The 61,153-nt window shown below is 43.7% G+C and overlaps 1 protein-coding gene across 1 annotated transcript; it reads right to left on the bottom strand.

Annotated features, from left to right (window-relative positions):
* Positions 1 to 28,088: 28,088 nt before the first annotated feature.
* Positions 28,089 to 60,433, bottom strand: DMBX1 (diencephalon/mesencephalon homeobox 1). The gene is made up of 5 exons (XM_050961738.1): positions 60,307 to 60,433; positions 40,508 to 40,673; positions 33,385 to 33,563; positions 30,197 to 30,551; positions 28,089 to 28,506 (listed from the first exon to the last, which is right to left on the bottom strand). Exons 2-5 carry the CDS (start codon positions 40,659 to 40,661, stop codon positions 28,106 to 28,108), a joined length of 1,089 nt encoding a protein of 362 aa, XP_050817695.1. The 5' UTR covers positions 40,662 to 40,673; positions 60,307 to 60,433; the 3' UTR covers positions 28,089 to 28,105.
* Positions 60,434 to 61,153: the final 720 nt, after the last annotated feature.

Genomic DNA, 61,153 nt, shown 5'->3' with positions numbered 1-61,153 from the left:
ATGCAGACTGATGTTCTCACTCTTGTTTGTACGCCTAAGGAGGGGCAGGTTAAAGCTTAGTAATTTGGGGGGAGGGATAGCTCAGTGATTTGAGCATTTGGCCTGCTAAACCCAGGGTTGTGAGGGTTTTATTATTATTAATGGAGATATCCCTATCTCCTAGAACTGGAAGGGACCCTAAAGGGCCACTGAGTCCAGCCCCCTGCCTTCACTAGCAGAACTAAGTACTGATTTTTCCCTAGATCCCTAAATGTCCCCCTTAAGGATTGAACTCACAACCCTGGGTTTATCAGGCCAATGCTCAAACCATTGCGCTATCCCTTGAGGGGGCTATTTGAGGATTGGTCCTGCTTTGAGCAGCAGGTTAGACTGGATGACCTCCTGAGCTCCCTTCTAACCTTGATATCCTATGAATCAGTGAATAATCCATCTCTGTGTGGGTAACAGCTTATTACCCAGAGTTGTCCTCACTGTCTCTGGGTAGGTCACACTGGCCAGAGTCACCATCTCTCTGGGTACTCCAGGAATGCTCACATGCCCACCAGCCTGCCACAGTTTGATGGCATTCCGAGCTGTATCGTTTCAGGGACTGTTGTCAAACACTTGGCAACATACTCCTGGCTAGATACTAGGATAAACACATCCACACTCTTCATGGGTTGGGCATGTCCTTCATTTCAGAGCTCAAGTGAATTCTCCTGAAATACGAGTGTGGTGCAATGCATGATGGAATAGCTATAATGGTGTCAATAAAGCAGCATTTTGCTGGGGAACAAGAAATGAAACAAGCAGAAAGTATAAGAATAAGAGGCTAGAAGGTCACGTTTGCATGCTTGATGCCTCAACTTTTGGAAGCATATGCTCTGCCTACAGAAGACATTTAAGAGTTCAGTTGAATCTGTGCTCCATTAGCTTTTAAGTGAGTGGAGGACTTAATGGTAAATTAAACATTAGTGGGAACAATACGTCGAGCAGCGTGAATGTTTATTGGCGTCCTGGCATTGCTGAGCTTTCTGATCCTTCTGTCCTCTTTGTGGTGCAGAGACGAGACGTGCCCTTCTGCATTCAAGGTTCTGCGGAGAGAAAAACAAACAAACCAAAAACAAATCAGTGCGAAGGTGATTTAGAGCTCAACCATTTTGTGATAAAGCTGCCCAGACTAAAAAAAAAAAAAAAAAGAGTGACAAATTTTAAATGCTTTTGGCTTTTGTCTTCAATTAAATTAGAGGCCACCCCTGAGTATAGAGTTTCAAGTTGGGGTGGCAGTTTCTAAAGAAAGGAATTTCCATTATTGTGTTGGAAACACTTACTTAATCCTGCTTTTGCTGCTGATCTGCCCGAGATTTTCACAATCTCTAGGACTCTGGATTCCATTATTAATCATGGAAAACATTTTGGTCAACCTGAGTAAGAAGGAGCCGGGCTGTGGATCCCATAGGGAAAGTACCATTAACCAGTAGCTGGGAGGAGCTCCTCGTGAGTGTATCATTAACATGTCTGTCAGAGATAGATAGGAGTGCATCAGAAGGCTGCTTTGGTGGCTGCTTATGCTATTTCTTCTATCAAGAAGCACAAGACTGGGAGGGACCTCTGGGGTCATCAGGTCCAGTCCCCTGCTGTTTCAGGCAACCTTATCCTATAATCCCGTTCATGATTCATCAAACTCCATTGTATAATGAGTTAGGGTGTCCTCACGCTCCTATTGGGAGGCTGTTCCCAAGCCTCACTCCTCTGATGGTAGTAAATCTTCTAATTTCCAGTCATGGCCAGTTTAGGGCTTGCCCACACTTGAAATGCTACAGCGGCACGGCTTCACCGTTGTAGGGCTTCGGTGTAGATGCTACCTACACTGACAGGAGGGGGTTCCATCTTCCTGAGAGGTGGTAACTAGGTTTACAGAAGAATTCTTCCATTGACTGGGTGCTGTTTACACTGGCGGTTAAGTCGGCTTAACTATGCAGCTCAGCAATGTGGATTTGTCCCACCCCTGGGACATGTAGTTAAGCCAACTTAATTTTCTAGTGTAGACCAGGCCTCTTGTACAATCAGCCCTCCATTCCCCTGATCATCCTAGGAGCTCCTCTCTGCACCTGTTCTTACAGCCTCTCCTGGGTTGTCAATCTGACCTCACTCCTGCATCTAATTCTGTAGTAATAGTCCAAAACACCGCAGTTTAGCATAATGCTACTGCAGTGTCTGAAGTGCTTATTAAGAGCTGATCAAGATTTTTTGTTTGCGAAATTCTCCATCCCACCCCTTTTAATAAAAAACAAAATATTGAAAAAATGGTTCAGCTCTATAGTGGGTTGAAAAATGAGGGGAAATTAATGGAACTACCATTAAAATATGCTTTTTTAATTTCATCATTTCAACTTTAATCAGTTGTACTCACTACAGCTCTTGAATTTCACTTTAGTATCCTTAATAAGGTTGGTATGGAATTCACTTTGAATATTTAAGAAGGAAACACTGAACCAAATCACACCCTGTGGCCCTTCTGCCATATTAAGTTTGTTGCAGAATAATTTGGTATTGTCTAGTTGCTGAAGAATTCCAAGTGCAAACTTGCATCATCTGATGCAAATCAGGGTGCTTGGCTGCCAAACCCTGGTAAAGGTTGCTTAGGACCAAATGGCAAATGGTAGAATGTCTGTGCTGTATTGTGAAGAAAACTTTTTTCTCATTGCATGAGAATAGTTCTTGGAATTTGAAGCAGCATCAGTCCCAGCTTTCTCTGGAAGTAGCATTATAAATATGAAGCGTGTTAAATAGAAGGAATCGACTGCAGCAGGAATGTGAAAATGTAAATGGAATATTCCTGTTAAGGAAAAACGTTTGTAGGCAAATGCGAACCATCTGGACTGTACAAGCAATTTGTGGTGATGCCATGTCCTCCATCCAGAGTTCTGCAAAAGCAAATGAAAGTTGTGGTGTAAACTCAAAGAAAGGAACAGATTTCTGTTCTCTGATGGGCTCATCCGGCAGATCAAAGGGCCTGATTCAGCTGCCATTGAAGTCAATGGAGAGACTCCAGAAAACAGAGTCCAGAGGGCAGATACAAAAATGATAAAACCTCACCTCTGAGGAGAGTTAAAAAAAATCAGGCATGGTTAGTCCTGAGAAGAGAAAACTAAGGAGGGACCTGATAAGTCTTCAAATATGTTAAGGGCTGTTATAAAGAGGACAATGATCAAATGTTCTAAATGTCCACTGAAGGCAGGATAAGAAGCAATGGGCTTCATTTGCAGCAAGGGAGACTTAGGTTAGATATTAAGAAAATCTTTCTAACTATCAGGGTCATTAAGCTCTGAACTAGGTTTCTGAGGGAGAACATAACATAAGAACATCCGTACTGGGTCATACCAAAGGTCTATCCAGCCCAGTATCCTGTCTACCAACAGTGGCCAATGCAAGGTGCCCCAGAGAGTGTGAACCTAACAGGTAATGATCAAATGATCTCTCTCCTGCCATCCATCTCCATCCTCTGACAAACAGAGGCTAGGGACAGCATTCCTCACCCATCCTGGCTAATAGGCATTAATGGACTTAACCTCCATGAATTTATCCAGTTCTCTTTTAAATGCTGTTAAAACGCTGTTTTAAACGGGATTGTGGAATCCCCATCATTGGAGGTTTTTAAGAACAGGTTGGACCTGGCAGGAGCAGTCTAGGTTTCCTTGGTACTGCCTCAGTGCTGAGGAATGCACTAGATGACCTCTTGAGGTCCCTTCCACGCTTGGATTTTGTATGAGTCTGTTACACAGGCCATAACTTCTAGTTGAACGAGAGCCTCTCTTTTAGAAAGACATCCAGTCTGCCGCACTGAATTCCCCTGGCATTTACAACTGGATACAGGATTCGTCTCTGCTGCCCTGCACTTGGATCATGCTCTGCACCGTTGAACAGCTGCCGCATTCCGTCCCAGTGATGAGTGGAATGAGCCTGGTACAAAACCAAATCCTTCTCTTAGCTTCCAGAGGGATTTCTCAGCCCATCAATGAGAGTTAGTTTTCCTATTACTCAGTGAACACCCTGACTGCAGGAGGACTTTGGGGGCCTGTGGCAATAGCTGGGGCGGGGGGTGGCTTGCAGGCATGAAGCACTCTACACAGATCTCACAAGATCTATAGTTGTAGGGTCAGAACTCCTTGCTGGTTCCCTCTTTCCCAAAAATTCTCATTAAGCAGCAGCTCTGTGTGTCCAGACTCACAGTTTCCTGTCCCCTGTGAATAAACAGCAAAGAATCATGGGATTTTTCAGGATAAGAGGCCCTATATAATTGCAAGAACATTATAATTAGCCTGTGTCGGCACTAGGATGCAAGCTCCCCTATGCAGATTTGAACTTAGTCTTGGGCGGTTAAAGGAGAAAGCTGCTACGTTAATCCACTGGGCAACAGCATCTCTCTTCCACGTGGCCGGAACGAACTGGTGTTTTTGGTTAAACCCTAGAACCTCCGTGGTTTTCCCCCAATTTTCACTGGAGCAAAAACATGTAAAGTGAGCAAACATGGCCCCTAAACAACAGGAAGAGGCTCAATATGGGTGAAAGTGTGTGGATAACCTCAGGTTTTCCAAGGGCAACATCTTAACAACTCACTGACAAATTCCACTCAAAGCAAGTTAAGCATGTTTCAAAGGCCATGCTGCAAATGAATGACCAGGAAGGACCTTTCCCCAACTCTCCACACTGGCTTCCCATGGAATATTGAATCAGGTCTTGGTCCTTGTCTTTAAGGCATTCAGAGAGCTGGGTCCAGCATGTCTAAAAGATAGAATTAGAGAATCCTAGGCCTGGAAGGGACTGCCAGAGGTTTCTAGTCCAGTCCCCTGCACTCATGGCAGGACTAAGTATTATCTAGACCATCCTTTGCCATCCCTGACAGACCCAGATCACCTGAAGCTCTGAGGTGATATTGTCAACAGCTCTGCTCCTCCGGCACAATGGAACTTTCTACCATAAAGTAAAAGCTTGACTGGGCAGGAGACAGACTTTTCTTGGGGCTTTCTGTTGTGTCTTGGAGGTCAAATTGGATGATCACAATAACCCCTTCTGGCCTTATAATGAAGTATGGTACCGAGTAGCTGTTGCCCTATTTCCTCTTGTGTTGGAGTACCATGTCTGATCATCCTCCATTTTGTTTTTAATTATCACCTTTATACTCCCAGCCGTGGCTATTGTCACATAGGGTTCTTCTGGAATCTCCATCTCTCCTGATCTAGGGCAATTTCACCTTTGCACTGAGCTCAAACTCTCTCTTTTCTATTTTCTTCCCACCTCTGTATCTTGGACTGCTGATTCTTTTCAGTCTCAGCTTTTAAAAACCTATTAAAATTGTGGTTTTAACCTGAAAAAGTAGGCTGTGAAAAGGACATCATGGGGCTCCATGTCTGTTATTTCTCAGTGCCTAGCAGATAAAAATCAGTCAGCTAGAAACTGATCTGGGGTTTTTGAACCTGGAATTTACAGACCTAAAAGCGGGCTGGATGGCAAATTTAAATGCTGTTCGTGGCCTCAGGCAGTGGTTCATTCCCCAAAAATGTTGCTGAGTGGGTGACAACTGAGTGGCATAAGCCAGTTCTTATGTTACAAGGCTTTTTGGGGCAGGATACCTGATTTTGTATGTTTTATATACAGTGCTGTGCACTATGGGTCCTTATCCCGGCTGGAGCCTCTGGAGCTGCGGCTTTTGTGGTTAAGGCACTGGATTGGAGCTCATGACATCCAGGTTCAGTTCTGAGCTGCGCAACAGACATCTGTGTGACCTTGGGCAGATGATTTAATATTCCTGGGCCTCAGATCCATGTCTGTAAACTATTCTTCCTTATCGTCTCTGTTTCGATTGTGGAAGTTCTTTGGGGCACATATTGCCTTTTACTACGTGGATATACAGCGCCTCACACCACAGGGCACTTATCTCAACTGGGTGCCCTTTAGGCGCTATTGTAATAGACATAACAACATAACGCTGAGCAGGTCTGGATGCCTGATCTTCAGAGTGCAGGAGAGAGTCCTAAAAGCTTTGGAATGCAATCAGAAAAAAATGCAAGGAGGTAGGCGATGTCTTTCCACCAGCCCCTCTTTCTCCTGCTGTGTGAACCTACTGTAGATTTCTGAATCCCCTTTGATGTTTATCTCCCTAGTAATTCTATTTGGGGGATTTGCTAAAGTGACAGTTAGAAGAATACGGCATGGAATTGGGAGGCCAAGTGGCAAAAAGAATGTTGGAAACAGGATTAGGATCATATTCTACCAGTGTTTGTCAGGTTGTGAATAAGGCTAAAGTTCCTTATTGGCCCAGTGTGGCTGGACTCCTTTGTCCCAGTTGGGATTTCTCCCGCCCCTCCTCGCCCTCCCCTTCACATAAAGCTTTCAGTGTAATGATGAAAGAATAATCATTGCCCTGAATGGGGAGATGTGATATTGGAAATTCCATCCGATGGAGCAGGAGAGATGATGCTCAGATATACAGCAGAGTTAGGCAGGGAGTTCTGGGTAGCGGACATGGGGGCCCCCCGTTGCACAAAAATAGGTCAGAAAAGGCTATGGCTGAGGTATTCAAAGGAGTACCAGTTTTACAACACCAACTTCGATTGGTCAGACTGGTCACGTGGTGGCATTTGTTTAATTTGAAAATGTTTAATTTTCCCAAAGTTTCTTATTTGGAAAACGACAACGTTCCAGAACAGCAGAACATTTTGGAAACCAAAACATTGGTTGGGTTTGCAAACTACCAATGGAATGCAAATACTTTTGAAAGTTTAGAAATTCTGGTAATTTTTTGAGGGGCAGGGGTGGGAGGAGGAGTGGGACTCATCTCTACATAACAATAATGAACATATTGGATATGCTGGTCTGTAATGTTCAAACTGGATGAAATCTACACAGGAAATATTCAGGTGCTAACCTCAGAAAGCTAAGATCATAGGGAATCTCAACTGTTCCACCTGTACATTTCAAAGCTTTGGTTTCGTTATGAACCTAATAACAGCAAAGATCTGCTGGATCCTTTCTTCTTAAGGTCAGGACCAGTAGTAGCACCTTTCTAAACCATCTGGATAAACAGAAAGGCCCTTTATTTGCTCTATGTTAAACATACACAACCTATCTGAAAATGCGAGAGCAGATGAGGTGTAATCAACAATCTTTCAAAGAGGAGGAGGTTGGAAAGTGCTTTCTTCAGGGCATAGTATGTACCAGTAGAAATTAGGTAGAGAAAGAGAGAAATGGATAAAAATACTCAAACCCTTTGAAGGGAAACTGCACATTTTTTTTCATCTTATAATTTAGAATTTTCTTTTAAGTTTGATGAAATCTACATGAAACGAATAGAAATATTTTCATGAATTTTGTTTTAAAATTTCAGTGACAACAGTTTATGGGGTACGTTAATAATAATTTAAAAACAAAATTCGCGCAAGCACCAGAAACCCCAGGACCAGCAGCACTGCATTAGTGCATCAGAAACAGAAACTCAGTGTTGCCAGCTCTTACAATATTTTGATGTCAAGTATCAGAAGGGTAGCCATGTTAGTCTGTATCTATAAAAATAACAAGGAGTCTGGTGGCACCTTAAAGTCTAATAGATTTGTTTGGGCATAAGCTTTTGTGGGTAAAAAACCCCCCTACTTCAGATGCAATATTTTGGTGATTTTCTTAAAGCCCCAGCTCCTGGAATCTTTTGAACATGTGAGAATCTCAGCTTTTGTTTAAAAAAAAAAAATTTCTAGCCCTCATGGTTGTAGCAAAAAGATAGAAAGCATGACCTGAGTGTAATCTAAAGGCTCAAACCCAGAAGGCAGAGAAAAAGAACACCACATTTATTATTTATTAAAAATATCATGATTTTTAAGCAAATCTCGTGATTTTTAGGGCCTGACTTGTGATTAGGACTGGGAACTGACACTACCTAGAACCGGGAAATGAAACTCACTGATCTGGTTTCCCTGCCCAAGCAGAGTGAAATGCAGGAAAATTAAACAGGCAGCAAAAATAATGAAATATACATTCGATTTTTAAAGTTCTTTCTTTTTTCTTCGCCCATGGGTTTATTTTTAGTAACACAAGCAACAATTTTTCTTTCAAAACCCGAGGCCATGTTCTGCAGCCTTTTATGCCATTCTTATCTATTTCACTCGGAGTTTGGCCTTAAATAAGGCTTAGGTCATGATTTTTATTTTGACAGTGTCTCTTTATGTCCAATATTCATACTTCGTAGTATTTTAATTTGTAGTACAGTGACCTCTGTGATGATCAGACCCCATTGTGTAACTCAGTGCACACGCGCAAGTAATAAGAGGCAACACGATTACAAACTACATAGACAAAATGGACAAAAGGAAGTACTGTTACATCCACTGTGCAGACAGGAATGTTGACACGGCACTAAAAAACCCCACAGCACTGAGTCTCAGAGCCCAGGTCAATTGATGTGGGAAAGCAATAATTATTCCTGTAAATATTTTGAAGTTGATGGAGTTAACAGCAAGAATGAATTTGTCCTTTTAGCACTTTGTATCAACAAAATATGCACAGCTGTCTTTTTGTTCTGTAGAATCACAGAATATCAGGATTGGAAGAGACCTCAGGAGGTCATCTAGTCCAACCCCCTGCTCAAAGCAGGGCCAATTCCCAACTAAATCATCCCAGCCAGGGCTTTGTCAAGCCTGACCTTAAAAACCTCTAAGGAAGGAGATTCTACCACCTCCGTAGGTAACCCATTCCAGTGCTTCACCACCCTCCTAGTGAAATTGTGTTTCCTAATATCCAACCTAGACCTCCCCCACTTCAACTTGAGACTACTGCTTCTTGTTCTGTCATCTGCCACCAGTGAGAACAGCCGAGCTCCATCCTCTTTGGAACCCCCTTTCCGGTAGTTGAAGGCTGCTATCAAATCCCCCTGCCCCCTTCTCTTCTGCAGACTAAATAACCCCAGTTCCCTCAGCCTCTCCTCATAAGTCATGTGTCCCAACCCCCTGATCATTTTCGTTACCCCTCGCTAGACTCTCTCCAAATTGTCCGCATCTCTTCTGTACTGGGGGGGGGGTGTCCAAAACTGGAGGCATGTACAGCACCTAGCACAATAGGGCTCTGACTGGGGCTTCCGTGTGATGATATGGCTCTGTCCACTGTCATGGTGATGTGTAGAGCACAGGCAAGAGTAGCTACATGCCACAGTGAAAGGTTCTGGCAAAAGGGAGTAGCTAGACACTACACTGCTAAAAATAGCGGTGTAGACTAGGAGGCGCCGCTTGGGAATGCAGAGAGCTCGTGTAGGGTATATACCATGGGGGTTCGGGTGTGTAAGGCAGTCTCGTCTGCCCTCGTTGCCTGAGCTGTGCCTCACTTCTACACTGCTGTTTATATCCACACCAACTGGGCGGGCGGCGTCTGCACTATACCTACCGCTGTAAGTTTCGACCTTATAAAACCAATAATAATTGCGAAACTTGTATAGATCTTGTCTTTATTTCCTTCTTCTTGTACTCCTCTTTTACCCAATACTGATGCAATATAAAAGTTGGAATGAAGGCGTTTTCCAATAAGGGGGAAGCTACCTGAGTCAACTAGTTTTTTTAAAATACAGGGCGGGGAGAGGAACCTCTGCTCTTCTATGCCCACAATGGCTAACGAGGATAACAGCTTGTGGGGAAGTTTCCATAAACAACCATCACAAGAATTAAATTATTAGATATTAAATTATTATTATCAAAATCTTTCCCGTTTGGTACAAATTAACATACTGTGAAACACTCTCCTTTCTCCAGGCCACAGAGTGTTCAAAGCAGCCGTCTCAAGGTACCAAACCAAAACCAAAACAGCAAAGATCAATATTTCATTTCTCAACACCTGCCAATCCTCTTGAAGGATGCAGGATTCCAATGTGCTTGCAAATGGCTTTATACCATTTTAACTCCACCAAGGTCAGTGAGGTTTACTCACATAAGTAAAGTTGCTCCTGTGTTCAAAGCTAGGATCACACCCCTGGTTTGCAGAGTTGGCAAATAGCACGGCTGATTCTAAACACATGCTTAAACACGGTGCTATTTGCCCAATAATCAGTAAAACAGAGTGCGAGATGTTAAGCAAAATAATAAATTGTGTGTTTGGATTTTTAAAAAAATGTTTATTGTGCGAGGATTTATTCCGTTTGACAAACCATGCCGTTTAGAATACAATAGTGGCATAATCACAGCCTGCGGCTGTCATTTTTCATGATAATGGGATACTTATTCATCTAAGGCAGGTACAAGTCTGTTGTTGGCCTTCATTTTACAAGATTACGTGTATTTCTGTCTCATTTGGAATAGGTGATATCTGACAGGAAGCAATTTTCCCCAGTTTGGGGGGGTCTTTGTATTAACTATTTGCTGGTGATACTTCTCCTCCAACTCTTGAGGTGGGTTTGGTCAGGAACCCAAAGACAAACATGAAAAATAAATATTTTGAACTGTTTCTATAGCATGACAATTTATTAGCTAAGCGTGGCAGTGCAGGAATATTTCTGTGCATCCGACGTTTGGGTTGGCGTGTGTATTCTACTCCATCCTTAAAAAGAAACTAGTGCCCATTTTTGTTCAGCCTGAACCTTCACCAGATCAGAAGCACTGCAGTCACATTGCAAAAGGTATTGTTTGAAATTCTATTTGACGTTTCTGAGCGGAAGTCTGATTCAGCAAAGCACTTCTGAGACAAAGAAGTGCACGTCCTTAAGTGCTTAGCAAAACTGAGGTCCTAGTGCCACAGCCAGACAACTAGCTGAAAAGTAATGTAAAGCTGATTGAGAGCGCCAATATTTTTCATGGGTTTTTTTTTAATTTTGTTCCCCCTCCCCCACAGGTTTCCCATGGGAAAAAATTCAGTTCTTTGAAAATGCTCAAATGTCAGTTTTCCAATTTTTTGACAAAAAAAATTAACCCAAATGGAATTTTTCTGCAAAAATTGTTGCCTGAAAACCTATTTTTGGTCTAAAAAAGATTTAGATGAAAATAATGCCTATTAATGCTCATTATTTGTGACTGGTGGCCATTCTGCGGTTCCCTGTGAAACACATCACTCTCCACTCTTCCTATCCCTTCTTTCTTCCTCTCATTCCTCTTTCCCTTTCCTCTATCTAATTCTGCCTATCTGGACTTTGAGATTATTATTTCTTTGTATTATAGGCTGTGCCTAGAGATCCAGCCAAGATCATGGGCCCATCGTCTTAGGTACTGTGCAGAGACATAAGAACAGACAGTCTCTGCCCAGATTTTACGGTGTAAATACATAAGACACATGAAGGCTGGGAGAAAAGAAGAGTTACTAACCTAATTTTACAGGTGGGGAACTGGGACATAGAAAGATTAAGTGACTTGCTCAAGGTCACACAAGGAATCTGTGTGGCAGAGATGGGAATCGAAACCATGTCTGACGCAGCTTAGGCTGGTACTCCTATATCCTCGCACAGGACAAAAGATCTGTTCCCGCTGCATCTCTCTCCCATCCATGTGTTCCCTGCTTATGCTCAGAACAGTCTCCTTCCGCCTGTGTTATGTTAGGCTCTTTTTGTTCAATGTAAACATGTTCTGCTAGGAAAAAGTAAATGAAATGCATATACGTGCTCCTGGGCTTATATCTTCTGAATCCTTCCCCCCCGACCCCCGCCCCGACACACACACTTTGTAGCTACTGGAGCATTTGTGGCCCTACCCCTTCTGAGCTGTGGTTACAATGCTGAGCGTGTCAAGCGCTCTACCTAGCACTCCCTGGCTTGCTGCTACTGATAGAGGTTAACTGGTGTGTCACAATGGGGGTAGGGAAATGCGGGGAAAGACTCTAGCATAGGCACATCCAGTGGGCAAAGGAAACCCAGGAAGCTCTATTCACAAAAGCCATGTTGTAGCGGGCTGATCAGCCCCTCCTGGCCGGAAAGGGTTAAAAGCCAGCCCTTGGAGAGGGCTGGCGCAGGGGGAAAATCTGGGCTGATTAGGGAAGCAGCCTCAGCTGTGGCCATGCCCCAATCAGGGCCCAGCTGGCCCTTATAAGAGGGCAGTGGGCTAGGAGCAGACAGACACGCTCTTTCTCGCCTTTGGAGAGGGAGGGACTGGCTGCAGGATGCTGAGGAAGGGGCAGAGGGTGGAGCAGGGCTGGGGAAGGGCCAGGGAGCTGGGAGCTCCAGGCTGCAGGCTGAACTAAGGGCCCACTCAAGAGTAATAGGGTTTCAGAGAGGCAGCCCCCCTATAGGTAGAGGTAGCAGGTCCAAACTCAACCTTGCCTGTGATGAGTGGCTTATACTTCGGTCTGCCCCAGGGAGTGGGGGCTAGTTGGTGACTGGCAGTAGCCTACGACTGAGGCAAGGCGGGGATACGGGAGTGGGGAGACCCAAAGAAACTGTGGGAGTACTGCCTGGGGGCAGCACTCACAGAAAGGGGCACCGGGGTCCGGGAGGGACCCAGGGGCCAGAACAAGGCAAGACACCGGCTGACAGAGGGCACTCCAGAGGCTGGAGAGCTAATTTCCTGAGAGACCAGCAGGAGGTGCCACCGAGTGAGTCTGTGTGCAATTACACATGTGCACCAGCCATCCCCTACCATTGACCCCAGCCATCACTGTCTTGAAGGCTGGGATTGTCATGGTTTTAACACTGCAGCCGCTACTCTATCATTTTTAAAACAAGCTGGTTGAATAATGATCACAAAGAATTTATCACCTACAGGGTGGGTTTTATACTGCCACCCATCACCGCAGAACCCAAGCACGGAAAATCCATCACAACAGCAAAGCCCCTAGAATGACGATTTCCCCCAGGCAATCGTTACTTTTTGGAATGTGCTTTTCCACTATTCCCCCCATGCCAATGCTGATCGACTTCGGTTTAGGGTGGAAGATCCCGCAAACACTGTGAATGCGAAGATCCTCCAAACACCGTTACTCTGTAGCAACTTGGGCCATTGCTATTGTTTGTATTTCAGTAGCATCTAAGAGCCTCAGTCCGTTGCGATGGGAGCTGTACAGACACAGAATAAAGAGACCGTACCATTGGAATGCTTTTTTACATAGAGGATACTGAGCAGTATTGGCTACAGTGATGCTCCAGTTCCTGCCTAAGGTTATGTCAGGCATTGCTATGATTGGTATAGAAGGGCCTGATCCAGAGCCCATTGAACTCAATGGAAGATCCCTGTTGATTTTGATGGGCTTTGGATTGGGACTAGTGATCTTCACCTGTTGGAAGGGAGGGAGGCTGTCCAATGCTTAGGCTACTCGCTTGGGACTCGGGAGACGTGGGTTCAATTCCTGACCCATTGTTGTACAGACAAAACTACACAGGATCTTTTCAGGAGGCAAGACAAAGATACCACATTTATTATGATAACAATTTGATTTATGGCTAATAACTGATATCTTAATTCTTATACATACACATTATACCTAATACGTACACACACACACACATTCTCACACACACACACACACACACACATTCACACACACATCCATCAGATGTTCTGCAGCTGCTGCATAGTTACCAGTCCTGAAGATAGCTTAAGTTCATAGCTTAATTTTGTAGCTTGGGTTCGTAGCTTGTGGCGGCTAACTGGCCAGGAAAGCCGGGCACAAGGACAAGCTGGATCTCTGTTGGGCAGGCATTGATGTCCTTCCATGTTGGCAGCAGAATGTTACCCAGAGTCTCTCATCTCACCCTTCTTTTTTATAGGTTTTTAGTTTGGATTCAAAGTCTATAGGTCTTGCTGTGTCACGCTGCCTCTGGGTTTGGATTGATCACCCATCAATTGCAGGCGTGACTTTCAGCCTTGAACCTGGCTTTGATCTTCCTTCTGTTGTTCTGTTGTCCTTTTCTTTTTAGGGTGGATGCTTCTTACTTTGTTTAGGGCTGTTGTTTAGGTCTTCAGCTGTTGGTATTTGAACTTTATCTCATCAGGACAGGCTGGGGCTGGAGGTTGATTCCGTCATCCATACATACCTCATTCACACATCTAAACTAAACTAATAAGATTACATCAAGATTTGCAAAAATGAAGGTTGGAGGAAGCTTTTACAAAATGGAGTGAGTGTTTTAAAATGGGGTTTGAATTACAATATGGAACAGGAGTTACAGTGTAGGCAAGTGTAGTGTGGATGGTGAACAGAAGTTACATTAATAAATTAAAAACAATTTCATTTATCAGTTCTACACCATCACCGACCTTCTTCTGTGCCTTGAGCAAGTCCCTTAGTGTCTCTGCGCCTCAGTTCCCCATCTGTGCAATGGGGACAATCAGCCCTGTCTCCTGGGGGGGCTGTGGAGGCAAATACATTAAAGATGCGCAAATACAGTGGTAATGCGGGGAGGATGTGAGTACTTTAGAAAGACAGAATTAGCAAAGAGTTCTATGTGCCACGCAGGGGTGAGCCAAACTTGGTTTACCCAGCAGCCAAGTACAGGCAGAATGGAGCATTAAAAGGGGATAATCTCTGGTCTCTGGTAGGAGCCATTCATTCAGTTCACAACACTTGTGTGTTTGTCATGGCGGTCCTGTGTTACCCTCTGTAACCCCACCCTTCCACGAGTTAGCCATTTAACATGCAGCAGATTCGTACAGGATGCAGGCTCAGAGCTGAGACTTTATTAGTGTAATTATACATGTCATGTGATGATCAAGTCCCTATAGGCTGCTCATGAAAGAAAATCCCTCGCTCCACGCCTTATCTGAGGGGTTTCAGTTTGAGAGGGGTTTAGTCACAACAACAGAAGAGGGCGGAGACATGGAGTCCAATTCTCCTTGCCCTCCAGTTTGTTTACACCCCTGTAGCTGAGAGGAGAACCAAGCCTGCTTTGTCTAACGGCTAAGGGTTCTGTGTCCTGCCTGCGGTCTATGGAGCCCTGACTCCGGCACTGCTCTGACAGAGGTTAGCGGGAGTTGGGCTTGCGCATCCGAACACCTCCCTTGAAGACCATGGTAGTCTTCCCATTGACTGGGGCCTTGAGTGAGGGCTGCAAGATTCGTCCCCATGGTAGCGAGGCATCTCCTGGTCTGTACTATAAAGGCAGATGGTGGGACGATCACCGTCTGCTAGGACCCTACGTTCCAGCAGGAGCAGGCAGACAGTTACATGTCAGGCCCCGATTCTGCCAGGCACAGAATATCACCACCTCGCCCTCACCTCTGGGGGAGCAGAGGGTGCTCAGCAGGCTCAGGCCCCTTGGTGACCCCAGGAGAAGGTTCCAGAAATAATCTGGCACCTAGAGGGAACTGAATTAATGAGAGAGACAGGGAAGTTAAACCAATGAGGCCTTCAAACCAGGTTACAAGGGCCAAAAATCCTACATGTGCACCATGACTATTAGCCCAAATGCAGGACTGCAGCCAGGGATATAAACAACAAACGAGGTGAGCAGCGACCCAAGCCCTAATGGTCTGGCACCCATATGAAAGACCACTTTTCCTCCTCAACTCCCACCACAGCTGCTGAGATCCACTGAGATGCTCTGGCTGCTGGTCCAGGCCACATACCCATTTAGGGCCAGCTTTGGGATGTTGTCAGCTGAGGGCTTGAGCAGAACCCGGGCCACCAGAAACCTGTGCACGGCCATCTTCAGAAGAGAACACAACACCTAAAGGGTATTTAGGGTAAATGAGCCTCTAACGTATTTATTTCAGTTACTGGTTATCATCAAGGCGTAGGAGCTTCCAGTCACATCAAAGGGGAATGGATTTTATGAAGTGAACTCTGGCTTAGGTGAATTTAGCTTAGGTGAATTTGTTGTTAAATTGAAATTCTTAGGCAGAATGAAATACCTAGGGCAGTTTTTTCCTATTGCTCTCAACGGAAGCTGCTGGGGAGCACTGAGCAATTTTGAAAATCAGGCCCCACTTTTGTGCGCTCGAGAACTTGTGAAAATCTTGACCTTTCCCTAATTCATTTGGCCAGAGTTATAACAACACAGTTGTGTGAGGCAAAAAAGGCAAGCTCCCTGGGAGATAAAAGCAAGCAAGCAGACAACATTGGGGAATTGTGTCTGAAATCAAAAGCACATCTCTGATCTCTGTTTAAACAGGTTAGAGAAGCTTGGCTGAGATAGGGCTGCCTAAAAATAATACCTCTGACACCTTTGGGGGGATATGTGTCTTAAAGCAAAACTAATTCTCTCTCCCTTCTGCTTCACTGGTTCTTCAACCCTTTGTTATTCACTAATTTAATTTTTTTTTTTTTTTTTTTTTTGGTCCTACTTCAGAAACATTCCTGCTTGGGTAGTAGGTTCCAACATGGGGCTAGTGGGGTGGGAATTAAGGAGTTACTGTGGATTCAGGAATGTGTCATGTTTCACCACAGAGCAGAATGCCTTTCTTTAAGGTGGCTGTTGTGGGGATCTTAGGCAAACACGCTAGGAGAGTTTGGGAGGTGTGAGGAGAGATCTTCATAGAGCTGTAATGTTTCCTGACTCTCCAGTGCTAAGCTGGTCTCAGGCATCGCAATGATCCTGCCCTGCCGTACACAGGTCTGTCCCCAGTAGATGGCCAGGATAAGCTTGGCATCCCTGGCGGGCTCTGAAAGGCGAACTCACGTTAGTTTGTACAATGGCGAGTTGGCACGTTCCAATTTTATTTCTGCAAAAAAATTGTTGAATGACACGAATTCCAGTGGAGATTTTCTCTCCCCCTCCCAGAATATTTCAGTGAAAATGAAAAGCAGATTTTGATTTTGAATTTTTTTCAACAAAAATTGAGAATTTGGACTAAAGACGTTTGTTTTATTTGTTATTAACCTGAAACCACATTTAAAAACAAACAAACAAAAAAAAATTAGGTGAAAAATTTCAACCTGCTACTTAATACTTAAAAAAAATGTACAAACATGCAACTCCTGCCACAGGCACAAGGAGTCCCCGCTACTGTAGTAATCCTCTCAGCCTCTCTGTGAGGTGGGGAAGTGCTATTGTCCCCATTTTATAGTTAGGGAAACTGAGGCAGAAAAGTCAAGTAACTTGACTAAGATCACTTAGTAGGTGGGTGAGGTTCTGTGGTCTACAGTGTTCATGAGGTCAAACTAGAAGATCATGATGGTCCCTTCTGGCCTTGGTCTATGGGTCTATTATGGTTACGTTGCTGAGATCACATGGGCAAAGGCTAGTGTGCAGCTTGGAGGAGCACTTTTAAAAAATAAATTCAGTATTTTTGTTTGTTTGATGACAATGTAGCTACAGAAATGAGCCGCCTTATTTATATTTCAGAAGCAACTTCAGGCCCCAACTGAGACCAGGGCCCCATTGTGGCAGGTACATAATAAGAGTTACTTTCTGCCCACAGAATTTACAGTCTAATTAGGCAAGATGGACAAAAGATAGAGCTGGAGACCAAGGACATGGCTTGTCACATGTCAGATGAGGAGGTAAAATGGAACTAGAACTCAGAGTCTTTTGAGTTTCAGTCCTGTGTCTTATCCGTCACCTCACACTGCTTTTCCAGTGATAGAGTGGGAATGCCCTGGCATATGAACTCTGGAAGAACAGTCTATGTTGTGAGAGGCAGTGTGGTCCACTGGCTACAGAACTCTACTGGGAGTCAGGAGACCACTGGCTCTGCCACTGGCTTACTGGGTGGCCCTTGGCAAGTCACTTCATCACTCTGTGCCTCAGTTTTCCTACCAGTAAAATGGGGATAAAAATACTTCTGCTTTGAGATCAATGAAGAAAAAGTGCTATATAAGAGCTTATTATTCTTACTATGGAGTGGAGTGATAAAAAACCCATAGAGGAGGTTGTGGATGGGATTTACCATAATCAATGAACCTGTATTTCTGTTTTACATTGATTAATGTTAAACTACCTGGGTTTCCCTTTCACATAATAGAGTGGGAAAACTTTTTCCGGATTTTCCCATTCTGATTCCTGTAAGGAAAAGCTTCAAAATATGGAGGAAGCTTTAGTCCCCGAGGAAACTGAAACCCTGAGCAGAATCACACTTCCTATTGGTTGTTTAGCACTGTTATTTTTTCCTCCAACCCCCCATCCTCCCTGTTTATTGAGCCTAATAAAGACAGGATGTGTTGGTAACGAGTTACAGCTGAAGGGAATCTCTTTGCCCTGCTACTGAACTGGGCAGCAAGGGTATCTCCCAGGCAGCTGGCAAGCTCTCTGTCCCTCCCTTGGTGAACTGGCTTTGTTTCAAACCCAGACATACCCGTTAACGGATGGGTGAAGAGGAAGGTACCACCAATCAAGGGCAAGCCTCAGAGCTGCACTGGTAACACTAGAGAGACTAAGGCCTGCATACACAGACTCATGCAAGTTTCAGAGGGGTAGCTGTGTTAGTCTGGATCTGTAAAAGCAGCAAAGAGTCCTGTGGCACCTGATAGACTAACAGAGAGATAGGTCTGTTAGTCTATAAGGTGCCACAGGACTCTTTGCTGCTTTCATGCAAGTTTATGCAGCTTCATTGGACTCAATGAGATTAATTGTGTGATTCAAGTTAAGCTCATGTGTCAGTTCTTTGCAGGACCAAGACCTTAGCCTCCAAGCTGATAAGCCCAGTCTAGGTAGGATGCGTTCTTACCCTTCCATAGTCAGCTCCTCCCTCCCCTTCTCTACAGTCTTGCCACTACTAATGCGAGAGTCTTCTCCCATGCAACTCCTGCCACAGGCACAAGGAGTACTCACTATAGGGAAGATTGCAGATTAGGCCTTGAAACTGTAAAGTAGGAGTGTTTGTCTAGAGTCATTAAGGTGACATTACCCTAAGGGCATTTCTCTAGAAGTAGAACTGATATCAGGATTCACATCAGGTGACTTCATAAAGCTGAGCAACAAGAGTGTTTTTATAACACCATCACAGACCCCCACCCCCTTAACAAAAAAAAACCAGGCAGTGGGGGGCACAGCTGAACCCTGACCATAATGGGGTATATTTTGAAAAGTGCCAAACAGGTGCCTAAGTCCCTTCATGAATCTGGCTAACTCCCATAGATATCAATTGAAATTAGGTGCTAAGTTCCTGTATGGATCTGGACCTAAGTGATCTAGGTGCTTATGTTCCAGACACCTAAATCACTTAGTCACTTTTGAAAAATGTACACACTGAATTTATTAATGTAGGGTGAAATTCTCTGACTTGTGTAATGCAGGACGTCAGAGTAGATGATTGTATAATGGTCCCTTCTAGCATTAATCTATGAAAATATAGACAACTCCAGCATCTAATAGGATCTCATTTTCTTTCCTTATTTTGAATAATATTAAGGGTAGTTGGCATAGATTTTTTTTTTTTACAGTTAATGCAAATGGGAAATTTTTTTAATCAGGTGCAGATAATGAAGTTGAAACATGATGGATGGAGGGCAACCTGGGAACAAACAATAATCAGTAGCATGGAGCTCCCCTAGACATTCTTAAAAGTAAAGCAACACACAACAAAAAATTGAATTACATTGAGGAGCAACAATGCGGTAGACACTTGATGTGAATCTTAGTCAGGAGTGCATTTTTATGAGCATTTGAAATATATATATGTGTATTTATTTGCATTGATGTGTTTATATGGCTTTACATATCAACTTAGACAGGAAAAATTGAATAAAATGTCAGGTCTGGGAAATGAGGAGATTATGAAAAGCAGATTTAATTCGGCACCGTTTTTTGATGTTTGTGGCACATTTCATTGTGTTGCCGGAGACACCCAATTACACAGTTTGAAGAGTGAACAGCAAATGGGGTATCCATGGGAGAATATTAACTGTGGTCGAGTATTTTTTAATTCTCCTTTCCTTCAGCAAATATTATGTATGCGTTATGGAAATGGATCAAAGTACCACATAGGCTCTTATTACTGAGCTCTGAATCTCTCTCAAATAGTCTGATTTTAACTCTGGCATTATATTTTTCTGGAACAGACCCGTCAGTAATTTTAGGGGACGGCTTTCCTGGCCTAAGCACCAGGTATGATTTCCTGGAACTATGGATTCCAGTCTCAGTAGGAGCTGATTGAGACTTTGGCCTTACATAAACAGAGGCCCTATCAGAGGGACCCCGTCACAGTGCAGTTGTTCAGCCACCAGGTTCCATCACGATCAAAATAGGAGTCGGAACCTGTATGTCTCTCAACAGCCATGCTGAAACCATGCATTGACCAAGACGTTAGCCCCCTACCAGGGAAATGGTTACGGTCTATCTGTACTGCAGCTTTTTAGTGTGTTCTACTTGAGTAGGTTGACCACATGTCCTGGTAGTAGGGGCTTTGTCTTATATATGCAACTTCACCACCACCCCCAAAAAAAGTGTCCCAATTTTTCACGCTTGCTCTTTGGTCACCTTATACCTGGGGCAGGGGACAACTGTGTTATAGTTAGAGTTGCTTGGGAATTGTTCAACCTTCTTTTTGTTGGAAAATGCCAATTGGTCAAGACTGAAACTTTTCTTGCAAAAAGGTCTGTTTAGAAAAAAAAAAGTTTTCTTGATGACCTTGGGCGAGTTGCATCACCTTTCTCTGCCTCAGTTTCCCCATGTATAAAATAGAGATAATGATCCTGACCTATATAAAACCCTTTGAGATCTATGGCTGAAAATGCTATAGGAGCTAGCTAGTAATTATTTATTATAACATAATTTTTTTGCATTTCTTTGCCAAAATTTCAATATCTTTTCTGAAAATTTCAAAATGTTTTGAAAATGAGGACAAAGATATTTGTGAAAGTTTGGTCTTTTTTTTTTTTTTAATTCAACAATAAAGTTTGGTTGAAAACTTGAATGTTGGTAAATTTAGTCAGAAAAAGTTTGGAAAAATGAGTCTTTCCATTGAATTAATTGGGCATTGGATTAGGTTTTTTAACTCACAAATAGGGTAGGTGTGTCACTGCTCGCTGCACACCACCTGTACATTTTTCACTGGCTAGATAGATTGGTCTCCCTGTCCAAATGAAGCCAGTGTTAGATAGCAGAGAAAGAGTTTTATAAAGATTTCTTCATCATTTCCCTGAGACTTGCCACCAACCATCATTTGTCATTCTTTGGGCTAAACTGTGACTTTGCCTGGAACAAGAAAGAGCGCTTTGTTTTGCTGCCCTAGGAACAGGTTCCTCCTTTACTCTGAGAGGCAAGTCCACTGAACCAGCCGTGTACCTGGTGTAGCCTAAATGCGTTGGCACAATAAAGCTTTGTTGTCATTCAGCTGAAGAGGCCTTGGTACATATGACCCCAGCGTATTAAAAACAGTGATTCTGAGGCATGGCAGCTGGAAATTACCAGTTAGGTTGGTGTGATGGCGTGTACCCGCCCTTAAAGACTAAAGGCTGGGACAGAAGACCCTGTCTCAGGGATGTTGGTGTTAGCAAGAGCTCAGGAGCTGCCCGAAACTGGAAGAGAAGAGGTGTTCCTGGGCAAAGGGGTAGTGGGATCGGAATACCATTTTGGCACTTAGAGAGAAACCAAAATGGTACCCACCGCACAGCGTGACATCACATGCCACCTCTTAGAACTGGGTGCGTGGAAGGAAGGAAGGCAGAGCTGGAATGCTAGGCTTCTGCTTGATAGAATCAAGGCTCTGCAGTCAACCAGCGTGGTGGAGATGGGCCCAAGCTATGGGGCTGCTAGAATGTTTGGGACACTGAGGACTATTTTGAATTACTTTGGGCTACTGACTCAGTTTCCAGGGATGGCTGATGACTATCCTGAGAGAGACCCACCAGCAGCTCCCCGCCCCCATGCCCAGCTCACCTCCACCTCCTCCCCTGAACGTGCCGCATGCCCGCTTTTTCCCACAAGCTCCCAGCACTTGCACCATGGAACAGCTGTTTCCCGTGGCCGGGAGGGAGGGGGCAGAAGGGGGAACATGGTGTGCTCGGGAAAGAGGCAGGTCCAGGGCGGGGATTTGAGGAAGGGGTCCAATAGGGGAAGGGAGGGGGCGGAGTTGGGGTGGGAACTTTGGGGAAGGGGTTGGAATCTGGGCAGGGCAGGGGCAGGGAAAGGGTGGAGTCAGAGCGGGGCTGGGAGTGGGGGGGAAGGCTGGTGCCTATGATGATGGGGATTCCACAACCTCCCTAGGCAATTTGTGCCAGGGCTTAACCACCCTGACAGGAAGTTTTTTCCTAATGTCCAACCTAAACCACCCTTGCTGCAATTTAAGCCTATTGCTTCTTGTCCTATCCTCAGAGGGTAAAGAGAACAATTTTTCTCCCTCCTCCTTGTAACAACCTTGGCATAATAGTGATGACATTCAGCCAAAATCGCCACAAAGCTGGTGCAAAACAATTCAGGCTGCTCGCCATCTCTATTTCTGTCGATCTTCGCAAATCACTTTTACTGAATGACTTGAGAGGGGCAAAAAAAAGCTTTCCTTGCATTTTGTTTTTTTATTAGCGGAGTATGAAAACAGGCACTAACTATACAGAAAGCAAGACTGGCACAAGTGGTACACAGTATCATGCGGCAGCTTTTTCAAAATGAATATAAACTCTTGGTTTTTCTTTTAACTATCAGAATAAATAAATATCATACACATGTTTGGGTTTGCAGCGAGTGATTTCTAAAGCACAAATTGTTACACTACAGCTTAATTTTACAGCAGTTTGCACAGTACATAACTTTGATTTTTTTTCCCCTTTAAAAGTCTTTGTTCCTTTGCAAGATATGTTTGACACACACATGGTTACACTTTGGAGCTAACTGGACAACTCTGATCAGTAGCCAAACGGGCCATCAATACTGTTGGAGAAGAAATACTAAAAAATTACTTTAAACTGCAAAGACACATCTAAATTTCAGCAGCATACGGCAGCCCTTCGCAATAGCTAGAAAGGTTATGAAGGGTGTGGCCATGAATTGTACGCCAAACATGAGATTAACTTCCTGTGGGGTTAATTGATGTCTTCATAAAACAATTTACAAGTGGCTGTCTCACTGGGTGTGTAGTAGATCAGCTAGGTTGGAAAGATGGTCTATTTTGAGTATACTTCAAATGTGTCATATTCTTAGGCCAGGTTTTGTTCTCAGTTACATAGATGTGAATCTGGCATTACTCCAGTGAAGGTCGTGGAATTACTCCAATTTTACACCAATACAAATGAGAGCAGAGTCTGGTTTCTCCTCCAGCTTTTATAAGTAATAACTGATTTCGCTTCACGCAGCTCTTAGCAACTGATAAGATTTCACGCAAGTGGCCAATCCTGATTTTTGTCAACGCTTTTGGGCATAAGTCAGCGCAGTTCCATTGGAGTCAATGGAGTTGCAACTCCTTTACAGGAATGGAGAATTTGGCCTCCTGTTTTTAAATCAAGGTTGAAGCTGTCCCTTGGCGTACTGTGGGAAATCTAATGAATTGAGTGGCTCTGGTCATACAGTCAAGGACAAACCGGTGGATCTACAGAACATCTGTTGAATATACAGAATGTTAATTGTTACTGGGTTTGGTTTTGGATCTGATGGAGAATCCCTCCCAGTTGCTATAGTAGGATTCCTTCTCTCTTTCCCTATCAGTCTATCGGTTGCTTTTGATTCAGGTGTGAACCTCAGTCACTTAAGAAATAAATAGCTGTTTAGATGCATCAAACAACACAGGCTTTTTGTCTCATTCCCCAGTAAATTGTAAGGAATGGCAAAGAGGCACACAAGGGGTAAAAAAACCGAATGCAGCTTGTATAACCAAAAGGAAAATTCTCTGAATTCACTAGTTTTGGCTGAATCTAATCTCACTGCACAGTTCTTATAATAGACCTATATAGCATAGTGGTTTTGGTTTCCTTCTTGTTTAGACCTTTTGCACATTAAACCCCAAGGACCATCTTTTTGTTTCCACTCTTTGCTAAAAGCTCTGTCGTGTCAATGAGAGTCTGATACACAATGCTCCAGGGTAGAAAACAACCTCAAATTCCCCACTTATGTCCATGCCACTTGGGCGTTTCCTGATGCACAAGTTTGTTTGGCTGCTGTGGTTACAAGAACCTATAACAGGCAGAAATTCTTCAGAAGTTGATGTAACATTTGCGGTTTTTTTTCAACCATCTGTAGACCTGGCTGAAATGTTTCAAATTGGAAATTTTGAAGTTTTTTGGGGAAAAAAAATGCAGACAAAATTTGCAACCCCTGCCCCTTTTAGTTCAAATTCAGGAATTTCAAAGTTTGCCTTTTCCCCTCCCAACCAGCACTAAAAGAACCTTCTATGGTAGCAGGCCTCACTCAGAATCAGCATTTCTTCTCTGTGCAGTGAATTCTTTCTTAGAACACTCTTACTTAGAACAAAACTCCCACTGAATTCATTGGCGCCAGGACATTTTCCTTGCATAACAAGTCCGTCAGTCTTACTGCAAACTCTTACTCCTACATTGTTTTAACCCTTTTACTCAGTATTTTTCTCAAGTGGGATCTGATCCTAATTTACAGGATGGGCCTGTACTTGGAAAATCAATTATGAACGCAAAATTGTAGGTTTTGGCCACATGTGGTGCAAAGGGAAGGTAATATGAGCAAAGCTGAGGGGTGCGGGGGTGAATCTCATGCACATTGACACAGTCTCCTGGTACATATTCTTTTCATGGCCCATGTAAAATAGAAGTTGTGGAGATTCTGGAGGTCCTTGCCTGGTCGTCTGTAAGGAAGCCAACATGTTCATTCCAACATTTATGCAATGTGTTTTGTTTGGGGAATGTTCTTCTCCCATTCAGACTAATACATAACAATTAATTTTTGACAGTTTGCTGTGGACTACAGAACCCTGCTAAGTGAAACAACATTTCATTCAGTCCCAGAGTAGTGACGCTGTCAGGGTGATGGTGGGAGAGGCGTAGAGTTTCTTTTCAGTGCACTAGTTCTGCTTGGAATACTAGAACAACCGCCTGAAAGCAAGATAAAGATAAAGTACTGTCTAACTTGGGAGATGCTATCTGCACTGATCATTACACTGTCTTCTCCTTAAGTGACCTTTGGGCCTTATGTATCTGCACTATGTGTGATGTACACCATGTATATCACATCTAATGAGAACAAGTGACAAAAGAGGAAAAAATTGTGAACATTTAGAAATTTTGACCGGCTCTATGGCTGATTTAAAATGGTGGAGGTGAGTTAAAGAGGGAGAAATAGTTAAAAAAAAAATTCATTGAAAGTTTTCCTCAGTTTTTGTTTTTGGAAATTCATCAAAACTTTGAAATTCAAACTAGCTTGGTTGGATGTAAGAGAAGATGGAACAAAGATACCAGATTTTGCCAAACCAAAAAGAGGGGTGATTTGGAACAGGGTTCTAATGGATTTGAACACCTAAAATTCCTGGGAACGGGATACACGATTTGTCTTCCCTGTGTATTTATGGTTGCAGGCTACATTGACAAATTCAGCATAAACAGTCCTGGAAATAAACAAACATGTACCACATGGAAAGATTCCTCCTCAAAGAGTGATGAAGACTTGAAATTCTCTGCCCCTGGATCAGCTGCCTTTAGGAGTAAAAGACCTGGAGTTTTAATGGAGTGACACAAGCATAGAAGGGAAGGAACTCAGCGGTCAGAACAGGACCTGTATCTTGCATACCAATTTTATCTCTGGAGATCAATGGGATTAGATATGTAACACAATGCGCATAAGGTTCAACGGATTGCTACTGTGTGATTCTGGAAGGAATTTCCTCCTGAGGTAAGCTGAGAAGAACTGTAGGGAAGTTTCTGCTTCCTCTGGTGGATTGAGGGAAGTTAATTGTAGCGTCAGGTGCGTGTATCTGCCACGCTCCATTTCCTGAGCTTGCTGACGGCTACAGGCAGAGGTCGGGCACTGATAGATTTTGATCCTTGTAATCTTCTATGGTGTGTTTCTATATCCCCTAGTGTAACAAGATTAGTGTCTTGACCTGCAAAGGGATGTCACTGACTCCAGTCATGCCATAGCAGAATTGAATGTCATGTCACTTAGGCCACCCTTCTCAATGTCTCACTCTATCACCTTTACTGGGCAAAACTTAGCCTTGGGTGCTTAAAATGCTTTTCAGTTGCTCTGCTGTATTAAAACCATCTTTTCGCCTGCCCACCATCATCCTTAGGGCAGTAGGAGATAGGGAGGAGAGGAAACAAACAGGTAATAAAATGAAATAAAATGAAAGCTCATATTTGGTGTCAGTGGTTTTGGGTGGCAGGCACCCAAGTGCTATAAAATGTAAAGACCGGGATTTTCAAGAAGGCCTCAGGTAGAAGGTGTCAATATGGTTTGGGTTCTTTGCAGATCCTAGACAAAATACCCGTTATAGGGCTGCATCTTGCAGTATCGGTGACATGCGTAATCCTGTCAACCACTCGAGCTGAATGAACATTTTCCATCAAAACGTTTGACTGAACTGAAATGTACACAAACTTATTACCACGTTTGTTGAAAATGTGTCTTCAGTTTTTGTTGACATTTTTCAAAGACGAGAAGAGAAATCATTTCCCAACCAGGTCTGGTCACCGCTGGAAACTCACCAAGAGAGATTTTTAGCAGAACAGCTTGAGAGAGACAGTTGTAGTCGAGCGGGTTGTATTCTTTTTTCCACATTTAGAGAAGTAAGTTGGCCATTATCCTCTGTGCTAGTGTAATCACATTGGTAATGGGACAGAGCTAGGCAAAACAGAAGTCAGTAAAAGCTTTTAATTCATCAGATACCCATGTTATATATGTGTGTGTGTGTGTGTGTGTGTGTGTGTGTGTGTGTGTATATATCATATATATATACACACACACACACACACACACTAATCGCATAAGGGCCCTATTTTAGCTGGTGTAAATGGGCATAGTTCCATTAACAGTATCAGCAAGGATCAGGCTCATATATAATTTTGATTCAGATCTTCAACATCCCACTGGATTGCGGGATGTCTGGATCAGGGATTTTGGTTTGGCCTTCTCCCGAGAGGAATGGCTATTTGCAAAATTGAGATCCGCATCTGGGCTTGGATTTAAGTAATCTCCTAAGCTCAAGAGTGTTCAGATCTGGGTATTGGTTCAGGCCCACCTCTAGCCTATCCGTATTCATTCTCTGCTCAGTCAGTTTCTGAGACAAGCAGGGGAGCCCCCAGGGTTTGTGGTCTGAGGACAGAATTTGGCATGGAGACAGTTTTCCTAAACACAGCTTGAATTAATTACGGTTTTGATGAACCGCCACATAATGCAAATGGTGTATGAACACAGCAGGAGTTCATACCAACTTTTTATTGTTCTTTGTTGTCCAAGTTAGACCAAAATGCTTTTTTTACACATCATTTATAAATAGCAGAGTGTGCACTTCAGTGAAGAACAAAGATGCAGCAACCTCAGTAAAAGTCTTGTGAATTTGACAAAATCTAGTGCTTTCATTTTTCCTAGCTCTCTAACCAGCAGAGCCCAGTGGCAAATTCTTTGTCCTCTGTCTTCGAAGTGCTTTTAAAAAAAAAAAAAAATCCTACCGAGAGGAAGTGCTTTAACAGGAACGAACCCTGTACATCATCCCTGGTGTTTGCCGGATTGGTTTTAACGGAGAACTGGAGAAGATACAAAAAAAGTCATTCAGAATCTTTTCTCTGAATTCCTCTTGCTAGACTCATTCAGAACTCTGGCCAAAGAAGCACCTCCCGCTCAGAGCTTGCGGGGGGTTTTTTGGATTGTAATTTTGATTCTAGCTACTACAAGTATAAATCTGAAAGAAAGGGGGAGGGAGGAAAGACAGCAAAATACTCCATAATTCTGCATAAGGCAACACAGACAGCAACACACAAGTGAAGGATGTTTTCAGCAATAGAATCTATATACAGTATGAAACTGGGAGGGGATTAGGTTTTCCAGAGAACCAAACAAAACAAAAATCACAGTCGGCACATTATCACAGTCTCAGCGAAAGAGGGATCTTTCTGGACATTACAGTTTTAACTCCTCGGTCCTCAGGAGAGTTTTTTAACATCGAAGTACATGCCCTCTTTCTCCTTATTAAATACTTCAGTGGAAATGGGGCCAGTAGCAGTACCTGACGTGAAAATGGAGCTAGTGAAGAAGTAAAGGATTTAAAGTATCCCCCGAAAGGGAGCACCTTGATCCAGGTGGAGAGGAGAGCTGTGCATTTTCAAAAGAGCCACACGTTTAGTGCCAGCGGAAGGTGCCTTCTCTTGCGGCTGACGGTAGGGTGGGGGTGCCCCTGCTGCCTTGCGGTCAGTTTGGTAAGGTGTCGAGTCCGAGGGAGGCAGCGTGCTGCTTTGCCCGGAGCCTTAGATTCTCAATACTTGTTGTTTTACTGTTCAGGGTAGGGAGGGAGCTAGACGCCTGCAAGATGGGTGAAGACCAGACCTGCTGGGCATGGGAGAGCGACTGGTAATACGACTGACAGTGGAGAGAGCTGAGGGGCGCCATGTTGACATTCATGCCCAAGTAGGGCATAGCAGTTGGGGTCCCCATTTCAAAGGAGGAGTAATGGACCAAGTTGTTAGTGGCGGCCATGTGCTGGCGAAATTGCTCCTGGAGACGGAAGAGGCTCAGAGGCGAGGAGGAGTAGGAGTGAGTCTGAGACATGCCGCTGCTGGAGGAAGGTGTCACCGTGGCACTGATGGGAGAGTCTGTGTTAGAAGACAAGAGGTAGGGAGCAGGGTTAGACATACGTGGCCGCTGAATAGAACCATCTCCCTAAGGAGGGTGGTAGCTGAGGAAGGCAGCTGATTTACAGGGAAGGAGAGAGGTGCTGTGGACCTTTTATACAGAGTAAGTTCTCCGGAGCATGGACGGAATATGCAAATCACCTTGCACATCTGGGTGCTAATTAACCAGAAGCCAAATTGCAGCAAGGGTGTTGATGAATGAATTATCTGGACCAGCATTCCTGTAACTGCCTCCCCTGATCCTTTCCAAGCAAGGCTCAGACAAGGCCGTGGAAAGCGACGGAGTGGGACTATTATTGTGAAGACCCAAAAAGAACCAGAATGGAGAACTGATTTTTCCATAATGGCTGTTCAGAGGAGATCTTGTTTGCTGAGTCCATGGTGGAGAAACCCAAGCAAGCAAGATTGGGGCCCTATAATACTCATCCAAATGGCAGATTCAAGCCACCTTTTCTCAAAATACAAAAATGGGAGGAGTGCGGGGTTGGGGATGTCACTCAAGGAAATTAAAAAGTGATCAAATTTAAATCTGACCAAAAAAGAAATATTTTTCCCACAGAAAGCACAAATTGGCCTGGGGAACTCATTGCCACAAGATATATCTGAAGCCGAGAGATAAACAGGAGTCCCAAAAGAACCGAACATTTAAAAACAACAATAATAATAATTATTAATAATAAATAATTTGGAAGAGTCATACACTCTCATGCTTCGTGTTATAAGTCAATCTCTAACTGATGGACACTTGGAAGAAACTTGCCATGGGCAGATTCTTCTAGAGCTGCCCACTGCAAGAGCTGGCCACTATCAGAGTCAAGATTAGATGGCTCACTAGTTGTATACAGTCTGTCAATTTCTACATTCCCCAGTAAAGGCCATCTCTGTATCCTTGTGGCCTTCCACTTCATTCTTGAGAGGGTTTGCACGCGAGTAGGATGGAAGTATTTGTTCTGTGTTTAGTGGAGAAACGCATTGGCCAAGCATGAGCAAACCTGTCACTGTCTTCTCTGGCGAGAATAGGCCTGGTTATCTGTCTTTCAGGTTTTGTGGTATATTCCCAACAAGCTCTTGGAGGGCTAGGATTTGACCCCTTTGTGACCCTTTGCAAGCCTTTACAGTCCATCAGGAGCGGAGATTCTGATTCCACACTATGAGCTATTTCTGTGCTAAACTTGTTAGTCATGTTTGCCCTACTGGGTCACATGCAACTGGCATCTACCTCATTAAAGTGCCTGGTGGACCTGGCTTGTGAGAGGGAGCCAGGTTTTTTAGCAAGTGTGTGATCCCCAGAGGGCATTTAGACTCTTATCCAGTGGGGAAGTGTGTGCCCAGTATGCCTGTGAATGGCATGCTGTCACTGAGCAGGGTTCTTCTGTTCTCATCTAATCTAACGGGGATCTCAGCCCTCTCTGCACTGGGACCCCATGTTACACAGAGGGCCTCCCTGCATCCTGTCTAGCCATAAAGAAAGGAAGAATTGTCATCACACACCTGGACCAGTTTGTTTCCCTCCCAGGGCATTGTGATTTCCCCCTTCCAGGCTGGGAGAAGCCCATGATCGAGGGCATATCATACTGTACTAGCCAATGCTCAGCCTCTGGCTCCCATTCTGGCCCCGAGACCAGGCATCCACACGCGCACTGACCCTCACCTGCTTTCGGACTGGCTCTCTTGCAGTTCAGAGCCTTGCTCTCAGTGCCAGGACCTTTGTCCGCTTTGGACTCCTCCAAGGGGTTCTTAAAGTCCTCCTCTCTGTCCGTCTGGTCCTCTGCTGCGGACTCGCTGGCTGACTGCTCCGACAAGGTGAGGCTGAGCTCCGTGCTCACTTCGCTCGGCTGGCTCTGTGGCTTGTCTGCGTCCGGGGCGGAAGTCTGGCTTTCCAGCACAACCGCGTCCGTCTTCCCCTCGCTGTGGCTCCCTTCTGAGTCTTTTTGCTTCTGCAGCTGCTCCTTCTGGAGGCTGCGCTGTTTCTTCCGGAATTTGGCTCTTCGGTTCTTAAACCAAACCTTGATCCCGCAAACAGCCACAGAGAGACAGGATAAAAACCCCAGTTAATGCAAAAATCAAGAAGTCAAATAGACTGGGATTTTGAAGAGAACTCAAGGTATGCAGGCACCCAAATTCCACTTGTATTTCAATGGCATTTGGGTGCCTAACCCCCTTAGGTGCTTTTAAAATCCCCAGACTTAATGCTGGTTCTTTAAGAAAACACAGCTGTCAAGAAAAAAAAATCTGTAACCCACAGACCTGAGATATTAAATAGGTAGAGAGCACAATGTTCTGCTAGCTTTCTAAAAACAGCCTATATCATGTTAATTTGTACCAAAACCACATAGAAACAGTCAGAATAAGTCATATTATAGAGGACATACATATGCATTAATTAGGGCCAATGCTTTAGATTATTTGACTTGAATGATTAGCTGAATGGACTTAAATAACAACAACCACCTCTTATGTAGCACTTTTCAGCTCAGTACATCTCAGAGCTCTTTACAATGGAGGTCTAAAACCGCATCCCCATTTTACAGATGGGGAAACTGAGGCACAGAGGGGGGAAGTGACTTGCACAAGGTCACCTGACAGGCCAGTGGCAGAGCTGGGAATGGAACTCGCATGTCCTGAGTCTTAGTGCTCTGTACATTAGAATACTCTAAAGTCTCTAGACTGTAAGTTGTTTGGGGCATGAAGTATGTATGTGCACGTCCGTGCATAGTAACTAGCAGTAATACCTTGATCCCTGAGTGTAGACTCTAAGGGTACGTCTACACTACCCTCTGGATTGGCAGGTAGAGATTGAGCTATCGGGGATCGATTTATCGAGTCTAGTGTAGACGCAATAAAATCCATCCCTGAGCGCTCGCCCGTCGACTCCAGTACTCCATTGCTGTGAGAGGCACAAAAGGAGTCGACAGGGGAGCAGCAGCAGTCGATTCAGCGCCGTGCATGTGCCGTGGTAAGTCGACCTAAATATGTTGACTTCAGCTACGCTAGTCTCGTAGCTGAAGTTGCGTATCTTAGGTCAATCCCCAACCCCCATTGTAGACCAGGGCTCATTGCTATCACAAAACAAGATGATAAATTTTGCAATTTAACTGACTTCATTATGTATGTTGTAAACAAGCCCTCTCTGTGATGAATGCAGCTCTGTTGTGGTATTGTGTTGTTTTGTGACGGTACTGGGAACCAGGTCTCGAGTGGTACGTACCCTTGCTGGGCCAAATATGTATCATCTATGTGATGCAATGTCTCACATTAAGATATTTGGGCTAATCCTTTAAAGTTGTACAGCAAGGTAGTATCTGGTATCACAGGACATTTGACTCCAGTATGTCAGGTCAGGTGGTGAAGGAAGTTTCCTTGGTGGGAATTGAACCAATAACCGTTAGGAGCAAAGTCAAAGGTTCTTACTCTTAAGTTACAGGAAACTATCCAATTGCTAATACTAGTATTGTGTGTGTGTGTGTGTGTCTGTCTGTCTGTGTCTGTGTCTGTCCTTTTCAACATACTATCACAATGTAACTCAATTTGGGAATAAATTCAGGAGACAATCGGCTCAAGATTGTAATTCGTAGATTGCAAAGCCTGAAGGGACCATTGTGATCATCTAGTCTGATTTCATGTATAGCACAGCCTGCAGAACTTCATGCAAATAACTCCTAGAGCAGATCTTTGAGGAAAGCATCCAATCTTAGTTTAAAAATCAATTATACCGAATCCACCATAACTTTTGGTAAATTGTTCCAATGGTTAATTACTCTTATCAAGAATTTAGGCCTTATTTAGTCAGACTGTGTCTACCTTCAACTTCCAGCCTTGGATCATGTTATATCTTTTCTGCTAGACTGAAACCTCATGTCCCCTTCCCGTTTTTCCCAGTTAAGTCTGGCCTGCTATGTAGCTCCTTAAACCCATACTGAGCAGGCACCCATAATATCAGTAAGTCATGCAGCACATCAGTATTTGTAGGTGAAAAATTATTTTCCCATCCCACAAGAACTTGAGAGTTCGAAGAATATTTTTACCTCAAATTGTGACAAAAAGTCAAGCTCAAATTTTCATGAACAAAAAATAAATTCAGCTCAGGTCAGTCAAAATGAGGTTTTCTTTTGACAATTCTGTTTTTATTTTGATTTTATCCTTTCTATTTCCTTTAAAATGTAAGTTTCTCAAGAAGAGTAATGTTGATCCAAAATCCAGAACTTTAATTTTTTGTTGTTTTGAAAATGTCCCATTTTGACAATTTCTAAGCTCCTTTTTTAAAAAATTCAAACTGAGAAACTCCTCAAAAACCAGCCACCTCCTTCAAATAATTTCAGTTCTGATTAATTGGCATTTTACACTGCAAAAAGTTTTGTGAAAAAAATCCTGACCAGCTCTACTTATTTGTTTCATTGGAGGAGAACAGAAACTGTTGGACCAGATGGTCTGAGATGTTATATATATTGACATTGTTGGGAGGGAACAGCTGGAATTACTTGTGCTCCCAGACCTCTGAGGATGCCAGAGAAACAGTCATATAAGTAAATAAATAAATAAGTAGACTTTTGTGGCCATTTCTAAGGTTTCCCCCAAAGAGAGTTGGAATCACAAATGAAAGCCAGGGCTACCCTCAGACAACACAAGCCCTCAAAAATGCGTGTGTGGATTCAGTTTCTGTTGCAGCTCCCTCAGTCTGATGCAAAGATTTAAGTCCATTTTTTGCTGCAGAGAAAACCCTCCTTCTTTGGTTACTATGAAACCATTTTGAAAGAACTACAGATCAAGCCAATCCAGTGGGCCCTCTTCCTATCTCTCTTAAATAGCCCTATTAAAGCAAGCAAGGTAGAACGCTCATACCTGTACTCTGGCTTCCGGTAGATTGGTGCACATGGCCAGTCGCTCCCGCATCACCACATCTGGATAGTGAGTCTTCTGGAAAGTCTTCTCCAGGGCTTCTAGTTGTTGGGCGGTGAAGGCTGTGCGGCTTCTCCTCTGTTTGCGATGCTGGGATCCATAACGGGCCTCCAAAATGATGTCTTGAAATGTACAGCCGTTGGAAGACAAGAAAAGTGGCCAATTTAATTATTGGAATTTGCATGTTGAGATCTGAAATCAGGCCCCAAACAAACAAGGAGGTGGGGATGGTGGCCTAAAGGTGGAGCAGTTCTCTCAGTGGCCCTGTTCTTGTTCTCATTGAAGTCCAACTAGCTTCAATTCTGCAGTCAGGCTCTGTGTCAATTAATGGGGTGAGGACGTGTAACTCATAAAACAGCTGCCTCTGGTTTTGTTTTGGGTTTTTTTGAGGGTCCAACTGTTAGAAGGCACATTGCTGTCAGGATTAGAGTTTGGCTCCTGTTGTGTGTCTTATATAGCTTACCACAGTCCTCAAAACACTGAGTTGGAGAGGCAGACTTAAAGATCATGGGCTCTGATTCAGGAAAACACGTACACACGTGCTTAGGTCCCATCGATTTCAATGCACAGGCTTAAGTGCTTTTCTAAATAGGGATGCTTTAGTGAAAGTAGGCCTATACATTCCCGACCTCTGAACTCTTCCCACATCAACTCATGTTCTTTGGCAGGGTAACAAGTCTGGTGGATAGAGGGGACGCGGTAGATGTGGTATATCTTGACTTTAGTAAGTCTTTTGATGTCTCACGTGACCTTCTCATAAACTAGGGAAATGCAACCTAGATGGAGTTACTATAAAGTGGGTGCAGAACTGGTTGGAAAACTGTTCCCAGTGTAGTTATCAGTGGTTCACACTCAAGCAGGAAGGGCATATCGAGTGGGGTCCTGCAGGGATCAGTTCTGGGTTCCGTTCTGTTCAATATCTTCATCAATGATTTAGCTAATGGCATAGAGAGGACACTTATCAAGTTTGTGAACGATACCAAGCTGGGAGGGGTTGCAAGTGCTTTGGAGGATAGGATTAAAATTCAAAATGATCTGGACAAACTGGAGAAATGGTCTAAAGTGGGGTCGGCAATCTCTGGCACGCGGCTCACCAGGGTAAGCACCCTGGTGACCCGGGCCAGTTTGTTTACCTGCCGCATCCACAGGTTCTGCCGATCGTGGCTCCCACTGGCCACAGTTTGCCGCTCCCAGCCAATAGGGGCTGCGGAAAGTGGCATGGGCCGAGGGATGTGCTGGCCGTGGCTTCCCGCTGCCCCCATTGGCCTGGAGCGGCGAACCGTAGCCAATGGGAGCTGTGATCGGCCGAACCTGTGGATGCAGCAGGTAAACAAACTTGCCCAACCCGCCAGGGTGCTTACCCTAGCGAGCTGTGTGCCACAGGTTGCCAACCCCTGGTCTAAGGTAAATAGGGTGAAATTCAATAAGGACAAATGTAAAGTACTCCACTTAGGGAGGAACAATCAGTTGCACGCATACAGAATGGGAAATGATTGCCTAGGAAGGAGTGTACTGCGGAAAGAGATCTGGGGGTCATAGTGGATGACAAACGAAATATGAGTCAACAGTGTAACGCTGTTGCGAAAAAAAAAAAAAAGCAAACATCATTCTGGGATGCATTAGCAGGAGTATTGTAAGCAAGACACAAGAAGTAATTTTCTGCTTTACTCTGCGCTGATTAGGCCTCAAGTGGAGTATTGTGTCCAGTTCTGGGTGCCACATTTCAGGAAAGATGTGGACAAATTGGAGAAAGTCCAGAGAAGAGCGACAAAAATGATTAAAGGTTTAGAAAACATGACCTGTGAGGGAAGACCTAAAAAATTGGGTTTGTTTTGTCTTCTCTTCTCCAGACTGAGAGGGGACGTGATAATAGTTTTAAAGTACATAACAGGTTGTTACAAGGAGGAGGGAGAAAACCTTAACCTCTGAGAATAGGACTAGAAGCAGTGGACTTAAATTGCAGCAAGGGCAGTTTATGTTGGACATTAGGAAAAACTTCCTATCTATCAGGATGATTAAGCACTGGAATAAATTGCCCAGGGAGGTTGTGGAATCTCCATTATTGGAGATTAAGAGCAGGTTGGACAAACACTTTGTCAGGGATGGTCTAGATCAGGGGTCGACACCCTTTCAGAAGTGCTGTGCAGAATCTTCATTTATTCACTCTAATTTAAGGTTTCACGTGCCAGTAATACATTTAAACGTTTTTAGAAGGTCTCTTTCTATAACTCTATAATATATAACTAAACTATTGTTGTATGTAAAGTAAATAAGGTTTTTAAAATGTTTAAGAAACTTCATTTAAAATGAAATTAAAATGCAGATCCCCCCGGACCAGTGCCCAGGACCCGGGCATTGTGAGTGTCACTGAAAATCAGCTTGCGTGCTGCCTTCGGCACTCGTGCCATAGGTTGCCTTCCCCGGTCTAGATAATTACTCAGTCCTGCCATGAGTGCAGGGGACTGGACTAGATGACCTCACGAGGTCCCTTCCAGTCCTATGATTCTATGTCACAGAGGACATACAGGACCAACAGGGTGCTGATGGGGAAGATGTAACCCAGCTAATTGGACTTGATGCAAAAGATGGATCTTAAAGGGACCCCATGCTAACTTAGGTGTGACCCAAATTTGAGATTTTAATGGTTGTTTATAGAAGGCTGACAGTTTGCTAGACAATTTCAAGGACAAAAGAGGCTTAACTTTTATAACCTGGTCTCCTTTTTAGCATCCACGTTTTAGATGACTAGAGGAACTGTACAGAGAGAGAGGGAGACAGACCTGATCCTGAAGGGCTTACCTTTTTAAATAGACAAAAAACACAAAGAATGGGAGGGGAAACTGAAATGACTTGCTGAAGTTCAGTGACAGAACCAGCTCTCCTGAGTACCAGTCCGGAGCCCTAGTCACTGACCACCCTTGCATTCCAGGCAGATGAGCTAGTTACATGTCTCAAAGATACAAATTATGCCTTCAGTTTATTTGTGCCCACAAAATTGGAGATGCCAAAAATGAAATACGGGCTGGAAAAAAATCAGGCCTCCCGATTCTGCCACTAAAAGCTCTCAATAAACAAGAGGGGTTTACGAAACTTCCTAGGAGTAAACCTGGTTTTAGGGTTGGTTTTTGAAAAGTCAATGAAAAACAGGCTGTTTTTATTTTCAGTTCTGCGGTGTTGTGAACCCAGACCCGACACTGTGGTAGCGCATGGGAAACGGAGCTAAATGGCGCAGTAGCGATTCACCGTCTAAGATGAAGTGCAAAAGAAGTAAACGAAGAGCCTGAATGAGAAACGCATTTGATATTTCTTTTCCTGTTTAAATTCCAGCTTTAATAGTCTATGGCATCATTTTAATACAGCTAAGAATGCAACTGTTCAGACAGAGGGAATGGACACACTAGAAAGCAAATTTTAAAGCCAGAGTAAGGCTCTCTTGTTTTGCGGGCATTGCTTTTTATGTGAGCTTTTGTTGTAAGTCCCTTGGCATGAATGTAAACAATAAAACAAAGCCGGCTGTCAGGCCAATCCCAGAACCACACAGTTTGGTTCCAAATATGTTAGCTAACAAGCGTAGCAAATCAGCTTTGTGCTATTTGAATATTCCAGTTCCAAACTTCCAGCTGTTTCATTCTAGGCCAGATTCTACGATGCTTCCCCAAACTATTGCCAAAGAAAGAGTGGTTTTGGTGACCCAGGGAATGCTCACTCAGGCTAAAAGTTTCCAGAAGAATACAAAACAAAGAGACCTCTGCATTCAAGGAAGCAATGAGTTATTAGATACCGGTAATACAGCCACTTTTGTAGGAGAAGGCAGGAAGTATCCTTTATGCATTCAGAAATAGCTCACACTGCTGCCTGGCTGCTTTCGTAAGGAAAGGAATATTCTTTCAGGACAAAAGATCCCTAAAATCATTTTTACAGTCCCATGGCACCTAGCTTCAATATATCAAGTATAAAAACCAAGGAGGAGAGATTGTGGTTTAACATCTACTGGCTGGAATATTCCCAACATTCCACAGTGGAGGTTAAACCTGCCAGTTTCTCAGAGGTGGTGGTTCAAATATTTAATTTGGCTGCTAACAAGGATCTAGACAACAATTATTTCAATGCTTTAACTAGGTTTTCAGGTTCAGTTCAAGAAGGAGATCATGAATCGCAGGTGAGGCTCTTTGCAGTTACAACCTGAAACCTCTGTTTTCCAATGTAAGGTTGTTTGCTTTGGTGCTGGCTTATTCTGACTGTCGCTGGAAGGCAAGTGTGATCTATAACCATGCACTAAAAGAGGTTCAGTGGTAACAAAATGTGAACTAAGTAATCACGTTAGGAGCCTGCAGTGTAAAGGCCTGCTGCTCGCCAGATTGGTGGAAGGTCTATTTGGATCAGAAGAGGACAGCTTGATTAATTCACTGAAATTATCCAGATTGGTTCTCTTTGTTAACAAAAGGTTAAGATAAAATAAGTAGTCAGAAACCAACTTGAATCTTTGCTCTGAGTAGTAGTGAAAGGAGTCTGAAAAGCTTCCCCCGGCCCCTGCTGTTTTCAGCCACCCCTGTGTTTTCCTGCTTGTTTATGGCTCAGGCCAGAAATGTAAAACCACAGCACATGAGCTCAGCTGTGTTTTTTGGGATTTCCTGATCAGAAGCCTTCCAAGAGATCCTTATTCTGTGTCTTACAGTAGCATCTTGAGGCCCCCAAGTTCACTATGTGCTGTATAAACACCTAGTGAAACAGTCCCTGTCTCCAGCAGCTTACAAGCTAAGTAGACAAAGGGTAAGAGGTGAAACAGGCCCGCAAAAGGGAAGGTGACTTGCCCAAGGTCACAGAATCAGGCCTCCTGACTCCCAGTCCTTTGCCCTATTCAGGGATGAAAGTGGGCCGGTACTGTGTACCGGTTAGAAGCCGGAACCGACTTGTACTCAGCCAACATTAACATCCCTGCCCCTTTTGCCCCTCCCGCCAGGCCACCAATGGGGGGACAAAAGGGGCAGCTGCCCCGGGGCTGCCAATTTAAAAGGGCCCAGGGCTCCCAACTGCCAGTACTATGGCAGTGGCTGGAGCCCCAGGCCCTTTTAAATTGTCACTGGAGCCCCAGGCAGTGCGGATTGGCTGGCTGGGGGAGGCTGACCCCCAGTCCCGCCCCTTCTGCCTGAGGCCCCGCCCCTTCCAGGGGCTCAGAGCCAGGTCCCCGTACCGATAAGAATTTAATATTACTTTCACCCCTGGCCCTATTCCAGAGGTACTCAAACTTCCTTGCACCACGACCCTCTTTTGAGAACAACAATTTCTACACAACCCCAAGGGGCCCACCTGAGCCCCACCACCCTGGGCTGGGGGGCCAAAATCTGAGCCCTACTCCCCTGGCTGGCAGGGCCAAAGCCTGAGCCCCATTGCTCCAGATGGGTGGGGCCAAAGCCCAAGGGCTTCAGCCCCAGGAGGGGAGCCTGAAACCCAACAGCCCCCCAGAGCTGAAGTCTTTGGGCTTTGGCCCCAGGCAGTGGGGCTCGGGCTTTGGTCCCTGGCCCCAGGAAGTCTAATATCAGCCCTAGTGGCCCCACTGTGGTGTCCTGACCCACAGTTTCAGAACTCCTGCCCTATAGACTAGACCACACCGCCCCCTGAGATATCTGTCCCTCAGTTATACGCTCAAGGACAGAGAAACACCCAGATGCTTATCCAAAGCTCTTGAGATTCATCTTCATCCAGTCCTAGTTGATCAGTGAGTTCTGACAGTCAGCTGGAGATTGCCCAGTTTTACTTACCTCTTAGCAACTAATTTTTCATACGCTCTTGCAACACAGGTCAGGATGCAGTTGCCCTCCAGCTGCTTCTCAGCAAGATCTGCCTTTCCAGACCGAACCCGTTAGATTGTGAACTCCTCAGGGCAGGGCCCCCTAGCTACTGCCACATCAGGGTATTATTATTTCTGTCCATCCTTTATATTGCAGTCGCCAGCGAGTGACCTCCAACGAGTCAGAGCCTGCATTGTGCACACACTACACAGTCCCTGGCCCACAGGGCATGGTTGTTTGTCTGCTGCCTCTGCTAACTCTGACCCACGCCTCCCGACCGTCATCTCGTCAAGCCAATAAGGGGGGGTGTCTTGCACTGCTTAGCTCTCCTTTCAGTATTTCACAGTGCTGTCAGTCCATGCAGCGCTTTACAAAGGCTAGATGGCGACATGGTCCCTTTTCCAAAGCTGTTACACTCTAACGTAGATGTGCCAAACCCTAGGGTGACAGATTGGGCAAGGGGTGCTCTGGAGGGATCCAGCGTAAAGTGCTGATGGGAGAAGAGGGTCTGCAGGACAGCAAGTCCGAGGTGGGACAAGGGCTTCAAGTGTAGAGAATAAGCAAGTATCTATGCCAGTGGTTCCCAGACTTGTTCTGCTGCTTGTGCGGAGAAAGCCCCTGGCAGGCTGGGCCAGTTTGTGTATCTGCTGTGTCCACAGGTTCAGTCGATCGCGGCTCCCACTGGCCGCGATTTGCTGCTCCAGGCCAATGGGAGCTGCTAGAAGCAGCAGCCAGTATGTCCCTTGGCCTGTGCCACTTCCCACAGCTCCCATTTGCCTGGAGCAGCGAACTGTGGCCAGTGGGAGCCACGATTGGCTGAACCTGCGGATGCGGCAGGTAAACAAACTGGCTCGGCCCGCCAGGGGCTTTCTCTGCACAAGCGGTGGAACAAATTTGGGAACCACTGGTCTAAGCCCATCAGGGGAAATTCACCCCAGGGCAGAGGGCTGGTACAATGTCAAGGCACCACTCCAATCCCACATCAGCTCTGAAATAGGACATAGGTGGGGCACTGGCCCTCTGCCCAGCGTGAATTTCACTCGAAGGACTTAGTGGGTCTTTTGGAGGAGCCTAGTAGTTTGTTTGTATGTATGCACGGAGGTGAGTTGACTACCAAGGTGTATCTGATCCAGCCACGTTTGTCCATGGGGATCTAATGAGTTTGCTATAGAACATTCAGGCCTGTGTAAGGTTCCATACAGCGGTAGAGTCTCACTCAGCGTTAGCCTAGACCACGTGTCCGGCTCAATGCAAAAAAATCCATTAATTGTTCTTACCAGCCAGTCTCTCTGCCAGCGTGAGGGCGTGCACCGAGGGTCTGTAGTCAGGGGCGTGCTGGGCTTGTTGCGCCGCCTGCTGGTGAAGGTTGTACATGGCACTCAGAGAATTCATGGCATGAAGAGAGTAACCGTTCACTCCATAGTGCTGCATGGCGGCATACACCTAAAAACAGCCAGGCAGAAAAGGCCTGGTTAGAAACTCATTCGTTACAATACAAAGGAGTTATTTAGGGGAAGTTCTGTGGCCTGCTACACAGGTGGGCAGTTTAAACGATCTCTGTGGTCCCTGCTGGCCTCTCTGAACAGTCTGATTAGTTAGATCCTTGGAAGCTTTGATGTGAAATAAAAATAATGCTCATGGGTCCCGATCCAAAGCCCACTGAATGAATGGCAAGACCCTTGAACTGCGGTGAGCTTCAGGACCTGAGACAGTAATACTGAGGTTAAAGTCAGCAATGAAAACAGAATACCAGCCCCGAGGCCTAGCTGCCACCTTAGGAAAAAGCATATGAATGTATTCCCCCCAAATAGTATTAAGAAATAAAAAGAAATTTTCCAAATGACATTTAAATGAAAGGCAAAAAAAATTGTGTGTGTGTGAGAGAAACTTGTGGTGGAGTTGCTGATAATTGAGTGCATCTGGCATTTGGAGTGACTCTGTTTCCCCAATATCAAGGACATGGTTTGTAGACTATCCAAGCCCTGCTCCTCTGTTTTTTTTTCTGCTATTTTCTCATTGGGCAACCTCAAAAAAAGTCACTTTACCTTGATGTGCCTTAGTTTCTCCATCTGTAAAATGGGGCTAATACCAATCTTGCGGCAGTGTTGGGAGGTTGAATTAACTCGTATCTGTAAAGGAATTTGAATTCTTCTAACAGAAGGTGTTAAATGGAGATGAAATAGCAGTCACCAAATGAAGATGGAGAAACTACAGTATGAGAGAGGCTGGGACAGTTCTGTTTTGGTTATTTACCAGGTTAAGATAGCGGCTCCCTGAGAGAGAAAACCGTGGAGCTAACATCAGGTGATGGAGGTCATGCTCAAGTCTCATTGACCTCAGCAGGAGTTTGAGGTCTGTAGCTGAAGGCAAAAATTGAGCCCAAATCTTATCTTTGCATAGATCTATTATGTCAAATAAATTAACCACCATAATTCAAAGAACAACAACTTGTTTCTTTAAATTTCACCTTTATCCCTAACAAGTTTTCATTTTTCCATGTAGAAGATTTATACCACCAAGGAAAGAATCTCAATACACAGGAGCGTGCGAATCTGCAGTCAAAGGTCTCATTGACTGAGGACTTCTGGAATGCAAATCTAAACCCAAACATACAAGGACTTCATAAGGCATCCATAGAACTTCCATGCATCTGGAACCAGAAGTTGTATTGCTTTCTATGGGAGTTTGCAACAGGATAGGATGTTTATGGGATCTCCCCTAGGAGTCTTTCACTCATGACTAGAATCAAAGACCTATTCAGCTATCTAGTTCTTTCGCTGCATCAGTGCAGGAATGTTCCTTACCACAGAGATATTTCCATAAGTCTGAAATATTCTTGAGGCTTTATACAGTGATGGAGTAATTTTGTGCAGTCATGAGACAAACTAAATCAAGACAGACAGGATTAACAATAGGTAGACTTTAAATATGCCTGTTTTCCCACAAAGCTCCATCCATGTTATCTCCGTTGAAGGAAAGGCCTGTCTAATATGCTAGATGAGTTACTCCATAGAAACCTGATGCAAGATCTGCCATATCCTGTATCTAGCTTCAGCATGTGGTGTTAGAGCCTTCATACTGAGCAGTTCTAAATTCACTTCAAAGCTCTTCTTCAGTCTTATATTTGAAGAAAACTAGCTGGCAACTCAACATATCTCCCACATCAGTCATGCTATATGGTAAGTTTCTCTCTTGCATAGACAGCGCACACAAAACCTATGTGCTATTTTAAGCCATCAAAATAGAGCTTAAGTGAGACTTAAATAGTGCAGAAGCCTTTTGCTGGTCTTCTGTATCTGGGGAAATTTTCTCGTAGTGTGCGCTAGTGAACATAGAGCCAGATTGTCAAGAACTCAGAACCAGAGTCTGGTGTAGGTAGCAGCATCATTGAGTGTTTGGCTCAGATTCTTAGTTGGAGTGAAAATAAATAATAAGCCAGGTAGCTCCACTGAAGTCCGTAGAACCAAGACAATTTGCACCAGCTGTGGGATCTGACCTTGGGCAGCGTCTGCATTTGCTCATCCAACTTAACAGCTAGACCTGTGTTTACAAACAACTGTGAGCCAGGTTCATGATCTGCATAGGCAGTTTTCAGAACCAGAGCTTGGATCAGTTTATTTTCTAACGCAGTTTGTACACCGTTGGCTGTAACTTAGAATCCCATATAAACTGGTGCGTTTAGAAACCGTCACTGAAACGGAAATTCCCCCTGCAAGATAGAATTATCAGAGAGGATTATTCATGGAGGATAGGTTCATCAATGGCAATTAGCCAAGATGGGCAGGGATGCAACCCCATGCTCTGGCTGTCCCTAACCTCTTTTTGCCAGAAGCTGGGAGTGGACGACAGGAGATGGATCACTTGATGATTCCCTATTCGGTTCATTCCCTCTGGGGCACCTGGATTGGTCACTGTCAGAAGATAGGATACTGGGCTAAATCGACCATTGGTCTGACCCAGTATGTCCGTTCTTATGAGAGACTCAATAAAAGGCCCACTTTTTCCAATGGGAAAGCATTTTCTTTGGTAAGCTTTCTATTTGTTTGGTTGTTAAAAGGCTTTCCTCTGTGTTAAACTCTTCGTGTTGGCCTGGAAGAAAAGGTGTACATTTGAAAAAGGAGATTCACGTTACTTTAACTATTTGTAAAACCAGTCAATAGATTGTTCCAGTTTTCTCAATAACTGTCTGGAATACTGCATTGACAGATGCAACGTCTTTGTTACCGTGCACAGTAAATACAGAGTGGTAGACAGAATAATATGAAAGAGCCGGCCGGGATATCGGTGTTCTATGTTCATAGTCTCCTTAATCTAGCAGATGTGAGTTAACTAAGATTGCACATAGACCCACTTTCGTTGTCATTTACCTCTATGCACATTCCGAAACGGAATAAATTAAATATTTAAAAGATTCCATACAGCAATTTTTTGTAAATTGAGAAGGCCATTCATCAAGCCACCGCTGGGTTTCACAAGCTGTCGAATTGTGCTTACATTGGTTAAAATAATCTTTATATTTCATTAAGCAACCAAATAAGCTGATCCTCCCCACCGGCTGTATAGATGGCTTTAATTTTCAAAATCTGCAAATGCATCTTTTATGTCTCTCTCTGGCTGGAGGGTCTGAGTAATAACCACAGCCAATTGGAGAATAAAAGCAGAGTTTGATTAGGTGTTACATTGTGTAAATTAACGCCAGGCAGCAAAGGAGCAGATCCTAAGCTGTCATTGATTAAATGGGGCTTGGACCTTCATCTTCTCCTAAATAATAGGGTGTAGCTTTCCTTTCCTGTGCAGCTCATGTGTGTGCGTGCCACGGATGCCAAGTGGGGTCTGAGTCATGGAGAAAGGAAATAGGGACCGGAGGGGGGAGTTCATACAAATTAGTTGTCCTCAATGAGTGTAAACAGAATAGGGCCCAGCCATGCATTCCTTGTGCATCCAGAACAACCATTGGATTTCAGGGTTGGGACTTAAAAGGGCATCCTGCTGCTCTGTGTAGCGCATACTGCAGGGAACAGTGGGTTTCAATGGGGCTGTGCAGAGTAGTAGGGATTAGTAAAAAAGATGTTGTCAAGGAAAGGCTGCCATTTACTTCCATCTGGCCTGGTCCAACTCTCTAGCTAACCGAGGATTGCAAGGTTCTCATTGCTCTCAGCTCGAGTTGACTCCCATCACTTTGCAGGATTGGGCCCTAAGTGTATGCTTTTTGTTGGCCTGATCCTTCAACCATTACTTACCCAAGTATCCCTTGCGCATGCAAATCATCCCTTCTCAAGTCAATGGAATTACCGGTGTGAGTGGGAACAGTGGGTGAGCGACTATTGCAGTAAGTGGTATGGTTTAACATAACTTCCCTGCGGTGTGGAACGCCAGATCCTGAGCTGGTGTAAATCAGTTTGGTTTTGTTTACACCAATTGAAGATGTAGCCCATATGCTTGTGTGAATGAGGAACTTTGGTAGGGCCCGAGTCTCAGGGGATATAAGCAGAGCTACACTGATTTACACTAGCTTGACACTATGGCCCTAAATATTTGTTCAATATGCCAGGCCCAAAATTCCCAATCTATGCTGAGTAGGCATTTGATGCAGGTATCCAGGGGCATAATTCTGTCCTAAGTACAAAATATGCAAAGGAAATACACAAATAATGTCTTGCCTCCTAGTTAAAGAGATTTGTTCTGGGTTGTTTTTGCTATTTTTTTTTAAAAGTAACTTCCTGGGGGTTTTCTAATAAAAAAATAAAATGTCTATTTAAAAATGTAAATATACACTTCATAAATATTTCATATTGGTAAATACACACATTCTCACTGAGATGTTCCTGATAGTGTGAAGAAAAGCTAGAACTAAAGATTTATTACAGCACTGAAAAATTGGAGCATAGGAATATTTTGTATGCTTGCTTTAATTTGTCATTTGATTAAAGTGTCTCCATTGTAGTCTAAGTGAGCAAGCCAAATTTAAATATAACTTACATGAAACTGACAAAGCAAAGTCCATTTAAAAAAAAACAAAAAACACACACTCCTTCCAGCCTGCGAATCCAATTTCCCTGCGTAGATAAAAGTTCAGACTTTCACTTGAGGTTCGAATGGGAAAATAAATTGATCGAAAAAGCTATTGCAGAACAGGCTCCTTGTGAGGACCCTCTATTCTGATATAAAACTCGCTCTGTTTGGAAATAATTACTCCACTTTGGAAACAACTAATTATTCTAGAACAGTGTGATTTTTATTCCAGAATAGAACGTCCCCATTTGGAGCTATTCTGCAACAGCTTTTCTGGTCCATTTCCTCATGCAGATAAGCCCTGCAGAAGGAGAACCCTTATCACACATCCTAAAGTTAGATGGGAAAGATGGTCTTGGGGTTAAGGCACAGTGCTCTGAGTTGAGCGATTGAGCGGTGTGGGGGTCTTGTAGCAGTCACTTTGCTTCTATGCCTCAGTTTCCCTTCTTTGAAAGGGTATAATCAATACTTCCCCACCTCACAGTGGTGCTACAGAGCTTAATCCATTGATAATTTGCCAGCTCCTCAGATACTACAGTGATTTGTGCCATGGTAATGCCTATTTAATGAGGGCTAAAAAAGTTACATTTTGATGCTAATGGAGCAATGGCAGAAATAATTCCAGAGCCATAGGTGGACTAGTATTTCATTAGTGGTGAAAGCATCTCAGGTGCGTTCTTTTGTAAGGAGAGGAGGTTAACCAGGACCAAAACACACTTAGGTCTTTCTAGGTTCAAAATTAACAGGTTGGGTTGCACCTCTGAGCAAAGTGCAGTCTGCAGAATTGTAAAAGCTAGTGCTAACCGTGACAGCGCTTTATGGAGCACAAGCAGAAGCAATGGAGCACAATCTACACCAGCTGGATTTTCCTAGTGCTCTTCAAAGGTAGCCTGTATGTATATTGCACTGAAGTATAATATTCTTGGGCACCTGGGAGGAAAGGCTGCAGTTTCCTAGCCAGATGGGGATGATCATTAAAAACACGCAGCCACCTCCCAGCAAAGCAAAGGGCTCTTGGCTCCTGTTGCTATGGGGAGAATCCAGGAGCAGCCTACACAATCCCTCAGGTTCGGGACATCACTAAAGGCACAGGTAAATGAATGTTAATATGGAACTTCAACTTAGATCCGTCATCTGTCTGTTCCAAAGCCCACTGGAGTCAGGGAAAAGATTCCACTGGGTGAGATCCTCTGGGTATTTATATCATGCTCCTCACTCCAGTATCTGATAACCTAGCCACCTGCCACTGCAAAAGCCCAGCGACTTCAGCGGGAGATCCAGGCACAGAATGATGGCAGGGCCTACAGTGCAATTACAATCAGAAGAGTCACAGTTTAAAATGTGCTCCTTCTTCCACAACAGAACTGCTCCAGGTGTGTGAGGCGAGCTATGTTTGCTTAATGCAGTGACAAAAAATAAGCTATTGATGGGTTTTTTAATTTTTTTTTTTTAGCAGCATAACCACTGCAACCATCAGAGATGGAGTCTAGCCTGGCTTGTGCCTAGTCGACAGAATTCTTAACTGAGTTCCAGTTTCAGAATCTTTATTACTAGGGATGATGCATGAGCCTGAAAGAACTCAGCTTGATTTTCAGATCCCAGGGTGAGTTTGCAAGGCTAGCAGTAAATGGAGCAAATTTAGCTCCATATGAACAATGCATATAATCATGCAGGATCCCTCACTAAAGGGCACAGAAAAATCCATTTGTTAATATACTGCTCAATGCAACTGAAATTTTGGGTCAGCTGTTTGGGCCTGATTCAAAGCCCACTGAAATAAAAGATGGTATCTCCATATTAATATCACTTTTGTCACAACTGCAGCCAATCAATAAGGTGTACTGAAAATAAAATGATGGCAAGAAATGGAAATATTTACCCATTTTTTATTAGCTTTGCCTTTTTTAGGGTACAACCACACTAAGTCGGGGAGACAAATAGCAAATCTCTCTGCTTATGCTTATCTGACAAAATATGCAAAAAGGCACATTCAAACCCCAGATATGAGGCTTTGTATGTCTTTGGTGCTGAATGCATTACATGTCTAGGGAGCTGTAAATAAATGACCCTTGCAAGACGTTTTCCACAATTTCTTCGTTTATTGCTTAAATCTTTAAGATCCAGATGGTCCAAAATTTACATCATATGATAAACAGTAAGTCTTCAGTCAGTTTTGTTGCTCTTGTGAGAATGTGCTGAATGTCTAAGGAAACTTTTTTTTTGTTGCAGTGGATGTAGTATAAATAACTATTTGAAATATTGCAACACCATCATTTTCCTCATTCAGCTTTCCAAGAGAGTGAGGGTCATGCATCATAAAAATGAAATTCAAAGGATTTTGTTAAAATACTGGAATAAAGGTGTTGTTGAGGACAGCTCTCGATATTGAAGGACTCCAGTCTGATTTACCTGCAATATTTTTACACCTGTGTAATTACAGGGACCTAAACTGAGTTACTGTCCCAGTTTGCACGGACATGAATGATCCCAGAATTCAGCTTCATCTGTTCAGCTAAGTGTAAACCCACAGAAAAGAAAAACAGATTTCTACATGGATTTTTGTAAATTCTATTCAAACTTCTTGCTGATGATTCAGATCTAACCACCCCATCTGTTCCCTCCCTCCTCCCCCTCCCCACCTTCATTTCCAAGGTCTCTTAAAACCATGACAATATTTTAAGAAAAAATAATGAGATCTTGAAGCATTTTAGTGAGTGAAATTGAATTATTTGCATATAGGTCCAGTACAATAGTCTCTTGTACATAAATACATGGAATAAAATATTAGGCAGATTTTCATTATATTGTCCAGTAGTTTTGAGAACTATGATTAAGGAATATCATAACAAGTATATTTATAATGCTAATCTTTTTCATTCTAAGTATCACACCAGGATCTCAAGAGGTATCATAAATGTTGCACAAACCTCAATACCCTTATGTGGTAGGGAACTCTGATTATATTGATTTTACAAATTCACATGCTGGGGTACAAAGGAATGAGAACTTGCACAAGGTCACCCAACCAGGGTTTGCCAGCCTTTGCGATTTTATCATGGCTCTTATGATACGTGGCATTTTTCCTCAAAGCCCCAGCTCCTGAAGTCATGTGACTATGGGAGACTCTCCGCTTTCATTTAAAGAAGTGAGTTTCTAGTATTCCCAGAGAAAGAGAAACATGGAAGTGTGGTCCAAGCCAAATAAAAAGAACCTGCAAATATAATTTTTAAAAATCAAGATTTTTAAGCCAATCTCCTGATTCTGGGGGCCCCGACTACTGATTTTCAAATGCTTAAGTTTGGCAATACTGCTCGGCAAGTTACTTGGGACAAGAGCCCAAGTGTTGTCTTGACATCTAGTCTCTTATTTTGAGCACACTAGTTGTCAACTGAATATTTCAATCATGTGTTTACAGATACAGGAAATTTGTGTAAATATATATGTTATGCCTCCCTTTCTTTTTCCTTATTCTTACCCTAAAAATGAAACCACATAATTGGGAAAATGTGCCCATATAGTTGCAATCTTATTTGAAGCTCTTACATACTTAGGGCTTGTCTACATCACAAAGTTGCAGCGCTGGTGAGGGGGTTACAGCGCTGCAACTTAGGAGGTGTACACATCTGCAGGGCATCACCAGCGCTGCAACTCCCTGTTTGCAGCGCTGGCCGTACTCCCGTTTTGTCTCGGGTGTAGAGGATCCAGCGCTGGTGATCCAGCGCTGGTAATCAAGTGTAGACACTTACCAGCGCTTTTCTTGACCTCCGTGGAATAAGCAGGTATCCCAGCATACCTGAGGAAGCCTCTCTGGTAATCAAGCAGGTCTCCTTCCCGGTTTGCTCTCGCGTTCCCCGAACCCCCGTGCAAGCAGGTCTCCTTCCCTGCGGTTTGCTCTCGCGTTCCCCGAACCCCCGTGCAAGCAGGTCTCCTTCCCTGCGGTTTGCTCTCGCATTCCCCGAACCCCCGAGCAAGCAGGTATCCTTCCCCGGTTTGCTCTCGCGTTCCCCGAACCCCCGTGCAAGCAGGTCTCCTTCCCTGCGGTTTGCAGGGGGGTTCGGGGAACGCGAGAGCAAACCGCGGGGAAGCTGGTCTCCTTCCCCGGTTTGCTCTCGCATTCCCCGAACCCCCCTTGAAGCCGCCCAACAGCGCTGCAGTGTGGCCACATCTAACACCACTTGCAGCGCTGGTTGCTGTAAGTGTGGCCACTCTGCAGCGCTGGCCCTATACAGCTGTACTAATACAGCTGTAACAACCAGCGCTGCAAAATTGTAGATGTAGACATACTCTTAGTCAAAGTAGCAAGAGTTCCTTATCTACCAAAGGAAGTTAAAAGCTTTAGGAACTTTACTTTGGATCCAAACAGAGGCTATGTCTACACTGCCACAGATCGCTGCTGCAGTGATTGATGCACCAGGGGTCGATTTTAGTGGGTCTAGTGAAGACCCGCTAAATCAATGGCAGAATGCTCTCTAGTCGACCCTGGTACTCCACTGGGAACAAATTAAGTCGACAGGAGAGAGTCTCTCATCATGGACACTGCAGTAAGTCAACCTAAGCCACGTCGACTCCAGCTATGTTATTGCAGCTTTTTGGTTTGCAATATGACATTGGCTCACAACTGTGGCTTTTATTAGCGTTAAAGTGCCAAGCAATCAAGTGACTGTCAATTTACAAGAAGTTTAGATGTGTAACCTGACAGTTTATATGCAAAAATAAATAAAATAAAAATCAAAGAATCCATCAACATGTTTCTGGCTAGCAGTTAACAAGTCTTGTTTGCACAGGTTTGTCTGGCTGAAGCCTACCACTCCATTTGTTTATGTAAAATGGACTTATTTTAAAGGCTAATGACATGACTTTTCTGAAAAGTGGCAGGTGGGGTTTTCAAAACTGCATAAATAGGTAGGCCTAGACCTTTTCAAAGCCTGCAGTTCTATATGGCTGCTGGCATCCAGCACGAGAAAAGTTGTGGCTAATTCTGTCTGTAAAGCAGTTGTGGCTGCAGCGTGTTTGACTCCTATTAAATGGAAGATCATGCCTCAGTGTTAGCTCAGGGTTTGATCCTCTGAGATGTCATCCTGATCTTGGTGGGAGCTGAGAACACCTTGCTGTGATCAGCACCATACAGAATTGGGCCCATGGACACTTGCCACTAGAGAAGCTGGGTGCCCCTGTTTGTCTATTTCTGTGCCAAAAGGTGGCTTTAGGTGCAAGGAGTTAGTCATCCTGCTTGAAGCTACGGCCCCTATTGGAATAAGATGCCTCCTTGGAGAAAAAAATCCTCAGTGCTGCAGACCTGGGGCTCTGATCTTGCAATCGGCTCTGTAGCCCCGTTGATTCATTGCTTTAAAGTGGAAGTGGTAGCACTCTTTTTACAGTTCACATAGATGCTGGAACTAGGGGGGCTGCCACACCCCTTGGCTTGAAGTGGTTTCTGTTAGCTACAGGCTTTACAGTTTGATTCAATGGCTCTTGGCATCCCCACTATGCAAATTGTTCCAGCACCTCTGGACTTGTTCGTAATGTCGGCAAATTATTTTTGAGTTGGACCTTATGAGGATGAATTCTTGGAAATCTGGGCATCGGAATTCAGTCTATGCATGTTTTAAATGTATAGCTTTCCAATGTACAGTTCTCTTATGTTTTGATTAGAAATCTTGTGCACAAACAACAACAACAACACACCCATAGCTAAAGCAATTTTTTTAAACATTGCTTGTTTTCTAGATCTCACGGAGATCTAAGGAATAAGCCAGTTTTGAAGAAATCTAGTTTAGAAGCGGAGAACTTAATGAGCATAGAAAGATTTTTTTTTCCTCATGGATGTTCAGCAGAATAATAGGTCTACAACTTCTAATAATGAGGATGCAATGCACAATGGACTTTTCTGTTAGGTGTCTGTGCTCATACTAAAGCTGGTTTGGATGAATGGGATACCGTTAAGTGTTTTAACTTATTCTAAACTTGCAAAGATCAGCCAAATACCAGGTTACCTAGGGAGGTTGCGGAATCCCCTTCTTTGAAGGCTTTTTAAGGTCAGGTTAAACAAACACCTGTTGGGGTGGTCTAGGTATAATCCTGCCTCAGGGCAGAGATGGGCAAGATACCTCTTGAGGTCTCTTCCAGCCCTACATTTCTAGGACTGTCCAACAACACTTACAACTCCGGGACATTGTAATGTCCCAGGAGGAGAAGCTTTTGTATGGAACTTCTTTCCTGACCTTTCAGTACTTGATTTCACAATCTTGGTGTTGGATTAATGCTAGTTTCCCTCTTGCCCATGGAATAATCTTTAAGCCTTTGCTGCTGCAGGGAATACTCAATGACTAGTTCAGGAGGAGGGGAAATTATTGTGGCTGTTTGTGTGACCTTAATTATGGGATCAATACTTTAAATAATAGCAACATGGAAATAGAGCAGATGGAGATAACTGTAGCTTCATCTAATGCTTCCCATTGCTCTAAGCACTCAGATGCTGTGATGAATGCAATATAAGAATCTAGCACAGGTGGGTAAATTCTACCCATCAACAGGCAATTTAAAATGTAAGAAGTAATGTATACCAGGCATGATAGCCCTGTGTCAGTCATATCTTACAAGGAGATGCACAGTGCTTCTTTCTCCTTAACTGACACATGTTTACCCTGTTCACTTTAGCACCTCCGAAATTGGAGACAGAAGGATGAGACCATCCTTATCACTGCAGCATGGCTGCTTCCAGAGTTTTGTACAATTTAATTTTAAAAGACTTAAAACAATGGGGCTTTTACATCACTCTCTTTGGGAGACTATTCCAGGGCCCAATAGACTAATGTTAGGATCTCTTTCCCCTCTCCGCCCCCACGCCATCCCATTATTCTACCTTGTATTTTATAGTGTCTTTTAGAACATCCTAAAGGATTCCTGTATGCATCTTCCAAATACTAAGAGAGTAAAACTAAGTAAAAGAATAAAATTATGTTATCAGCCATATTCTTCTCCATACTTGTAACTCATGACAGCAAGTCTTATGGAAGATGCATTGCTGTACAATCTGCGATAGTGGTTTTATAGAGCCAGATCCAACACGCACTGAGGTCAATGGAAAGATTTCAGTGCACTTTGGATCAGGCCCACAGTAAAAAAGAGTTTGATATAACTCAGAATAAACCCAACAGTTAAATTCATGTAATAGATAGGTAATTGCTTTTAAAAAATTGCAGTATTGAACTTCTTGAATTAGTTTTTTAGATCCACATTTTTCTCTTTTTATAGAAACTCACAAAGAGGAATGGTTCTTTTCTCCTCTGTAGCTTCACAATATCGGAATCTAGTGGGTCTCTCAGAAAAGTAGGTCAGCCTTAGCAACCGCTATATAATGATGAAAAACATTTTGGCTTATTTCAGTCTCTTAATTTTTATCTGCATTTTCTGTACAACCAGGTCTCTCATGATTTTGTTTTTAAAGTATTTAATGATGTCGCTGTGACTGTTCTCATGTCACTCACTATGATTTTTTTTTGACATCTAAGTCCATCATTTAAAATAAATATATAGACTCCTGAACTAATCAGTGAGTATTCACCTAAGTAGGCACCTAAATAAGTGTCTTCATTTTAAAGAAGTCCCCACTGTCTCAGAATCCTGTTGAAATCAATGGAAGCTGCAGGCACCTACCACCTTTGAAAAATTGAGCTATTTTTATTTAGGAGCCTAAATATGGATTTAGGAGTTCACGCAACCAGATTTCACACAACCAGATTTGAAAAGTTTGGCCTAACACTATTCATGCAGTTACATTTTTTTTTTTTTTTTTTTTTTTTGCAGCTTGTTTTAGCTTTGATCTCTCTGATCTCCACCTAAAAGACAAAACTGAAACTGAGAGAGGTCCCCATTCAGGTCTGGTGTCTCTTGAGCTAGTTCACCCTCTTTGCTATGCTGCATTTGGTGTTTAGGAAAGAGATTGCTGGTTTTGGGAACAAAAACCATTGCAATCATCCGACGGCTACAAAACCAAACACTGTGCAAAACTTGCCTGGGCCATCCTGCCTTTGTCCCTTTCTCTGGACCTGAAGTGGGGGAGCCTCTTCTAACATTTGGTTCTGTTCCTTTATGACACAGATAGCGGGGCTGAGGCCCAGGAAAGAGAGATGCATACTGCCATGTGAAATGGACAAAGATCCGGCTTCCTGCTGACTGTGGAAAGATTCGTCAGAGCACTATAGCAGGTACCAGTTGACTCCAGAATGGTAAGGAGAGCTTCTTATAGGGACACTTGAAGATTTATTTAGATTGATTAGATAGGCTGGGAAAGAGCTGCTCTGCATATACTCCAGGCATCTGTGACCATGTAAAAAGACCAGCACAAATCATTTTCCAACTGCAGCTGTACAATTTAATACAACCCCCTACACCCGATCAGGAAGGTGACTTGAAACTCAAATACATCCCCTCCCATAGTTTTTCCACCCTTACATTTCCAGTTATTTAAGTGCCTTGAGGGCAGGGAGGGAAGAGGAGCTGTGAGATGTGTCCTGAAGGTCAGAGAGATGCAGAGCCCTGATCCTTCTTTCACACAAGGAAGAATCAAGAGTAACTCCATTGAAATCAACCAAGTGACACTGGTAGAAAGCTAATGTAAGGACAATCACACCCCCAATGCCTCAAGTACTTTTGTCACAACAGTAACCTTCATTTAGATCAGGGCTGTGAGTGCAGTTAAGTGGAAATAAGAACACAAGAACGGCCATACTGGATCAGACCAATGGTTCATCTAGCCCAGTATTCTGTCTTCCAATAATGGCTGGTGCCAGGTGCTTCAGAGGGAATGAACAGAACAAAACAATTATCAAGTGATCTATCTCCTATTGTCTAGTTCCAGGTTCTGGCAGTTCAAGGTTTAGGGACACCATGAGCATGGGGTTGCAACCCTGACCATCTTGGCAAACAGCCATTGATGGACCTCTCCTCTATGAATTTATCTAGATATTTTTTGGAACCCAGTTAGACTTTTGGCCTTCACAACATCCCCTGGCAATGAGTTCCAGAGGTTGACTGTGTGTTATGTGATGACGTGCTTCCTTTTGTTAGTTTTAAACCTGCAACCTAGTAATTTCATTGGATGACCCCTGGTTCTTATGTCATGTGAAAGTGTAAATAACACTTCCCTATTCACTTTCTTCACACCAGTCATGATTTTATAGACCTCTGTCATATTCCCCCTTAGCCACCGGTCTCTTTTCTAAGCTGACCAGTCTTTTTCCATCTCTCCACAGATAGAAGTTGTTCCATCCCCCCTAAACATTTTTGCTGCCCTTTTCTGCACCTTTTCTCCATTCTAATGCATCTTTTATGAGTTGAGGTTGATAGAAGACACCTTTCGTTTGAACTCTGCTTGCAGTGGAGGCATGAAGCTGGATTCTGTGTTCGCATTACATTGGAGTAAATGTAGAGTGACTCCACTGGGTGCACTGGCATAAATGGAAGAAGAATCTGCCCCTAGAACTGCGTAGATCAGGGGGAAATGAAAAACCGGTTCTCCTGAAAGTTTGATTATCATTACAAGTTAGGAAGCTGCTACCGGATTCTGGTATCATACCATTAAAGGTGCTGATGCAGGCAAACTGTCCAGCATGCATACAGCACTTAAGCACATGCTTAACTTTAAGCATGTGCTTTAGTCCTATTGACTGCATGCTCCAGGCTGGGGAATGGTTTCAAGAGAATTTAAGTATGCCTGCTTACCTGCTGTCCCAAACAAGGACTCAAAATCAGTTAAATCTCTACTAAAAACAATGTAGTGCAAAAAAGGTGAAAGTAAGATCAGACTCAGGCCCTGGGCATTTAAACTGCCCATTTCTTCCCTTACCTGGAATCATAGGATTTGGAGTGTGATGGTGGCACAGTTTAAAATCTGGAGGGAATGACACTAAAAATAACCTCAGGGAAGGAATTTTTTTGAATTCAAGAGCAAATTGGTGAGGTGAAATCCAGAAGCGGAACACCTTTGACAATCCATTGCAGTATTTCTAGTGATAAGGAGTCAGATTACAGCCAACTAACCTGCAAGGGATTGTCCCAATAGCCATCTGTTCTGTGTACAGGATCTGGGGCTATTTGCTGTTGACTTGGGCTGTCCGCCTGAAATGACTTCACCCAAAGCTAAGGAGGATCCCAGGTAGGCAAGTGACTTGGAAGGTTTGTTCTTGCAGTTTTGCTTGATATTTATTCTACTTCTTCTGGCTCTGTTTGCATCAGGCTCTCAAACCAGAAACCCCCCTTGCAAGCAATTCCCCCAAGCCCTTTCCATGATGATTGATCTCAAAACAGATTTATTTCCTCATTTGCTTTGTGCTGCCAGCAGAAGGAGGAAAGAGAGAAGGGAGGGGGAGAGAACCCACCCTCAACCCCTGCCTTAGGGGAAGCTAGAGGCTACTTCCAGACAAAACTGTTATCCATTAACATCCAATTATCACTTGGTCCAAGCCATTAATTATAAATCAGCCTCCTAATTGGGATAATTAGCTCTCTACTTCTTAATGTAGTGTGACTGATGCGTTTGGAAAGAGTGTAATCACTCCATTTGTTTAGCATGAGGAGAACAAATCCAACTCTCATGGTTTAATTTTAGCCTTATCCTCCTCCTCATCAGCATTAAAAGCTCTTTACGGCCCTATTAATTGTTTGGGAACGGTGCTTTTGATGGGCACATGCCACTTCTCTGGAGAAACCCCTTCGAGACACTCTCGTTTTAAGAGATCGGTTTCAAATGCTTTTTAAAAACACAGTTCTGCTCGTGGGCAGAATCAAGCTGGTTTGTTTGTTCTTTGAGCAAAAGGGGGCTGTATTTTCTGTCTCTTCTGTATTTGTCCTGCTCTGTTTTGTCTAGGCTCCATTTATTTTGTCTACTCTCCGTTTAATTCTTTGCTTTTTATTTGCATTTGCAAAAGAAAATACACTTCGCAATGCATCATAGCTCCGCCTTACCTTTAATTTCCGGGAATGTTCTTTTTTAGTTAGAATAACGAATTTTAAAATAAAAATAGTGGATTGACAGCAGCATATTTGGCAACTATCTGTAAACCTTTCCAGTTAAGTATGTGCTACAAGTGTGCTTGCTCTGAAGGTATTTCTAAAAGATTCGTAATGATGAACCGCAAAAGAGGGTGGTTGTTTTTGAGTTTTTTTTTTTTTAAAATCCCTAAATGAATCAAGGCTGTTTTCAGCCTATGCCAAAAGAAAGACGATTCCTGTGCATACACTGCCACTAATTTAGAAGGAGAAACTAGCCATGAAGCAATGTCCCAAATGCACATTTTTTAAAATTTAAAAATAAATGAGCAGCACTGTCATTCTGGGCAGTTTTCGTTGTCCTCTTGTGGCTTCCTAAACACTGTTTCCACAATGTCTCAGAAAATCGTTTACAGGAACCAAAAAAAAAAAAAAAACAAAAACAACTTTTCCATGACTTGATGTTTCATTAATGAGGGCTGCTCAGAGAACCGACTATAGCTGGGGGGCATGATTAGATATTTATTACTGTCATTTACATGGAAAACTTGAGGAGCCAACCAAGTGGAACAGAAGGGGATTTATTAATTATTATTATTAAACAATAGAAGCCAGTTCAAAGATCGGGAACGTGTCCTAATCTTGCTTCACAGCAGAAGTGTGTGTGTGTGTGTTTGTTTGTTTTCTGAAGAGGTGAGCAAAATGGTGTTTCCACTTCAGAGGTGTAATCAGATTAAAATAAAACTTTGAGCGCTAACCCTCAAACTGTCAAGTAATTATTTTTCCCACCCTCCAGTCACCACACACTTTGTCCTGAATTTAGTGAAACAAGGAGAAGTTTTCTGCCCAGGTTTGCATTCCCTAAAATGAAAGTGAAATGCTGATTTGGGCTAAATGCATTTAGCCCAAAAGTGTCTGCTGAGTTTAAATGAAGATACCATTCGCAGTTCAGTCCATGTTCCGCTTTCTCCTTCTCCCAAGGTGTTTTTTTTTTTTTTTGAAGTTGTCAACAGTGTCAGAAGTTCACCTCACCCGGGGTAACGGCTTGGGAACTTTTTTGGGGGGGATTTTGTTTTAAATATTATCTATATAGTTTCTTAACTGAACTAAACTACACAGATATAATCAATCACTCCAGATAATTAAAAGTGAATATTAATTACACCCAGGAAGAGCTTAAGAATTTAAAAGGGTAAAAATAAAGTCTCCTATTTCATGTTAAGGAAAAAAAGTGAATCTATGAGACTTAAATGAAATAGTTTTTAAATGATATTCCATATAAGTGTGTGTAGATCTATTTCACATACACTTCCGATCATTTTATACACACACAGATTTTTGTCTTATTTCCAAATCGATCCCAACAGAAACGCGTATAGAATGATAGATGAAAAGAGGGGTAGCTGGAGAAAGCTGAAGTCCGTCCACGCTGCTGTGTATTTGTGTCTAAATACAGATGGGATATTTTCGGCTGGACTGTCCAAAAGCGCCCCAAAATGTTTAGCTGGAATAATGAACCCATCGCTGTAAGATAGGAATATGTTGATAAGGAGAGGCTTTTCCTCTTGGAAGAGGATTCCTTTACATCAGAAATACCAACATAACGTTTTTACACAAAAACAGCAAACGCATTGGTCTTTGCCGCGTAGTTTCGCATCGTTTTGAAGAGTTATAATACCCTACGGCATTGGGCAGAGGTTTCTGCTCTACGTGGGGGATTTATATTGTTTTCCCACCTGATCTGGGTGCGTCAGAGGGAGGCTGCAAAGTTGTTCGCTTTAAACTAATTTTTTTTTAAGTCCTTCAAATATCGAATTAAAAACAGAACTCGGGACCTTTTCTGTGCGGGGCCGCGAAGTTCCCTGGCAATAGGCAGCCAGACCGGCTTGGTCGCTCTATTTATTCATAATCGTTTCCCATCGATTAATAATTATATCACTTAAGTGGGAAAGCCCTTGATTCCAACTATTCTCACTTCAAGCAGCTGTCAGCCGCAGGCCTGCGTGCGGGCGGCCCTTCAGAGGCACAGCCGATTCCGACTTGTGTCTGTTTCTGAAGCTAGCAAAAGTTTTCCAGAGTCCGCTCTCCTCCACAAGCAGCTTCCCGTTCAGGACAAGGGCACGGAGAACAGGATTTGTATCCGGATAGCTCGTTAGAAAAAGGAGAGGCGTGTGTGTTACCTACTGCATTGTCCTTTCTGTACCCCATCCTCTCACCCCCCTCCCCAGGGCCTGAGGACCCCATTGCCTGGTCCAATTTGGTGGTTAAGGAAATTGACACTGTTACTTTCAGTGCTCACATTTGCAGGTGCTGTAACGTGTTTTGTAATCACAGGCGTGTGACGATGCTCTGTGTAAGGGAGAGACGCGCATCTCTCTCTCTCTCTCTCACACACACACACACACACACACCACGTATCTGCATTAAGCAGATGTGTGGTGCTGATGAATGGGAGGGTGTAAATGGCCGATTGCCTAGACAGAAGGTACTTGGCTAAACATTTACTTCCCTGCCTAAGAAGTGGCGATGAATGGATGCCTGTCCCTCTGCCTTCATCCTTCTCCCTCTCTCCCCTATCTGTTATGCCGTGGCCCGAGGGAAGACTTTGGCTGAGATGTATGAGATCTTTTGCGGTAAAATATGCATGCGGATCCCCATTTGGCTCGCCGGATAATGGAGGTGCAAATAGGTTTCGACTGCAGAGCTCTTCATTTATCAACTGCGCCTGACAACGCACGTCCTGAGTTTATACACTTCCTAAGTGGGGGCTTCTCGGAGTCTTGTCTTTACCCTCCCAGCTCTAGTTCTGTGTTACAAAACAGGGAGCGAGGGAGCAGTTCTTTGCCTTGGGGTCTCACTATAAGCTCAGTGATATTTAAAAGGCACGGGGGGGAGGGAAATTCGGTGTTAAACTACTGATCAGTTTTGGCTCCGTTTTGGTTTATACTCTAATGCCAGACTCACAATCCGAATTTTCACTCCCATTCGGATGCGCGCCTGGCAGAAGAGACCTGTCCCAACCACTGCTGAACTTTAGTGACAGTGGTGTCAGCCCCTTTTCTTGTGCAAAGGGTTGTTGTCTCTTCCCAGAATCTGATTTTTGCCTCCGGCTCTCTCTCTCTCTCTGTCTCACCAGGCTGTTTGGCTTATTAAACATCATTATGTAAATGGCGTGAAATTTACAGTCTCCTACTTTGATTCCCACAAATGAAGAGATGCGTTGTTAGCTGTGTGTGCCCTTGGGCAAAAAAGAAAACCCGAGAAAGAGGAAAGAGAGAGACTCGAAAAAGGAAGCGAGCAGTAAAAGAAAAGTGTGTTTACACAGCCAAGCCCAAACCTAAACCAACCTCTTTTCCTTTTCTAATTGTGTTTCTGGGGCGCTCAAGAGGGAGCTGCCAGAACAGGATTGACAGAAGTTCGGAGATTGGAAATGAAGCATTAAAATCCATGTCTGTGACCTGCTTTCTTACATGCGGTGTAACCTACCCTTTAGCTCAACGAATCAGTGGGTCTGAATTTTAGTCACGTAGCCATCTGCTGAAAGTTACATTTTTAAAACTGCAAGATTTTTTTTAAAAACACAACAACTCACCACCTGTATTCTGGAGTAAACTAATACATTCCAAATGAAGCAAAACCAGAATAAAACTCTTTCGAAGGAGAAGAGTTAAGAGCGTCCACAACAATCGGCAACCAGATGGCGCAGGATTCTGATGGAACTCGAGTTGTGAGAGTGTTTTCCCCTGTTTCCTCAGTCACACATCTACATTTCATTTGCTTCCTTCAAAGGATTCGTTAGGGCATCAAATAAACCCGGCATCAAATACACCCGGCAGGGATTGAAGCGTCTACAAGGAGACAAAAAACCCTCTGCACTTAAAACGTGCCCTAAAACTTTATGTGACTAGAAAGAAGCAGCTCTGTAACGCCCCTTAAGCCTTCTGCAAAGTGCCTCGCCCCAGACAAAACTTTCTGCGCTTATTGATCACCTATAGCGGCCAAACCAGGCGTGCTAGGTATGGGGAAGCCTAGTGCTAACGTGAATTTTCTCGAAGGAGATCGGAAAGCGTCTTACCTTTCGAATCTTGTCCTAGGATCTCTTCAGTGGAAACGGTCAAGCGGCGGCTGTAAAGTCTCACTCCGGAGTGTAGCCAGAAACCGGATTCGGAGCGAAAGGGGTTGAGACGGCGGAGTGCTGACTTCAGAGCAGGAGTCGGAGCACTTTACCGTCCCTGCCTCCCCCTTCCCTCTGTTCTCCTGCCTTGTTCCCAAGTTGTCTCAGGGTCCAGAGAAGCTGCCATCTACTGGGAGGAGAGGATTGAGGAAGGATTTTTAAAAGGAGCTTCACACAGACCTAGCAGCTACCCTGCAAGATTTTCAATGGTCCTCCACCCTGTCAATCAAACCAGGGCTTGCTGCTACATTTCTGTCTGCCCCCCCACCCGCCAGTTTTGTTTTTTTTAATAAGACTTCTTACCAGTCATTTACTCCAAGTCTAGTCAGGTGTAAACGCCTAATTAAATCACTGGGAGATAATGAGAAGCCAGTCGTGGGAGGAGGGGAGACGGTTCTATCCTGGCTATAGGAACTGAGAGCTGGATGCGATGAATCTGGGGCATAGATTTGATTTGGGGTGGGGAAGGTGAGTACATATTTATAAACATGCCTACACAAACACTCCCCCACCCCTTGGCTGAGATTAGGCATCAGGAGGACACTAAGGTAGACTCCTGCTTTATGGGGAAAATCCAAACCCTCATAATGCCCTCGGATAGAGTGACCAGATGTCCTGATATAGGGACAGTCCCGATTTTTGAGTCATTTTCTTATATAGGCTCCTATTACTCCCCACTCCTTGCCCGATTTTTCACATTTGCTGTCTGGTCACCCTACCCTCGGACATGAATAAAAGGGCCGCTTTG

Source organism: Gopherus flavomarginatus, chromosome 7, assembly GCF_025201925.1.
Source record: "Gopherus flavomarginatus isolate rGopFla2 chromosome 7, rGopFla2.mat.asm, whole genome shotgun sequence".
NCBI lineage: Eukaryota > Metazoa > Chordata > Testudines > Testudinidae > Gopherus > Gopherus flavomarginatus.
Note: the sequence above shows the minus strand (reverse complement) of the source record. Positions and strands in the feature narration are given on the sequence as shown.

Coding starts and splice junctions, on each gene's coding strand:
- DMBX1 (XM_050961738.1), bottom strand. CDS start 40,661: ATGCAGCACTATGGAGTGAACGGTTACTCTCTTCATGCCATGAATTCT. Junction 30,552..33,384: donor TACCGGAAGCCAGAGTACAG/GTATGAGCGTTC, acceptor TGCGGGATCAAG/GTTTGGTTTAAGAACCGAAG. Junction 28,507..30,196: donor GAGAGCCAGTCCGAAAGCAG/GTGAGGGTCAGT, acceptor CTTCTAACACAG/ACTCTCCCATCAGTGCCACG.